Source organism: Saccoglossus kowalevskii, chromosome 20 (assembly GCF_978046115.1).
Source record: "Saccoglossus kowalevskii chromosome 20, keSacKowa6.1, whole genome shotgun sequence".
Lineage (NCBI taxonomy): Eukaryota > Metazoa > Hemichordata > Enteropneusta > Harrimaniidae > Saccoglossus > Saccoglossus kowalevskii.
The window spans coordinates 28764623-28836711 of record NC_140660.1 but is presented as its reverse complement, the minus strand read 5'-3'; the positions used below and the strand labels follow the sequence as shown (position 1 = coordinate 28836711).

General features: G+C 37.8%; 1 protein-coding gene, 1 long non-coding RNA gene and 2 pseudogenes across 3 annotated transcripts; 1 reads left to right on the top strand and 3 right to left on the bottom strand.

Annotated features, from left to right (window-relative positions):
• Positions 1 to 22575: 22575 nt before the first annotated feature.
• On the bottom strand, positions 22576 to 24581 carry LOC146730197 (uncharacterized). Its single transcript, XR_014927920.1, has 3 exons — positions 24427 to 24581; positions 23416 to 23519; positions 22576 to 22643 (listed from the first exon to the last, which is right to left on the bottom strand). It is a non-coding gene; the product is annotated as an uncharacterized LOC146730197 (long non-coding RNA).
• Positions 24582 to 44296: 19715 nt separating this feature from the next.
• On the top strand, positions 44297 to 46449 carry LOC144359653 (uncharacterized; annotated as a pseudogene).
• A 5-nt stretch (positions 46450 to 46454) lies between these two features.
• Positions 46455 to 48055, bottom strand: LOC144361535 (uncharacterized; the record flags this gene model as incomplete). The annotated part of the gene is made up of 3 exons (XM_085494479.1): positions 46455 to 47139; positions 47578 to 47710; positions 47954 to 48055. Coding segments are annotated over 3 exons (540 nt in total), but the record flags the coding sequence as incomplete, so codon positions are not given.
• Positions 48056 to 48065: 10 nt separating this feature from the next.
• LOC144362772 (uncharacterized) lies at positions 48066 to 50564 on the bottom strand (annotated as a pseudogene). The gene is made up of 3 exons (XR_014927884.1): positions 49061 to 50564; positions 48719 to 48877; positions 48066 to 48143 (listed from the first exon to the last, which is right to left on the bottom strand). The product of XR_014927884.1 is annotated as an uncharacterized LOC144362772 (transcript).
• Positions 50565 to 72089: the final 21525 nt, after the last annotated feature.

Below are 72089 nucleotides of genomic sequence, written 5' to 3'. Positions count from 1 at the left end.
GACCACAGAGTCAGCCGATGACATGTCACTCATAGCAAATAAAGCAGACAAGATTTGCAATGTGAGGAGGTGAATATCTCACTCAACTGGCTCCCCGGACCACAGAATCAGCCGCTGACATGTCACTCACAGTTTATAAAGCAGACAAAATTTGCAATGTGAGGAGGTGCATATCCCACTCAACTGGCTTCCTGGACCACATAATCAGCCGTTGACATGTCACTCATAGCAAATAAAGTAGACAAGATTTGGAATGTGAGGAGGTGAATATCTCACTCAACTGGCTCCCTGGACCACATAATCAGCCGATGACATGACACTCATAGCAAATAAAGCAGACAAGATTTGCAATGTGGGGAGGTGAATATCTCACTCAACTGGCTCCCTGGACCACATAATCAGCCGATGACATGACACTCATAGCAAATAAAGCAGACAAGATTTGCAATGTGAGGAGGTGAATATCTCACTCAACAGGCTCCCTGGACCACGGAATCAGCCGCTGACATGCCACTCATAGCAAATAAAGCAGACAAGATTTGCAATGTGAGGAGGTGAGTATCTCACTCAACTGGCTCACTGGACCACAGAATCAGCCACTGACATGCCACTCATAGCAGATAAAGCAGACAATATTTGCAATGTGAGGAGGTGAGTATCTCACTCAACTGGCTCCCTGGACCACAGAATCAGCCACTGACATGTCACTCATAGCAAATAAAGCAGACAAGATTTGCAATGTGAGGAGGTGAATATCCCACTCAACTGGCTTCCTGGACCACAGAATCAGCCACTGACATGCCACTCACAGCAAATAAAGCAGACAAGATTTGGAATGTGAGGAGGTGCATATCCCACTCAACTGGCTCCCTGGACCACAGAATCAGCCGATGACATACCACTCATAGAAAATAAAGCAGACAAGATTTGCAATGTGAGGAGGTGAGTATCTCACTCAACTGGCTCCCTGGACCACAGAATCAGCCACTGACATGCCACTCATAGCAAATAAAGCAGACAAGATTTGCAATGTGAAGAGGTGAGTATCTCACTCAACTGGCTCCCTGGACCACAGAATCAGCCACTGACATGCCACTCATAGCAAATAAAGTAGACAAGATTTGCAATGTGGGGAGGTGAATATCTCACTCAACTGGCTCCCTGGACCACATAATCAGCCGATGACATGCCACTCATAGCAAATAAAGCAGACAAGATTTGCAATGTGAGGAGGTGAGTATCTCACTCAACTGGCTCCCTGGACCACATAATCAGCCGATGACATGCCACTCATAGCAAATAAAGCAGACAAGATTTGCAATGTGAGGAGGTGAATATCTCACTCATCTGGCTCCCTGGACCACATAATCAGCCGATGACATGCCACTCACAGCAAATAAAGCAGACAAGATTTGCAATGTGAGGAGGTGAATATCCCACTCAACTGGCTCCCTGGACCACAGAATCAGCCACTGACATGCCACTCATAGCAAATAAAGCAGACAAGATTTGCAATGTGAGGAGGTGAGTATCTCACTCAACTGGCTCCCTGGACCACATAATCAGCCGATGACATGCCACTCATAGCAAATAAAGCAGACAAGATTTGCAATGTGAGGAGGTGAATATCTCACTCAACTGGCTCCCTGGACCACATAATCAGCCGATGACATGCCACTCACAGCAAATAAAGCAGACAAGATTTGCAATGTGAGGAGGTGAATATCCCACTCAACTGGCTCCCTGGACCACAGAATCAGCCACTGACATGTCACTCACAGCAAATAAAGCAGACAAGATTTGCAATGTGAGGAGGTGAGTATCTCACTCAACTGGATCCCTGGACCACATAATCAGCCGATGACATGCCACTCATAGCAAATAAAGCAGACAAGATTTGCAATGTGAGGAGGTGAATATCTCACTCAACTGGCTCCCTGGACCACATAATCAGCCGATGACATGCCACTCACAGCAAATAAAGCAGACAAGATTTGCAATGTGAGGAGGTGAATATCCCACTCAACTGGCTCCCTGGACCACAGAATCAGCCACTGACATGTCACTCACAGCAAATAAAGCAGACAAGATTTGCAATGTGAGGAGGTGCATATCTCACTCAACTGGCTCCCTGGACCACATAATCAGCCACTGACATGCCACTCATAGCAAATAAAGCAGACAAGATTTGCAATGTGGGGAGGTGAATATCTCACTCAACTGGCTCTCTGGACCACAGAATCAGCCACTGACATGTCACTCACAGCAAATAAAGTAGACAAGATTTGCAATGTGAGGAGGTGAATATCTCACTCAACTGGCTCCCTGGACCACATAATCAGCCGATGACATGACACTCATAGCAAATAAAGCAGACAAGATTTGCAATGTGGGGAGGTGAATATCTCACTCAACAGGCTCCCTGGACCACGGAATCAGCCGCTGACATGCCACTCATAGCAAATAAAGCAGACAAGATTTGCAATGTGAGGAGGTGAGTATCTCACTCAACTGGCTCACTGGACCACAGAATCAGCCACTGACATGCCACTCATAGCAGATAAAGCAGACAATATTTGCAATGTGAGGAGGTGAGTATCTCACTCAACTGGCTCCCTGGACCACAGAATCAGCCACTGACATGTCACTCATAGCAAATAAAGCAGACAAGATTTGCAATGTGAGGAGGTGAATATCCCACTCAACTGGCTTCCTGGACCACAGAATCAGCCACTGACATGCCACTCACAGCAAATAAAGCAGACAAGATTTGGAATGTGAGGAGGTGCATATCCCACTCAACTGGCTTCCTGGACCACATAATCAGCCGTTGACATGTCACTCATAGCAAATAAAGTAGACAAGATTTGGAATGTGAGGAGGTGAATATCTCACTCAACTGGCTCCCTGGACCACATAATCAGCCGATGACATGACACTCATAGCAAATAAAGCAGACAAGATTTGCAATGTGGGGAGGTGAATATCTCACTTAACTGGCTCCCTGGACCACATAATCAGCCGATGACATGACACTCATAGCAAATAAAGCAGACAAGATTTGCAATGTGAGGAGGTGAATATCTCACTCAACAGGCTCCCTGGACCACGGAATCAGCCGCTGACATGCCACTCATAGCAAATAAAGCAGACAAGATTTGCAATGTGAGGAGGTGAGTATCTCACTCAACTGGCTCACTGGACCACAGAATCAGCCACTGACATGCCACTCATAGCAGATAAAGCAGACAATATTTGCAATGTGAGGAGGTGAGTATCTCACTCAACTGGCTCCCTGGACCACAGAATCAGCCACTGACATGTCACTCATAGCAAATAAAGCAGACAAGATTTGCAATGTGAGGAGGTGAATATCCCACTCAACTGGCTTCCTGGACCACAGAATCAGCCACTGACATGCCACTCACAGCAAATAAAGCAGACAAGATTTGGAATGTGAGGAGGTGCATATCCCACTCAACTGGCTCCCTGGACCACAGAATCAGCCGATGACATACCACTCATAGAAAATAAAGCAGACAAGATTTGCAATGTGAGGAGGTGAGTATCTCACTCAACTGGCTCCCTGGACCACAGAATCAGCCACTGACATGCCACTCATAGCAAATAAAGCAGACAAGATTTGCAATGTGAAGAGGTGAGTATCTCACTCAACTGGCTCCCTGGACCACAGAATCAGCCACTGACATGCCACTCATAGCAAATAAAGTAGACAAGATTTGCAATGTGGGGAGGTGAATATCTCACTCAACTGGCTCCCTGGACCACATAATCAGCCGATGACATGCCACTCATAGCAAATAAAGCAGACAAGATTTGCAATGTGAGGAGGTGAGTATCTCACTCAACTGGCTCCCTGGACCACATAATCAGCCGATGACATGCCACTCATAGCAAATAAAGCAGACAAGATTTGCAATGTGAGGAGGTGAATATCTCACTCATCTGGCTCCCTGGACCACATAATCAGCCGATGACATGCCACTCACAGCAAATAAAGCAGACAAGATTTGCAATGTGAGGAGGTGAATATCCCACTCAACTGGCTCCCTGGACCACAGAATCAGCCACTGACATGCCACTCATAGCAAATAAAGCAGACAAGATTTGCAATGTGAGGAGGTGAGTATCTCACTCAACTGGCTCCCTGGACCACATAATCAGCCGATGACATGCCACTCATAGCAAATAAAGCAGACAAGATTTGCAATGTGAGGAGGTGAATATCTCACTCAACTGGCTCCCTGGACCACATAATCAGCCACTGACATGTCACTCACAGCAAATAAAGTAGACAAGATTTGCAATGTGAGGAGGTGAATATCTCACTCAACTGGCTCCCTGGACCACATAATCAGCCGATGACATGACACTCATAGCAAATAAAGCAGACAAGATTTGCAATGTGGGGAGGTGAGTATCTCACTCAACAGGCTCCCTGGACCACGGAATCAGCCGCTGACATGCCACTCATAGCAAATAAAGCAGACAAGATTTGCAATGTGAGGAGGTGAGTATCTCACTCAACTGGCTCACTGGACCACAGAATCAGCCACTGACATGCCACTCATAGCAGATAAAGCAGACAATATTTGCAATGTGAGGAGGTGAGTATCTCACTCAACTGGCTCCCTGGACCACAGAATCAGCCACTGACATGTCACTCATAGCAAATAAAGCAGACAAGATTTGCAATGTGAGGAGGTGAATATCCCACTCAACTGGCTTCCTGGACCACAGAATCAGCCACTGACATGCCACTCACAGCAAATAAAGCAGACAAGATTTGGAATGTGGGGAGGTGCATATCCCACTCAACTGGCTTCCTGGACCACATAATCAGCCGTTGACATGTCACTCATAGCAAATAAAGTAGACAAGATTTGGAATGTGAGGAGGTGAATATCTCACTCAACTGGCTCCCTGGACCACATAATCAGCCGATGACATGACACTCATAGCAAATAAAGCAGACAAGATTTGCAATGTGGGGAGGTGAATATCTCACTCAACAGGCTCCCTGGACCACGGAATCAGCCGCTGACATGCCACTCATAGCAAATAAAGCAGACAAGATTTGCAATGTGAGGAGGTGAGTATCTCACTCAACAGGCTCCCTGGACCACGGAATCAGCCGCTGACATGCCACTCATAGCAAATAAAGCAGACAAGATTTGCAATGTGAGGAGGTGAGTATCTCACTCAACTGGCTCACTGGACCACAGAATCAGCCACTGACATGCCACTCATAGCAGATAAAGCAGACAATATTTGCAATGTGAGGAGGTGAGTATCTCACTCAACTGGCTCCCTGGACCACAGAATCAGCCACTGACATGTCACTCATAGCAAATAAAGCAGACAAGATTTGCAATGTGAGGAGGTGAATATCCCACTCAACTGGCTTCCTGGACCACAGAATCAGCCACTGACATGCCACTCACAGCAAATAAAGCAGACAAGATTTGGAATGTGAGGAGGTGCATATCCCACTCAACTGGCTCCCTGGACCACAGAATCAGCCGATGACATACCACTCATAGAAAATAAAGCAGACAAGATTTGCAATGTGAGGAGGTGAGTATCTCACTCAACTGGCTCCCTGGACCACAGAATCAGCCACTGACATGCCACTCATAGCAAATAAAGCAGACAAGATTTGCAATGTGAAGAGGTGAGTATCTCACTCAACTGGCTCCCTGGACCACAGAATCAGCCACTGACATGCCACTCATAGCAAATAAAGTAGACAAGATTTGCAATGTGGGGAGGTGAATATCTCACTCAACTGGCTCCCTGGACCACATAATCAGCCGATGACATGCCACTCATAGCAAATAAAGCAGACAAGATTTGCAATGTGAGGAGGTGAGTATCTCACTCAACTGGCTCCCTGGACCACATAATCAGCCGATGACATGCCACTCATAGCAAATAAAGCAGACAAGATTTGCAATGTGAGGAGGTGAATATCTCACTCATCTGGCTCCCTGGACCACATAATCAGCCGATGACATGCCACTCACAGCAAATAAAGCAGACAAGATTTGCAATGTGAGGAGGTGAATATCCCACTCAACTGGCTCCCTGGACCACAGAATCAGCCACTGACATGCCACTCATAGCAAATAAAGCAGACAAGATTTGCAATGTGAGGAGGTGAGTATCTCACTCAACTGGCTCCCTGGACCACATAATCAGCCGATGACATGCCACTCATAGCAAATAAAGCAGACAAGATTTGCAATGTGAGGAGGTGAATATCTCACTCAACTGGCTCCCTGGACCACATAATCAGCCGATGACATGCCACTCACAGCAAATAAAGCAGACAAGATTTGCAATGTGAGGAGGTGAATATCCCACTCAACTGGCTCCCTGGACCACAGAATCAGCCACTGACATGTCACTCACAGCAAATAAAGCAGACAAGATTTGCAATGTGAGGAGGTGAGTATCTCACTCAACTGGATCCCTGGACCACATAATCAGCCGATGACATGCCACTCATAGCAAATAAAGCAGACAAGATTTGCAATGTGAGGAGGTGAATATCTCACTCAACTGGCTCCCTGGACCACATAATCAGCCGATGACATGCCACTCACAGCAAATAAAGCAGACAAGATTTGCAATGTGAGGAGGTGAATATCCCACTCAACTGGCTCCCTGGACCACAGAATCAGCCACTGACATGTCACTCACAGCAAATAAAGCAGACAAGATTTGCAATGTGAGGAGGTGCATATCTCACTCAACTGGCTCCCTGGACCACATAATCAGCCACTGACATGCCACTCATAGCAAATAAAGCAGACAAGATTTGCAATGTGGGGAGGTGAATATCTCACTCAACTGGCTCTCTGGACCACAGAATCAGCCACTGACATGTCACTCACAGCAAATAAAGTAGACAAGATTTGCAATGTGAGGAGGTGAATATCTCACTCAACTGGCTCCCTGGACCACATAATCAGCCGATGACATGACACTCATAGCAAATAAAGCAGACAAGATTTGCAATGTGGGGAGGTGAATATCTCACTCAACAGGCTCCCTGGACCACGGAATCAGCCGCTGACATGCCACTCATAGCAAATAAAGCAGACAAGATTTGCAATGTGAGGAGGTGAGTATCTCACTCAACTGGCTCACTGGACCACAGAATCAGCCACTGACATGCCACTCATAGCAGATAAAGCAGACAATATTTGCAATGTGAGGAGGTGAGTATCTCACTCAACTGGCTCCCTGGACCACAGAATCAGCCACTGACATGTCACTCATAGCAAATAAAGCAGACAAGATTTGCAATGTGAGGAGGTGAATATCCCACTCAACTGGCTTCCTGGACCACAGAATCAGCCACTGACATGCCACTCACAGCAAATAAAGCAGACAAGATTTGGAATGTGAGGAGGTGCATATCCCACTCAACTGGCTCCCTGGACCACAGAATCAGCCGATGACATACCACTCATAGAAAATAAAGCAGACAAGATTTGCAATGTGAGGAGGTGAGTATCTCACTCAACTGGCTCCCTGGACCACAGAATCAGCCACTGACATGCCACTCATAGCAAATAAAGCAGACAAGATTTGCAATGTGAGGAGGTGAGTATCTCACTCAACTGGCTCCCTGGACCACAGAATCAGCCACTGACATACCACTCATAGCAAATAAAGTAGACAAGATTTGCAATGTGGGGAGGTGAATATCTCACTCAACTGGCTCCCTGGACCACATAATCAGCCGATGACATGCCACTCATAGCAAATAAAGCAGACAAGATTTGCAATGTGAGGAGGTGAGTATCTCACTCAACTGGCTCCCTGGACCACATAATCAGCCGATGACATGCCACTCATAGCAAATAAAGCAGACAAGATTTGCAATGTGAGGAGGTGAATATCTCACTCATCTGGCTCCCTGGACCACATAATCAGCCGATGACATGCCACTCACAGCAAATAAAGCAGACAAGATTTGCAATGTGAGGAGGTGAATATCCCACTCAACTGGCTCCCTGGACCACAGAATCAGCCAGTGACATGCCACTCATAGCAAATAAAGCAGACAAGATTTGCAATGTGAGGAGGTGAGTATCTCACTCAACTGGCTCCCTGGACCACATAATCAGCCGATGACATGCCACTCATAGCAAATAAAGCAGACAAGATTTGCAATGTGAGGAGGTGAATATCTCACTCAACTGGCTCCCTGGACCACATAATCAGCCGATGACATGCCACTCACAGCAAATAAAGCAGACAAGATTTGCAATGTGAGGAGGTGAATATCCCACTCAACTGGCTCCCTGGACCACAGAATCAGCCACTGACATGTCACTCACAGCAAATAAAGCAGACAAGATTTGCAATGTGAGGAGGTGAGTATCTCACTCAACTGGATCCCTGGACCACATAATCAGCCGATGACATGCCACTCATAGCAAATAAAGCAGACAAGATTTGCAATGTGAGGAGGTGAATATCTCACTCAACTGGCTCCCTGGACCACATAATCAGCCGATGACATGCCACTCACAGCAAATAAAGCAGACAAGATTTGCAATGTGAGGAGGTGAATATCCCACTCAACTGGCTCCCTGGACCACAGAATCAGCCACTGACATGTCACTCACAGCAAATAAAGCAGACAAGATTTGCAATGTGAGGAGGTGCATATCTCACTCAACTGGCTCCCTGGACCACATAATCAGCCACTGACATGCCACTCATAGCAAATAAAGCAGACAAGATTTGCAATGTGGGGAGGTGAATATCTCACTCAACTGGCTCCCTGGACCACAGAATCAGCCACTGACATGTCACTCACAGCAAATAAAGTAGACAAGATTTGCAATGTGAGGAGGTGAATATCCCACCCAACTGGCTCCCTGGACCACAGAATCAGCAGCTGACATGCCACTCATAACAAATAAAGCAGACAAGATTTGCAATGTGGGGAGGTGAATATCTCACTCAACTGGCTCCCTGGACCACAGAATCAGCCACTGACATGTCACTCACAGCAAATAAAGTAGACAAGATTTGCAATGTGAGGAGGTGAATATCTCACTCAACTGGCTCCCTGGACCACAGAATCAGCCGATGACATGACACTCATAGCAAATAAAGCAGACAAGATTTGCAATGTGAGGAGGTGAGTATCTCACTCAACTGGCTCCCTGGACCACAGAATCAGCCGTTGACATGCCACTCATAGCAAATAAAGTAGACAAGATTTGGAATGTGAGGAGGTGAATATCCCACTCAACTGGCTCTCTGGACCACATAATCAGCCGATGACATGCCACTCATAGCAAATAAAGTAGACAAGATTTGGAATGTGAGGAGGTGAATATCCCACTCAACTGGCTCCCTGGACCACATAATCAGCCGATGACATGTCACTCACAGCAGATAAAGTAGACAAGATTTGCAATGTGAGGAGGTGCATATCCTACTCAACTGGCTCCCTGGACCACAGAATCAGCCACTGACATGTTACTCATAGCAAATAAAGCAGACAAGATTTGCAATGTGAGGAGGTGCATATCCCACCCAACTGGCTCCCTGGACCACATAATCAGCCACTGACATGTTACTCATAGCAAATAAAGCAGACAAGATTTGCAATGTGAGGAGGTGAGTATCTCACTCAACTGGCTCCTGGACCACATAATCAGCCACTGACATGTCACTCACAGCAGATAAAGTAGACAAGATTTGCAATGTGAGGAGGTGAATATCTCACTCAAGTGGCTCCCTGGACCACATAATCAGTCACTGACATGTCACTCACAGCAAATAAAGTAGACAAGATTTGCAATGTGAGGAGGTGAATATCTCACTCAACTGGCTCCCTGCACAACATAATCAGCCGATGACATGCCACTCATAGCAAATAAAGTAGACAAGATTTGGAATGTGAGGAGGTGAATATCTCACTCAACTGGCTCCCTGGACCACAGAATCAGCCGATGACATGCCACTCATAGCAAATAAAGCAGACAAGATTTGCAATGTGAGAGGTGAATATCCCACCCAACTGGCTCCCTGGACCACATAATCAGCCGCTGACATACCACTCACAGCAAATAAAGCAGACAAGATTTGGAATGTGAGGAGGTGAATATCCCACTCAACTGGCTCCCTGGACCACAGAATCAGCCGCTGACATACCACTCATAGCAAATAAAGCAGACAAGATTTGGAATGTGAGGAGGTGAATATCTCACTCAACTGGCTCCCTGGACCACAGAATCAGCCACTGACATGTCACTCATAGCAAATAAAGCAGACAAGATTTGGAATGTGAGGAGGTGAATATCCCACTCAACTGGCTCCCTGGACCACATAATCAGTCACTGACATGTCACTCACAGCAAATAAAGTAGACAAGATTTGCAATGTGAGGAGGTGAATATCTCACTCAACTGGCTCCCTGGACCACAGAATCAGCCGCTGACATACCACTCATAGCAAATAAAGTAGACAAGATTTGCAATGTGAGGAGGTGAATATCCCACTCAACTGGCTCCCTGGACCACATAATCAGCCACTGACATGTCACTCATAGCAAATAAAGCAGACAAGATTTGGAATGTGAGGAGGTGAATATCCCACTCAATTGGCTCCCTGGACCACAGAATCAGCCACTGACATGTCACTCATAGCAAATAAAGCAGACAAGATTTGGAATGTGAGGAGGTGAATATCCCACTCAACTGGCTCCCTGGACCACAGAATCAGCCACTGACATGTCACTCACAGCAGATAAAGTAGACAAGATTTGCAATGTGAGGAGGTGAATATCCCACTCAACTGGTTCCCTGGACCACATAATCAGCCGATGACATGTCACTCATAGCAAATAAAGTAGACAAGATTTGCAATGTGAGGAGGTGAATATCCCACTCAACTGGCTCCCTGGACCACATAATCAGCCACTGACATGCCACTCATAGCAAATAAAGCAGACAAGATTTGCAATGTGAGGAGGTGAATATCTCACTCAACTGGCTCCCTGGACCACATAATCAGCCGATGACATGTCACTCACAGCAGATAAAGTAGACAAGATTTGCAATGTGAGGAGGTGAATATCCCACCCAACTGGCTCCCTGGACCACATAATCAGCCGATGACATGCCACTCATAGCAAATAAAGCAGACAAGATTTGCAATGTGAGGAGGTGAATATCCCACCCAACTGGCTCCCTGGACCACATAATCAGCCGATGACATGTCACTCATAGCAAATAAAGCAGACAAGATTTGCAATGTGAGAGGTGAATATCCCACCCAACTGGCTCCCTGGACCACATAATCAGCCGCTGACATACCACTCACAGCAAATAAAGCAGACAAGATTTGGAATGTGAGGAGGTGAATATCCCACTCAACTGGCTCCCTGCACAACATAATCAGCCGATGACATGCCACTCATAGCAAATAAAGCAGACAAGATTTGCAATGTGAGGAGGTGAATATCCCACTCAACTGGCTCCCTGGACCACATAATCAGCCGCTGACATACCACTCACAGCAAATAAAGCAGACAAGATTTGGAATGTGAGGAGGTGAATATCCCACTCAACTGGCTCCCTGCACAACATAATCAGCCGATGACATGTCACTCACAGCAAATAAAGCAGACAAGATTTGCAATGTGAGGAAGTGAATATCCCACTCAACTGGCCCCCTGGACCACATAATCAGCCACTGACATGTCACTCATAGCAAATAAAGTAGACAAGATTTGCAATGTGAGGAGGTGAATATCCCACTCAACTGGCTCCCTGGACCACATAATCAGCCGCTGACATACCACTCACAGCAAATAAAGCAGACAAGATTTACAATGTGAGGAGGTGAATATCCCACTCAACTGGCCCCCTGGACCACATAATCAGCCGCTGACATACCACTCACAGCAAATAAAGCAGACAAGATTTGCAATGTGAGGAGGTGAATATCCCACTCAACTGGCCCCCTGGACCACATAATCAGCCACTGACATGCCACTCATAGCAAATAAAGTAGACAAGATTTGCAATGTGAGGAGGTGAATATCCCACTCAACTGGCTCCCTGGACCACATAATCAGCCACTGACATGTTACTCATAGCAAATAAAGCAGACAAGATTTGCAATGTGAGGAAGTGAATATCCCACTCAACTGGCTCCCTGGACCACAGAATCAGCCGCTGACATACCACTCATAGCAAATAAAGCAGACAAGATTTTCAATGTGAGGAGGTGAATATCCCACTCAACTGGCTCCCTGGACCACAGAATCAGCCGCTGACATACCACTCATAGCAAATAAAGCAGACAAGATTTGCAATGTGAGGAGGTGAATATCTCACTCAACTGGCTCCCTGGACCACAGAATCAGCCAGTGACATGCCACTCATAGCAAATAAAGCAGACAAGATTTGCAATGTGAGGAGGTGAGTATCTCACTCAACTGGCTCCCTGGACCACATAATCAGCCGATGACATGCCACTCATAGCAAATAAAGCAGACAAGATTTGCAATGTGAGGAGGTGAATATCTCACTCAACTGGCTCCCTGGACCACATAATCAGCCGATGACATGCCACTCACAGCAAATAAAGCAGACAAGATTTGCAATGTGAGGAGGTGAATATCCCACTCAACTGGCTCCCTGGACCACAGAATCAGCCACTGACATGTCACTCACAGCAAATAAAGCAGACAAGATTTGCAATGTGAGGAGGTGAGTATCTCACTCAACTGGATCCCTGGACCACATAATCAGCCGATGACATGCCACTCATAGCAAATAAAGCAGACAAGATTTGCAATGTGAGGAGGTGAATATCTCACTCAACTGGCTCCCTGGACCACATAATCAGCCGATGACATGCCACTCACAGCAAATAAAGCAGACAAGATTTGCAATGTGAGGAGGTGAATATCCCACTCAACTGGCTCCCTGGACCACAGAATCAGCCACTGACATGTCACTCACAGCAAATAAAGCAGACAAGATTTGCAATGTGAGGAGGTGCATATCTCACTCAACTGGCTCCCTGGACCACATAATCAGCCACTGACATGCCACTCATAGCAAATAAAGCAGACAAGATTTGCAATGTGGGGAGGTGAATATCTCACTCAACTGGCTCCCTGGACCACAGAATCAGCCACTGACATGTCACTCACAGCAAATAAAGTAGACAAGATTTGCAATGTGAGGAGGTGAATATCCCACCCAACTGGCTCCCTGGACCACAGAATCAGCAGCTGACATGCCACTCATAACAAATAAAGCAGACAAGATTTGCAATGTGGGGAGGTGAATATCTCACTCAACTGGCTCCCTGGACCACAGAATCAGCCACTGACATGTCACTCACAGCAAATAAAGTAGACAAGATTTGCAATGTGAGGAGGTGAATATCTCACTCAACTGGCTCCCTGGACCACAGAATCAGCCGATGACATGACACTCATAGCAAATAAAGCAGACAAGATTTGCAATGTGAGGAGGTGAGTATCTCACTCAACTGGCTCCCTGGACCACAGAATCAGCCGTTGACATGCCACTCATAGCAAATAAAGTAGACAAGATTTGGAATGTGAGGAGGTGAATATCCCACTCAACTGGCTCTCTGGACCACATAATCAGCCGATGACATGCCACTCATAGCAAATAAAGTAGACAAGATTTGGAATGTGAGGAGGTGAATATCCCACTCAACTGGCTCCCTGGACCACATAATCAGCCGATGACATGTCACTCACAGCAGATAAAGTAGACAAGATTTGCAATGTGAGGAGGTGCATATCCTACTCAACTGGCTCCCTGGACCACAGAATCAGCCACTGACATGTTACTCATAGCAAATAAAGCAGACAAGATTTGCAATGTGAGGAGGTGCATATCCCACCCAACTGGCTCCCTGGACCACATAATCAGCCACTGACATGTTACTCATAGCAAATAAAGCAGACAAGATTTGCAATGTGAGGAGGTGAGTATCTCACTCAACTGGCTCCTGGACCACATAATCAGCCACTGACATGTCACTCACAGCAGATAAAGTAGACAAGATTTGCAATGTGAGGAGGTGAATATCTCACTCAAGTGGCTCCCTGGACCACATAATCAGTCACTGACATGTCACTCACAGCAAATAAAGTAGACAAGATTTGCAATGTGAGGAGGTGAATATCTCACTCAACTGGCTCCCTGCACAACATAATCAGCCGATGACATGCCACTCATAGCAAATAAAGTAGACAAGATTTGGAATGTGAGGAGGTGAATATCTCACTCAACTGGCTCCCTGGACCACAGAATCAGCCGATGACATGCCACTCATAGCAAATAAAGCAGACAAGATTTGCAATGTGAGAGGTGAATATCCCACCCAACTGGCTCCCTGGACCACATAATCAGCCGCTGACATACCACTCACAGCAAATAAAGCAGACAAGATTTGGAATGTGAGGAGGTGAATATCCCACTCAACTGGCTCCCTGGACCACAGAATCAGCCGCTGACATACCACTCATAGCAAATAAAGCAGACAAGATTTGGAATGTGAGGAGGTGAATATCTCACTCAACTGGCTCCCTGGACCACAGAATCAGCCACTGACATGTCACTCATAGCAAATAAAGCAGACAAGATTTGGAATGTGAGGAGGTGAATATCCCACTCAACTGGCTCCCTGGACCACATAATCAGTCACTGACATGTCACTCACAGCAAATAAAGTAGACAAGATTTGCAATGTGAGGAGGTGAATATCTCACTCAACTGGCTCCCTGGACCACAGAATCAGCCGCTGACATACCACTCATAGCAAATAAAGTAGACAAGATTTGCAATGTGAGGAGGTGAATATCCCACTCAACTGGCTCCCTGGACCACATAATCAGCCACTGACATGTCACTCATAGCAAATAAAGCAGACAAGATTTGGAATGTGAGGAGGTGAATATCCCACTCAACTGGCTCCCTGGACCACAGAATCAGCCACTGACATGTCACTCATAGCAAATAAAGCAGACAAGATTTGGAATGTGAGGAGGTGAATATCCCACTCAACTGGCTCCCTGGACCACAGAATCAGCCACTGACATGTCACTCACAGCAGATAAAGTAGACAAGATTTGCAATGTGAGGAGGTGAATATCCCACTCAACTGGTTCCCTGGACCACATAATCAGCCGATGACATGTCACTCATAGCAAATAAAGTAGACAAGATTTGCAATGTGAGGAGGTGAATATCCCACTCAACTGGCTCCCTGGACCACATAATCAGCCACTGACATGCCACTCATAGCAAATAAAGCAGACAAGATTTGCAATGTGAGGAGGTGAATATCTCACTCAACTGGCTCCCTGGACCACATAATCAGCCGATGACATGTCACTCACAGCAGATAAAGTAGACAAGATTTGCAATGTGAGGAGGTGAATATCCCACCCAACTGGCTCCCTGGACCACATAATCAGCCGATGACATGCCACTCATAGCAAATAAAGCAGACAAGATTTGCAATGTGAGGAGGTGAATATCCCACCCAACTGGCTCCCTGGACCACATAATCAGCCGATGACATGTCACTCATAGCAAATAAAGCAGACAAGATTTGCAATGTGAGAGGTGAATATCCCACCCAACTGGCTCCCTGGACCACATAATCAGCCGCTGACATACCACTCACAGCAAATAAAGCAGACAAGATTTGGAATGTGAGGAGGTGAATATCCCACTCAACTGGCTCCCTGCACAACATAATCAGCCGATGACATGCCACTCATAGCAAATAAAGCAGACAAGATTTGCAATGTGAGGAGGTGAATATCCCACTCAACTGGCTCCCTGGACCACATAATCAGCCGCTGACATACCACTCACAGCAAATAAAGCAGACAAGATTTGGAATGTGAGGAGGTGAATATCCCACTCAACTGGCTCCCTGCACAACATAATCAGCCGATGACATGTCACTCACAGCAAATAAAGCAGACAAGATTTGCAATGTGAGGAAGTGAATATCCCACTCAACTGGCCCCCTGGACCACATAATCAGCCACTGACATGTCACTCATAGCAAATAAAGTAGACAAGATTTGCAATGTGAGGAGGTGAATATCCCACTCAACTGGCTCCCTGGACCACATAATCAGCCGCTGACATACCACTCACAGCAAATAAAGCAGACAAGATTTACAATGTGAGGAGGTGAATATCCCACTCAACTGGCCCCCTGGACCACATAATCAGCCGCTGACATACCACTCACAGCAAATAAAGCAGACAAGATTTGCAATGTGAGGAGGTGAATATCCCACTCAACTGGCCCCCTGGACCACATAATCAGCCACTGACATGCCACTCATAGCAAATAAAGTAGACAAGATTTGCAATGTGAGGAGGTGAATATCCCACTCAACTGGCTCCCTGGACCACATAATCAGCCACTGACATGTTACTCATAGCAAATAAAGCAGACAAGATTTGCAATGTGAGGAAGTGAATATCCCACTCAACTGGCTCCCTGGACCACAGAATCAGCCGCTGACATACCACTCATAGCAAATAAAGCAGACAAGATTTTCAATGTGAGGAGGTGAATATCCCACTCAACTGGCTCCCTGGACCACAGAATCAGCCGCTGACATACCACTCATAGCAAATAAAGCAGACAAGATTTGCAATGTGAGGAGGTGAATATCTCACTCAACTGGCTCCCTGGACCACATAATCAGCCGATGACATGCCACTCACAGCAAATAAAGCAGACAAGATTTGCAATGTGAGGAGGTGAATATCGCACTCAACTGGCTCACTGCACCACATAATCAGCCGATGACATGCCACTCATAGCAAATAAAGTAGACAAGATTTGTAATTTGAGGAGGTGAATATCCCACTCAACTGGCTCCCTGGACCACAGAATTAGCCGATGACATGCCACTCACAGCAGATAAAGTAGACAAGATTTGCAATGTGAGGAGGTAAATATCACACTCAACTGAATCCCTGGACCACAGAATCATGACTCGGTATCGTCATCATCAAGTCTTGCTGTCAAACTATGTGGGCTAGTGAGTCAATTGTGAATATGTTAAAGATACAAGGTGAGACATCTGACAAAACAATCTTACCATATGGGCTCCCTAGCACACACAGAATTTGAGAGTAAGACTTGATGTTGATAACACTTACACGTAGAGATACCAGATTCAACTCAAAGCAATACACATTAGTTCATTACAGATAGTCCAACTTTATTCTTTCAATCAGTCAGCTGAAGTAACCCCTCGCTGTAGAGTACTCTCACACTTCTCCTTCTCTTACAAAAAGTTACAAACTCTCTTAAAAGTCAAGTCTCTAAGGTGTGGCAGAGTAAACATGCGATCAGCCAATCACTGCAGATATTGGTACGATCACATGATTACCAGGGATGTGTCTCACGGTTATAGCCTTGCAAAGTTGCCACTACTAAATCCAATAAGTAAACAATCTATTTATCAAATTCCTGAAATATAAGTTTATAATAATCTCTACTTCTACCTTAAACATGCAAGTTATTGATTCTAAACAATAGTGCAATGGTGTGTGAACCAAATATGCGAATGTGAAAACACTATCATAAAAAGTCATCAAAAAGTTTCAAAATAACCATTTTTAAAAAGTTTCGAATATTATTGAAATAATAAAGACTGTGGTTTATGTTTTCTAATACTAGTAAGTTACACAAATTCAAAATAACAAGTTTTTCAATTTTCTGAATACGATTGAAATAATAAAGACTATGGTTTTCTTTCTAATTCTAGTAGATTGAAACATTTTAAAATAACCAGTATTTCAATTGCTGGGTATGAGTGGGCAATGTACCACAATTCTTAGACTTGCTTGTCAATCAAGTGACCTCCCAGTCTTGTTTTTTTATTTATTTATTGTTATTTCACAAAATAATAACATACAAGACACACACAAATAATGGAAAAAAAATACATATGTTCACAATAGCTGATCTAATAAACTCCAATATATCTGAAAAAGTTTGATTTTACATTGTATATCCTTATTTTGTACATATCTATTTTCTTTTGGTATGCTAAATAATTACATACATTTTTTCATCAGCAGTAAAAGGTAATTTAAACAAAGAATGTAGTCTGAATGTAAATTAGAATCATGTACATTAAATCCCAAGATGACATCTTTTGATGAAAAATTTACCGAAATATTACAATTATTGACAAGGCCAATTCAAGATCACGATGCACTGAGGAGACATGCATAAAATTATAAAACAAATGAAGCTGTGTTTCAAGAAAATTGTTACAAAAAGTACATTTATCAGTATCAACTATATTACATATTTTTAAAAACCTGTTTGTAGTGGTAATTCTATTAATCAGTCTGTATTGAAAATTTCTAAGTGACACATCATCAGTAATAATGAAAGGTAGTTTGAAATAATATTCAAAATTTAGATTTGTGCCAAATAATCTCTCCCACTTTTCAACACAGGTTTATGTTTTTAGGTTTTAGCTCCCAGTCTTGTTGCATAGCAACCAATATACACTATACAATTCATGCAGTGAGATGTAATATTTACAAACATCTTTTCCATATCGCATGATGTAGTTCTATAAATCTGAAATATAAATAAATAAATATGAATAAATATTAAATAAAGCTATTAGTTTAATCATATGAAAAATAAAAAGCTAAATCAAGACTTTTCATATTTTATAAAAATATCCTTTACATCCAAGTACACAAGTCTGACAAGTTTATGTATCGTAGATTTTCAGAGATGTTAATATTTAATATAATTATCAGCTAAAACAATTATAGACAATATTGTGTATGAATGTAAACTTTATAGTAACAAATACATAATCTCATGGTTATATCTTGTCATCTAAATCATTACAATTGCATGCATTTATGAAAAAAATTACTAAATATTAAACTTGAACTAAAATGACTGTTAATATTTAATATAATTATCAGCTTAAACAATTATAGACAATATTGTGTATGAATTTAAACTTTATAGTAACAATACATAATCCCATGGTTATATCTTGTAATCTAAATTATTACAGTTGCATGCATTTATGAAAAAAATTACTAAATATTAAACTTGAACTAAAATGACTGTTAATATTTAATATAATTATCAGCTAAAACAATTATAGACAATATGGTGCATGAATGTAAACTTTATAGTAACAATACATAATCCCATGGTTATATCTTGTAATCTAAATTATTACAGTTGCATGCATTTATGAAAAAAATTACTAAATATTAAACTTGAACTAAAATGACTGTTAATATTTAATATAATTATCAGCTAAAACAATTATAGACAATATTGTGTATGAATTTAAACTTTATAGTAACAATACATAATCCCATGGTTATATCTTGTAATCTAAATTATTACAGTTGCATGCATTTATGAAAAAAATTACTAAATATTAAACTTGAACTAAAATGACTGTTAATATTTAATATAATTATCAGCTAAAACAATTATAGACAATATGGTGCATGAATGTAAACTTTATAGTAACAATACATAATCCCATGGTTATATCTTGTAATCTAAATTATTACAGTCGCATGCATTTATGAAAAAAATTACTAAATATTAAACTTGAACTAAAATGACTTGTAATATATGCTTGTTATTTGCATAATGTTCAAGTATCAGAGACTATATTTACCTCCTAGCATCCTTGGTGATACTGCTCTACAATTGTCACCAGATCTGTTCTACCAATTTTCTTCAACAGTTCTTCCAACAATTTGGTGTCATCTATTCTGATTTTACCAAGCTCTTTCAAACTTACAAATATGTCATATGCATTTTCCTTTGTCTCTAATGTCCCTTTTGGTATATGAACATCATGACAATAATGCTTCAGTTTTATAAATTCCTCTGTAAAAAATCAAGACGAGGCTATTTTAATTCTTATAAATCAACTTTCAAACTTAGTCAAATCATAGTTTTTCTCTTATTACATCAGCGCGCACACTCCCGATGCAAATGTTTATAACAACAAATTTTACAAATTAATTCCCTTACAGTAACACCTATTCCCTCATAATTCTATATGAACCTGTATTGATCAATACCACCTTGTTGAAAATCACATCAAATAACAATGTAAGATTTATGTAAACATTTATTTAGTTATTTCACATTATTGTTATATTAACCTGCATTGAACAAACCCCACCATAAAATCAAAGTGTCTGACATACATGTTATTTGTTGAAAATCAAATAACCATGCGTGATTTATGTTTTACTTACAATAACAAAAAACAGACAAAAACAAAACAAGACAAATAATATGACAAGTTATTTATGTTTTCAAATAATTATGACTAGAGATCTTTAAATGCCGACCAGTTTAAATTGTGAATTTCAATTGTACCTTGTTCTATGGCAATATATTATTTAATTTGCTGCATTCTTGTAACAAGTGATTTAAAATGTGAAAACAGGCAAACATTTGTGCATCTTACACCGGTACAAGTACTGTTTTCCCCAAATCAATAAATGGTTTATAAGCTTTGAAAAATTGACATTACCTATAATAATATCTTGAAGAAATCCGAATTTTCTATTAAACGATTGCTACACTTACCATTTCCCATTTTCGAACGAAGAGTAATAAGCATTTCATTGAAACGCTGTTCCTTAGGAACTGTTGTATCCTTGGATGATGTGGTAGCTGTATAATATAAATGAAGTAGATGTTAGTTATAAATTAAGTGTTACAAGCATGTCATTGAACCTCTCTTTAGTAACTGTTGTATCATTGGAAGAAGTGCTAGCTGTATGATATAAATAAAGTAGATGTGAGTTATAAATTAAGTGTTACAAGCATGTCATTGAACCTCTCTTTAGTAACTGTTGTATCTTTGGATGAGGTGGTAGTTGTATAATATAAATGAAGTGGATGTTAGTTATAAATTAAGTGTAACAAGCATGTCAATGAACCTCTCATAAGTAACTGTTGCATCATTGTATGAGGTGGTAGCTGTATAATATAAATGAAGTAGATGTTAGTTATAAATTAAGTGTTACAAGCATGGCATTGAACCTCTCTTTAGTAACTGTTGCATCATTGTATGAGGTGGTAGCTGTATAATATAAATGAAGTAGATGTTAGTTATAAATTAAGTGTTACAAGCATGGCATTGAACCTCTCTTTAGTAACTGTTGTATCCTTGGATGAGGTGGTAGCTGTATAATATAAATGAAGTAGATGTTAGTTATAAATTAAGTGTAACAAGCATGTCAATGAACCTCTCTTTAGTAACTGTTGTATCTTTGGATGAGGTGGTAGCTGTATAATATAAATGAAGTAGATGTTAGTTATAAATTAAGTGTAACAAGCATGTCAATGAACCTCTCTTTAGTAACTGTTGTATCTTTGGATGAGGTGGTAGCTGTATAATATAAATGAAGTAGATGTTAGTTATAAATTAAGTGTTACAAGCATGTCAGTGAACCTCTCATAAGTAACTGTTGCATCATTGTATGAGGTGGTAGCTGTATAATATAAATGAAGTAGATGTTAGTTATAAATTAAGTGTTACAAGCATGTCATTGAACCTCTCTTTAGTAACTGTTGCATCCTTGGATGAGGTAGTAGCTGTATAATATAAATGAAGTAGATGTTAGTTATAAATTAAGTGTTACAAGCATGTCATTGAACATCTCATAAGTAACTGTTGCATCATTGTATGAGGTGGTAGCTGTATAATATAAATGAAGTAGATGTTAGTTATGAATTAAGTGTTACAAGCATGTCATTGAACCTTTCTTTAGTAACTGTTGTATCCTTGTATGAGGTGGTAGCTGTATAATATAAATGAAGTAGATGTTAGTTATAAATTAAGTGTTACAAGCATGTCATTGAACCTCTCTTTATAACTGTTGTATCATTGGAAGAAGTGCTAGCTGTATGATATAAATAAAGTAGATGTTAGTTATAAATTAAGTGTTACAAGCATGTCATTGAACCTCTCTTTAGTAACTGTTGTATCCTTGGATGAGGTGGTAGCTGTATAATATAAATGAAGTAGATGTTAGTTATAAATTAAATGTTACAAGCATGTCATTGAACCTCTCTTTAGTAACTGTTGTATCCTTGGATGAGGTGGTAGCTGTACAATATAAATGAAGTAGATGTTAGTTATGAATTAAGTGTTACAAGCATGTCATTGAACCTTTCTTTAGTAACTGTTGTATCCTTGTATGAGGTGGTAGCTGTATAATATAAATGAAGTAGATGTTAGTTATAAATTAAGTGTTACAAGCATGTCATTAAACCTCTCTTTAGTAACTGTTGTATCCTTGGATGAGGTGGTAGCTGTATAATATAAATGAAGTACATGTTAGTTATGAATTAAGTGTTACAAGCATGTCATTGAACCTTTCTTTAGTAACTGTTGTATCCTTGTATGAGGTGGTAGCTGTATAATATAAATGAAGTAGATGTTAGTTATAAATTAAGTGTTACAAGCATGTCATTGAACCTCTCTTTAGTAACTGTTGTATCCTTGGATGAGGTGGTAGCTGTATAATATAAATGAAGTAGATGTTAGTTATGAATTAAGTGTTACAAGCATGTCATTGAACCTTTCTTTAGTAACTGTTGTATCCTTGTATGAGGTGGTAGCTGTATAATATAAATGAAGTAGATGTTAGTTATGAATTAAGTGTTACAAGTCAGTGAACTGAGCTTTTTTCTGGAACTGTTGTATATTTGGATGAGTTGGGACTGCTAAGTCAACAGCGGAGCTAATAAAATTGGATAGTAATGACAAAGACAATAAAATAAATTCACTTGAAGTGCCCATGAACCTGCATTTATACATTAATGACAACCATGGTTATAGGTATCAATATTTCAGTCGTCCATATCAGACTGGTCTCTAATACCATCAATGTATTCAAAGCTACTGCCAGGCTGGATTCTTGAATAATGTGCAATGGAACAAACCTCTGTTTTTTTTTATCTATCTGTTAACTCTTCTGTATTTCAAACTGTATAGAAACAATATAATGTTGTCCCAGTTCTTAAAAACGCTGACCAAAGTCTTATTGGAAACTACAGGCCTATTTTTCAAGTTTGTCTGCCATAAGTTAGGCTTTGGAAAGGTATATTTATTAACATTTAACAGCATGTAAAACCTTTAATTGATTCTATGCAACACAACTTTTTCAATGAAGTGAATAGGAAAATGATTGCCAAACTGATATAAATTATTTTGTTTTAATTTTTTGACAGTGATCCAGTGTCTGTTAATTCACTAACTTCATATGTATGATTTTCAAGGTAACCTACCTGCCATGGTTTTCCAGTTTCCTAACTCACCAGACAACTGCTCAGAATGGCTTTCTGCAATTTCTGGATTTCATCAGGGTTCTATTTTAGGACCACTCCTATTTCTGGTGTACATTAATGATTTGCTGTTAGTTACACAAAATAAAACATGCAGATGATGCTAAAATATGTAAATCTATAAATTTCCATGAAGATTGCCCCTCTACACAGAATTACACTAAGACTTGAATTTCAAATGGGGAAAGTGGCTACTACACCTAATATCATGGTGTGTGTCGGAAATAGATATGGATAGGTTTAATATTATTACTGATATGGCATCAATTATTATACTGCTATATACATTGTGCATCATTTATACTGCCTAAGCTTAAATGTAACAAAAGGGAAAAGACTTTGAACACGTGCCACGCAACACCACAGCATTTGTATTAACTAAATACAAATTGTATATTTGTATAAAAGTTTCCCCGCTCAAATTCAGAATTCCCACGAGGGTATATAAGCATTCATTGTATTTGATTTGGGGCTCTTCTAAGTTATGTTCACGTACTAATAAACAACTCGTGTCGTGTCTGGCTACTGGACATCTGGTATTATAAAGAATATTACATCCAAATGTATGAAATACATATCATTAGTTTTGCATCGATGGGTTGTTAGATTGTGAAAAAATAAGTTTTTTTTTAAATCTTCTTTGCCATTCATGTGCACATTGGCTTGTAATAACAGCAAATGGATATAATTTCAATATAGCAATTATTATTACCATATCATTTTCCACGTTTTGGTCAAATAACAGAATAAAGACTGAGGGCATGATTTCGGCACAGACCGAGTGGGTCCCGACTAACATGAACACAACTTTCCTGCTCCAAACATGAAGGATTACAAATTTTAGCACGTGCCGAGATCCCATAACATGAACATAAGTAAACACTCGCACCACAGCTACAGTTAATTAACTCGTCTGATAATTTCAACTTATAGTCACAACTTTGTAGATATTACCTGAGATATGCATCTTCACTCTGGAGTAGGCAAGGTGTAACTTTACCCTGTCTGGATATATGATCCAGTACTGCTGGTATTGAAAACACCACTGAGCTGCTTAGGACTCAGTTTGTACTTCTTGTCTTTAGTTAATTTTAATTGAAAGCTGTAAACTAAATAATAAAAGCAGTGCATTTGTCAGTTTATTCCCCACATGTATTCAAAATCTGAAAGATTGGGTGACATTTAATATTTAATAAATATTCCAAAGGCATTTATCACTCAGTCAATATTTTGGGTAAATTCAAACTACATCAGAATATAATCTGCCTAGAAATGATTTGACATACAGGTACAGACAAAATTATAAGTTCCTGTTATTTAACTATATTCAATCTGAGACTAGCAATTAATTTGGTTGAGCTCACTAAATTTAAAAAATGGTAGCCACAGGATATGAGTTGGTAGTCTGTGTACACCTTAGATTTAATTTTGAGCATTGCCTCGCCATATGATAGGTCATAGGTCACACTGTAACTGGCATATGGAACAAATTCAATGCTTACTGGTCATTGTCAGGATAGTTTTATCATTTATATGATTAATGTCAACATACAATGTAGAATAATTACAGGGATTTTAGTTTTCCCAAAATTACTTAAGGACATTTTGTTCAAAATAGCAACTATATAGCATCATGGGACATCTCACTAATCATTTGCCATATTTTGTACCATAGTTTATTGGTCATAAGCCCCTCCCCTTTTTTCAAAAGTTAAAATTTTGCACAGGTTCATCGGGTACTACCTTCCATGACCAAGACGATCCTGCAGTGACGGACTTGGATAGATAATTTGTTCATATAATTTTAAAATGTGCATACTAAGGCTAATTAGAATTCTGGTAGATAACTCACACCACAGCTACGTTTAATTAACTCGTCTGATAATGACAACTTATAGTCACCACTTAGTAGATATTACCTGAGATATGTATCTTCACTCTGGAGCAGGCAAGATGTCACTCTTAGCCGTTGCAGTCTGGATATATGGCCGGGTACTGCTGGTATTGATCAAACACGACTGAGCTGTTTAGGACTCAGTTTGTACTTCTTGACTTTAGTTAATTATTAACTGAAAGCTGTAAACTAAACAATAAAAGCATTACATTTGTCAGTTTGACCACAGTCTGTCTATACACAGTCCCTCTATCCCCGGTCTAGAAACGGTCATTGTATTAGGTGTGAATTGGTCTCCTTCCCTGGCAAAGGCGCATTGCGGGTGAGGGCAAAGCATTGTCACGTGATCAGTACGTGATTTGAAATCGTCAGTATTATGTATTTTTTTTACAACTTAGTTGTTTATTCCAGAATTCGTACTTTTTCACATAATTTGTTAATCAGGATATCTGTATAAGGTCATATTTTAGCCGGCGAGTAGTTCTTTAATTCATCTATTTTACCAGCAGCAACACATTTTCGCAACAAATGTTCATACCTTTACCCAAATATTTGTCGTTTTTGATTTTGGGGTGATTGAAATTAACTCAATTTTATTTACCATACTTCTCGGCGCAAAACCAATATTTGTCTTCGATTTTGACATTTTATGATCAAAACATATCACTAAAAATTGGTGGGCTGATTTGTTATTTGTCACACCGCATTTTATTAATGTTAAATTGAGCGACTTTTATGGATGCTTTTTAGATCGTAAATGCAAATGGCGACGTTTTGAAATGACAATGTACTCAATTCTGTGCTAAAAAAATCATTTATATACAAACATTGAAGCATTGTTATATACTTTTGCATAGAATAAAGTCATTAGTTGTTGTATAGTTCACTTGAAATGTTATAACCCCCAATAATCAGAAATATCACAGGTTTTTCGATCGACTGCGTTAACATGAATGACGCCATTTTGACAAGATTTGTTTAGCGATGTCAGCATGTTGGCACGCGAAGTTTTTTCCCTATTAAAACGAGAAAATGAACATAATTCCCGATATTAATCTTTGAATTGCAGGAACTGGATGTTTATGAGTTGGTAGGCTGGTGGTGATGCGTATCAGGGTTCAAAAAACCCAAATTTCATAGTGATAATTTTGTTTACATGTTTGTTTTCGTTGTGGTTGCCCGAATTTGAAGTCAAAGTGAAGTCATACAATGAGGTATCGCTTTGCATGACGGTAACTTTTTAACTGTCTGACTTCCTGACTCCCTCCGCCCGCGTGTGAACGGTTTGTTTACCCCGCACTGCGGTTTGAGACAAAAGAACGCTAGTCGTTTCCAGACTGGGGATAGAGGGACTGTGGTCTATATCACCTGTCTGACAACAGCTGTTGTTTTAGGTATGCAACAGCTTATTCCCTGGGACCAATGACGAATGGTATGCTATATAATTAGTCTAGTGCCTGAGGTTGTGTGTTTCATCATCATGCCTGCCATTATTCACCTTGTCTTGTTTTCCCGATGCGTTTTTACCCAATCTCACCAGTTATAAACAATTCCCAAATATTTTTAACAATTATAAAGTGTAATTCTCATGTGAAGTATTATGGTACAATAAATGGTACAATGCAACAGAGGAGATGTGGCTTCTATTAGAGCATCTACACATATGAGAAATGATGAATTTTTGATTCTCAGATAGTCAAAAAGAATAGGTGCGACTTCTATTAGGGATGCGGCTTCTAATACAGATTTTACGGTACTCATTTTTTACAAACATAGAAAGCAACATGCATTGATACAATTAGCATTTTATCTACGTTTCATTTTCCTGACACAAGGGTTCACTTCATTTCCCTGATGTAATTAATTAAATTTTAATGCCTCACCAGATACAAATAACATCTTCATGAATAATTATTCACATAATGTAATCATTTAAAACAAACCCTATTGATGAAATCATGTAACTTTTAAAATTCATTTTTGTTTCAACATGTCATTGACTTGACACAATCTCTGTCATGTAATAAACAAAACAGAAAACAGTCAGCCACTTTAAATCATTACTATATATAGAGATACATGTGTGTAAAGTTTGATTAGATCGTGTTTCCGATTGGCAGAAATGCTAGAATAGAAATCATTTTCAGTTTTAAAATGCTAACTCGTATGTACATTAGAAACACATTCAGAACAAAAACATCTGTGTTTAAACAAAGTGATTTTAAAATATCAAAACAAGTTTTACATTGTACAGGAGAAGTTTATAATTGTACTACAAAAACAAGATGAATTAACTCACAGAATTGTGGTAACATGTTAAGATGGTAGATCAGCATAAGATGTGGACAACACGGTGCTGGCACATACACTGTTCAGATTGAGATATGTGGCTGCAAGTGTAGGCTGTATTTTGTAAAGTGATTGTAACTAATGTTAAACTGATAACGTTGCTACATACTCTAGTTAATGATTATATGTAATCAATAATAATCAATAAACATAGAGATATTCTTACAGTACAGGCTGGGCATAACTTAACTTTTAAACTGGCTAACTTTGTCTTTTTATAGAAACTTACAATTATCGGACAATTAGTTCACAAGATATTAAGGTAGCGGGACTATTATTTGCTTACTTGTTTTCATCTTCTAATTGTGACCAAATGACTACAAATTGACCCAGGAAAGTATATTTTTTTAAAATCGCCAGACTTCAAGCTTTGCAAAAGTGTGTTTGCCATGCTCGTATCTGCATTCTATGACCCGTTACTTAATCAAAGGTGAAAAATTACTTTTTCTGTAAAAAAAATAATTACGCATTTATGCTGGCGATAAGAAGTATTTTTTTCACTTTTCCTAGTTGTTCAATAGTCTGGTAAATTGAATGTGTCTGGTCAGTTTTATGCAAGCAACGCGTTTTAAAAAATAGTGTGCTGAATTTCAATTACTGTTTTAGTCGCATTGCCTCCAACTCAAACCACAACTCGTTGGTAAATAATCGATGAAATAGTTTGTCTGGACACATTCAAGTTCCTCTCACTGTCACCTCAAAGCCGTGAAAATTTTGTGTTAATCCGATGACAATAAGTATACATTATTTTTTGTTATTTTGTTATTTTGAAAAACATAAACTCCTAGAAAACGTCCATGAAGTAACAGCAAAGATTTTCAAGCTTGTTTATCGGCACAATCAATTTGTTTTCCCATCAAGGTCTGCTTTAACATGTGTAGGAACATCCAAATGTGTAAGGCTATTGGAAACCAAAAAAATAAAGGAATGGGATAGCAATAATTCGATAAATTCGGCATATGAAAACACCAAAATCAATGATTTTTTTTTCAGTGGCTGTGTGACCTTGTGTCTGACACATTCATATGCAAATGACTAATCTGTGAAACAAACAGGGGCAAAGACAAACCACTCAAATGTTTGGAAACACTCATTGTGTGTCAGATAGCTACTGATAACACATCCTAACATTGCTTTGTCTTGAGTTTATCTTTGAAACTTATAGGCACACAGATTAAACCTGTGTTATTGATTTTGGAAAACACTACTGAGGCTGCCTTGCTTCCCTTCAGAAAATCTACATTTTAACCAACTTACATGACATTCTATGTTATGTTGACTTTATCACATGAAAGTTTATAGTGCATTTCATCAATTAATAAAGAAATGTGAAAATCGTAATTTTCAACACAAATAATAGTCTCGCTACCTTAAGAAAAATTAATTAATTAAATATGCAAATGAGCTTGTTAATTAAGCTGAAATTCAATATTGCATAGCATATATCTCATATTGACAAATCAAGTTTATCTCATTTGGACTATTAGTTCACAAGATATTAACAAGGATTCAAATTAATAATTAAATATGCAAATGAGCTCATTAATTGATTCTTTGAAAAAATTAATCAATGTGCATTGGTCCAGGCATCTGCGTGAAATGATGATGGACACACCAAAAAATGGATCTTACAGGTGTTTGCCGCCAGGCAGCCATATTTGATCAAATCAGGAAATAAATCAATGTGAATATGTACAACTCCTCACTGTGTCTTTGTCCCTAGTATCATTGAAATCAGTCAAGGCATCTCTGAGAAATATCAATGGACAGACAAAAGCCATGATTAACAATCAAAATGGCTGCCAGAGAAATAACAATGGACACGAAAGGACCCAATTTGGCTGAATTTTGGCATTAAAAATGGACCGCCAGTCGGCCATATTTGTCAAAACCGGAAATAATTCACGCGTATGGGGCTGCGTGTTTGTCGACGGGGATATTCTAATTCTAATGAATCTTCACTGTAGATTTTTATTATTTCTGGTTTATTTGTCACATTCTAAGCAATACATTATTTCTTGTTACACTTCCAATGTTACATATTGTTTATTTATTTTTGTTGCATGTTTTTATTTGCCGTTTTTAATTTTCGCGATCTTTCATTTTTTTGCCGGGGATATCCGGACAAACGCCCACCCCTTCTTTTTGTCAATTTTCCATGTTCAGGACCCTGGGCTCTTACCCGGATAAATACTGTAGTACCATATTTACTCTATTAGTGGAGCAACTGTCAAAGAGACACATGTACTGTATTTGTACCATTAAGTGCATCCATTGTCTCAAGTTCTTGCATACCGGGTAACATACTTTATTTTAGCTGGAATAATTTTTCACTGGAAAGACTTTTTGAATATATTTTCTATGGAGTTTATTTTCATTGATTTTTGATGAGTTGAATGTAAAATATAGGAGAAAAAGGTATATTCGCTGAATTACATTTTCACTGATCATTCTTTCAGCAAAATTAAATGATTATACAATAAGTAAAACACTTTGGAACTTTTTACATTAATTATCTCAGTTATAATTTCTGAAAATTACAGTGTTTCTTATTGTGTGTAAAGTTCATTCATGTAATTGAGAAAGACAGAAATAAAGTTGTACGTAAAACTGTGCAATAAACAGATTTTACGGCATTATAAACATAGTTTGGTGCCAAACATTCTAAAGTTGTTAGGTGAGTTTGCAAAGTTTTTATTTATCTTTCTCAAGCTAAGCATAATTATTTTTTTTATTTGACAAGTCGATCTTTTTGAACTGAGAATATCATATATTACAGAAGATGTCACTGTGGAAATGTAACAGTCCAACAAAATGGCGTCTGAAATGAATAATTTAAAGATACAGTATACATGTACATTGTACATTTGAAATGCAATTCCTCACCCCCTTGGCTATTATCACCAATTTTTCATCACCTGAGTGATGTACATCCAAAATTTTGGTTTCCTGTGCATCTAAATAAATAACTTATTGGGAAGATTGGGCATATATCCATCAATTTTGGCCTCAAATTTTTCTCACTCAAAAATGCAATTGCAATACAACTAGATTTTCAAGGTCACTGGTTGTTTAGATCGAATGGTTTCTTTTATGTTTCAAATTTGTTTGTCTAGAAACATATCAATGTTGGATTTTGGTGAATACAGAACATGTTCATTCCCGATAAAGGATTTTGATATGCCAATATCAAAAATTCCTTTAACATCTTGTATATAAATAGTTCTTGACTCTCCAAATTTTTACAATGGTACTATAGCCCCGAATGGAATTTTTTTCTGATAACACACCATGTGTGTGTTTTATTGCATGTCACTCAGAAACCTATTTTTTTAGTCATCTGTTCAGAGTTGCCCTCAATAAATACATGTTTCAAGGACACCATGTATGTTTCTTAACACCAAATTCAGCAGCAGGCTATTTATTTGTTGCTTTTATAGTCCAGAGCAACTTAATAAGCACCTTGTTTTTCTGAAGTCATATTTTAGTGATTAATTCTATCGCATAAATCCAATAATTAAAGTGCCTGTCCAATGCCCACCCTCACGTTGCCCATTTTAGATCTGTGTCCCACTGAAATGGGCAGTTATTGATTTTTTTGCCGAAAATGATTACTCGTATCCAAGTAAATTTGGGATATTTCTTGTGTTGTAGCCACGCCCACCTATCCTGAAACGATCGACTGTTTCCGGATTTCCGGCTCTCGCCGAAAGTGCCCCACCAAATGCCAAAATGTGAGAGGAAGTCATACCCCTGAGCCGTAATAACACTGGTCATGCAGTATACTTTTAAACGATATACATTTTTCGGTCGGCATTTTTCTTTTCTTTTTTTGTCTATTTTATTTTTTGAGAGAAATAGATTCCGGACCATGATCACCGAGGCGGATTTCAGAAGAGAGAGAGAGAGACATCCGGCAAGTGTTTCAAATAAGTTGACTTTTTTTGCGATCCTGGTAATCGTTTTATAGAGACCATTTAGTCCCTGTTAAGTAAAAGGCAGCAATAATTTTGAATTTTGACAGTGACACGAAAACGAAGCGTCGGACAAACAGGAAATTACACAGCTCTTACAAACTGCTAATTGTTTTCATTTTCGAAGGCTAAAAGTTTCTGAATTGTTTGGTGATTGGTGTTGAATGTCGAATTCACACCTCTGTTCTTTTTTACCTCCATGCTTGCAGCTTGTTCTGCGTAATAATTTATGAAATAAGAATTCGGGCTTGGTCAATACGTTTCCACCAAATAAAGTTTTAATATATGATGTTTTAATTATGACAATCACGCCATGGATCACGCTAACTCGAATCCACTCTGAATTTATCTGTATGTGTGACGATCTCGATTATTTTTGTTATCCAATTAAACGCCACTTTTAACGCACTTGCCTTCGTCGTGACCCGACGCGTTCACCTATTTCAACAAAATTTCAATTTATTTCCACGCGGCTGTCATTTATTTAGTAACTGTGATTTGTCGTTTTTTTAATTATTTTATAGTGATCACTATAGTCTGATGTTTAGAATGTCAAAATATGTTCTCTTTTATTTTAATTTCGAAAGTTTTACTCAGATGATCGATGAAATACAACAGTGTAGTGACGTGCCTAGTAACCTGCTAAATAACGAGATAATTCCGACGTCAAATTCTATTTTGTCCAGCAACAGTTTACAAACGTGCGCCGGTGACGATCACGGTGACCAGCTACACCAGAACGGACATCTAACTCAACCCCATGCAACAAAAATTTATACTATGTGTTCATTATGGTCCATTTCTCCTCGACGAACGAGTACATAAGTGAAAATTTAGTCAAAGACGAGAAAACTGCACAAGAAATTTGCCTTAAGTTATTTACACGTATCGGCAATGCAAGGTGCCATGCGACTTCCCCTTCTAACGTCACAAGGGGAATTTCTGTATGCAAATAAGAAGCTAATGAGGAGCCTCGTTTTAAAATATACAAAAATAAAGTTGCCGTAGATTGAGTTTAAAACACATTTTTTCACTTAAAAAAATAATTCATGCTTAGAAACATAAAAAATAATAATATTTATGTATCAATGGATAATTTTAGGCGTGAAAATAGCAACCATTTCACAGGCACTTTAATGTCTCCTTCAAAAATCTCATAAAAAATGTAAAGTTAACCAGGCTACATAGAGTCTTGCTGGTTTGTCATGATAAAATTGAACAATTATGACCTACCAGTTGTTTTTTTCATATTCTAGATTGAGTCATACAAATACAAGTGTGAAAATAAAACTTGCCCAAACTATTATAATCAATATTACCATAGAGAAGACATGTGGTCTAAGCAAGAACATACTACTTTTTTAAAAACTGATATTGCTTGATTGGGTTTGAGTGTTTGGTTCAGTGCTGACATAAGACATGACAGTGCATATACACAGGCCTTGTTTTTCCAGTTATCAATCATTGTCTGGTCATACTGGGGACAAAACTGTTTGGTTCAGGGCCGACATAAGACATGGCAATGCATATACACAGGCCTTGTTTTTCCAGTTATCCAGCATTGTCTGATCATACTGGGGACCAGAGTGTTTGGTTCAGGGCCGACATAAGACATGGCAATGCATATACACAGGCCTTGTTTTTCCAGTTATCAATCATTGTCTGGTCATACTGGGGACAAAACTGTTTGGTTCAGGGCCGACATAAGACATGGCAATGCATATACACAGGCCTTGTTTTTCCAGTTATCCAGCATTGTCTGATCATACTGGGGACCAGAGTGTTTGGTTCAGGGCCGACATAAGACATGGCAATGCATATACACAGGCCTTGTTTTTCCAGTTATCCAGCATTGTCTGGTCATACTGGGGACCAGAGTGTTTGGTTCAGGGCCGGCATAAGACATGGCAATGCATATACACAGGCCTTGTTTTTCCAGTTATCCAGCATTGTCTGGTCATACTGGGGACCAGAGTGTTTGGTTCAGGGCCGGCATAAGACATGGCAATGCATATACACAGGCCTTGTTTTTCCAGTTATCCAGCATTGTCTGGTCATACTGGGGACCAGAGTGTTTGGTTCAGGGCCGGCATAAGACATGGCAATGCATATACACAGGCCTTGTTTTTCCAGTTATCCAGCATTGTCTGGTCATACTGGGGACCAGAGTGTTTGGTTCAGGGCCGACATAAGACATGGCAATGCATATACACAGGCCTTGTTTTTCCAGTTATCAATCATTGTCTGGTCACACTGGGGACCAGAGTGTTTGGTTCAGGGCCGGTATAAAACATGGCAATGCATATAATACACAGGCCTTCTTTTTCCAGTTATCCCTCATTGTCTGGTCTTGCTTGGGACCAAACTGTTTGGTTCAGGGCCGGCATAAGACATGGCAATGCATATACACAGGCCTTGTTTTTCCAGTTATACAGCATTGTTTGGTCATACTGGGGACCAGAGTGTTTGGTACAGAGCCGGCATAAGACATGGCAATGCATATACACAAGCCTTGTTTTTCCAGTTATCAATCATTGTCTTGTCATACTGGGGACCAAAGTGTTTGGTTCAGAGCCGACCTAAGACATGGCAATGCATATACACAGGCCTTGTTTTTCCAGTTATCCAGCATTGTCTGGTCATACTGGGGACCAGAGTGTTTGGTTCAGGGCTGGCATAAGACATGGCAATGCATATACACAGGCCTTGTTTTTCCAGTTATCCAGCATTGTCTGGTCATACTGGGGACCAGAGTGTTTGGTTCAGGGCCGGCATAAGACATGGCAATGCATATACACAGACCTTGTTTTTCCAGGTATCCAGCATTGTCTGGTCATACTGGAGACCAGAGTGTTTGGTTCAGGGCCGGCATAAAACATGGCAATGCATATACACAGACCTTGTTTTTCCAGTTATCAATCATTGTCTGGTCATACTGGGGACCAGAGTGTTTGGTTCAGGGCCGGCATAAAACATGGCAATGCATATACACAGGCCTTCTTTTTCCAGTTATCCCTCATTGTCTAGTCTTGCTTGGGACCAGACTGTTTGGTTCAGGGCCGGCATAAGACATGGCAATGCATATACACAGGCCTTGTTTTTCCAGTTATACAGCATTGTTTGGTCATACTGGGGACCAGAGTGTTTGGTTCAGAGCCGGCATAAGACATGGCAATGCATATACACAGGCCTTGTTTTTCCAGTTATCCAGCATTGTCTGGTCATACTGGAGACCAGAATGTTTGGTTCAGGGCCGGCATACGACATGGCAATGCATATACACAGGCCTTGTTTTTCCAGTTATCCAGCATTGTCTGGTCATACTGGGGACCAGAGTGTTTGGTTCCGGGCCGGCATAAGACATGGCAATGCATATACACAGACCTTGTTTTTCCAGTTATCCAGCATTGTCTGGTCATACTGGCGACCAGAGTGTTTGGTTCAGAGCCGACATAAGACATGGCAATGCATATACACAGGCCTTGTTTTTCCAGTTATCGATCATTGTCTGGTCATACTGGGGACCAGAGTGTTTGGTTCAGGGCCGACATACGACATGGCAATGCATATACACAGGCTTTGTTTTTCCAGTTATCCAGCATTGTCTGGTCATACTGGGGACCAGAGTGTTTGGTTCAGAGCCGACATAAGACATGGCAATGCATATACACAGGCCTTGTTTTTCCAGTTATCGATCATTGTCTGGTCATACTGGGGACCAGAGTGTTTGGTTCAGGGCCGGCATAAAACATGGCAATGCATATACACAGGCCTTGTTTTTCCAGTTATCCAGCATTGTCTGGTCATACTGGGGACCAGAGTGTTTGGTTCAGGGCCGGCATAAGACATGGCAATGCATATACACAGGCCTTGTTTTTCCAGTTATCGATCATTGTCTGGTCATACTGGGGACCAGAGTGTTTGGTTCAGAGCCGACATAAGACATGGCAATACATATACACACACCTTGTTTTTCCAGTTATCGATCATTGTCTGGTCATACTGGGAACCAGAGTGTTTGGTTCAGGGCCGACATAAGACATGGCAAAGCATATACACAGGCCTTGTTTTTCCAGTTATCGATCATTGTCTGGTCATACTGGGGACCAGAGTGTTTGGTTCAGGACCAGCATAAGACATGGCAATGCATATACACAGGCCTTGTTTTTCCAGTTATCAATCATTGTCTGGTCTTGCTGGAGACCATAGAATTTGGTTCAGGGTCGACGTGAAACATGGCAATCAGGCCTCAAAATTAACATCGTCCCGATGGCCCAGGCACTAACAATTTAGGCTGGAACCACTAGAAATTCACTTTCACACCTTTTTTGGGATGATAATCCACATCGTAATGTAAACCCATCATATGTTTGTCAGACGTGTGACCCAGCTGTCGTCTCCCAAAAAGCCCCCGAATTTGATCTCTTGTCATGCAGCGCACATGGAAGCTGCAGACACCCAGATTCGTGACTCCGCCCCCATCCCTTTGATCTGTATACAAGAGTATGTTTATTGTGACTAGCGTGAATGGGTAAGCTTCTTTCAACAATGAGCTGTTATCACTGTAAACAATGTTAAATAATTCTTCAAATGCTCAGTTTATCTTTTGAAAACAACTATTTTTTGATTTGAAAAAAACAAATCATGCCGTTTTCCCATCAAAATCCAAGCCAAAAGATTGGACTACAACATTGGCAAATTTCTTCCGCGTTGCGTTCAATAACATTAACATATTTAATGAGCTATGGTAATTTGAACACATTGGCATCATCCAGCATTTTTATTGGTTAATTAGCAATTTGACCTATTAGGTCAACTCAAGCAAAAGATAGAACATGGCGGATACCCCACAGCATCGAACGTTTATATGCGACCGTAATCATTTGCTTACGATAAAACTAAGTTTAAGAATTTTTGTTTTTCCAGTTATCCTCGTTGTCTGGTCTTGCTGAGAACCAGAGTGTTTGGTTCAGGGCCAGCATAAGACATGGCAATGCATATACACAGGCTTTGTTTTTCCAGTTATATATCATTGTCTGTTCTTGCTGGCGATCTGAGATACCCATAATTCATTGCAATGCATCTATTTACTGTAGTTCCCAGATATGACACATGGTGAGAAATGTCACTACCAATAATTCATTGCAATGCACCTATTTATTGTAGTTCCCAGATATGACACATGGTGAGAAATGTCACTACCCATAATTCATTGCAATGCACCAATTTATTGTAGTTCCCAGATATGACACATGGTGAGAAATGTCACTACCCATAATTCATTGCAATGCACCAATTTATTGTAGTTCCCAGATATGACACATGGTGAGAAATGTCACTACCCATAATTCATTGCAATGCACCAATTTATTGTAGTTCCCAGATATGACACATGGTGAGAAATGTCACTACCCATAATTCATTGCAATGCATCAATTTATTGTAGTTCCCAGATATGACACATGGTGAGAAATGTCACTACCCATAATTCATTGCAATGCACCAATTTATTGTAGTTCCCAGATATGACACATGGTGAGAAATGTCACTACCCATAATTCATTGCAATGCACCTATTTATTGTAGTTCCCAGATATGACACATGGTGAGAAATGTCACTACCCATAATTCATTGCAATGCACCAATTTATTGTAGTTCCCAGATATGACACATGGTGAGAAATGTCACTACCCATAATTCATTGCAATGCACCAATTTATTGTAGTTCCCAGATATGACACATGGTGAGAAATGTCACTACCCATAATTCATTGCAATGCATCAATTTATTGTAGTTCCCAGATATGACACATGGTGAGAAATGTCACTACCCATAATTCATTGCAATGCATCAATTTATTGTAGTTCCCAGATATGACACATGGTGAGAAATGTCACTACCCATAATTCATTGCAATGCACCAATTTATTGTAGTTCCCAGATATGACACATGGTGAGAAATGTCACTACCCATAATTCATTGCAATGCACCTATTTATTGTAGTTCCCAGATATGACACATGGTGAGAAATGTCACTACCCATAATTCATTGCAATGCACCAATTTATTGTAGTTCCCAGATATGACACATCGTGAGAAATGTCACTACCCATAATTCATTGCAATGCACCTATTTATTGTAGTTCCCAGATATGACACATGGTGAGAAATGTCACTACCCATAATTCATTGCAATGCACCAATTTATTGTAGTTCCCAGATATGACACATGGTGAGAAATGTCACTACCCATAATTCATTGCAATGCACCAATTTATTGTAGTTCCCAGATATGACACATGGTGAGAAATGTCACTACCCATAATTCATTGCAATGCATCAATTTATTGTAGTTCCCAGATATGACACATGGTGAGAAATGTCACTACCCATAATTCATTGCAATGCATCAATTTATTGTAGTTCCCAGATATGACACATGGTGAGAAATGTCACTACCCATAATTCATTGCAATGCACCAATTTATTGTAGTTCCCAGATATGACACATGGTGAGAAATGTCACTACCCATAATTCATTGCAATGCACCTATTTATTGTAGTTCCCAGATATGACACATGGTGAGAAATGTCACTACCCATAATTCATTGCAATGCACCAATTTATTGTAGTTCCCAGATATGACACATGGTGAGAAATGTCACTACCCATAATTCATTGCAATGCACCAATTTATTGTAGTTCCCAGATATGACACATGGTGAGAAATGTCACTACCCATAATTCATTGCAATGCACCAATTTATTGTAGTTCCCAGATATGACACATGGTGAGAAATGTCACTACCCATAATTCATTGCAATGCATCTATTTACTGTAGTTCCCAGATATGACACATGGTGAGAAATGTCACTACCCATAATTCATTGCAATGCACCAATTTATTGTAGTTCCCAGATATGACACATGGTGAGAAATGTCACTACCCATAATTCATTGCAATGCACCAATTTAATGTAGTTCCCAGATATGACACAAGGTGAGAAATGTCACTACCCATAATTCATTGCAATGCATCAATTTATTGTAGTTCCCAGATATGACACATGGTGAGAAATGTCACTACCCATAATTCATTGCAATGCACCAATTTATTGTAGTTCCCAGATATGACACATGGTGAGAAATGTCACTACCCATGATTCATTGCAATGCACCAATTTATTGTAGTTCCCAGATATGACACATGGTGAGAAATGTCACTACCCATAATTCATTGCAATGCACCAATTTAGTGTAGTTCCCAGATATGACACATGGTGAGAAATGTCACTACCCATAATTCATTGCAATGCACCAATTTACTGTAGTTCCCAGATATGACACATGGTGAGAAATGTCACTACCCATAATTCATTGCAATGCACCAATTTATTGTAGTTCCCAGATAAGACACATGGTGAGAAATGTCACTACCCATAATTCATTGCAATGCACCTATTTATTGTAGTTCCCAGATATGACACATGGTGAGAAATGTCACAACCCATAATTCATTGCAATGCACCAATTTATTGTAGTTCCCAGATATGACACATGGTGAGAAATGTCACTACCCATAATTCATTGCAATGCACCAATTTATTGTAATTCCCAGATATGACACATGGTGAGAAATGTCACTACCCATAATACATTGCAATGCACCAATTTATTGTAGTTCCCAGATATGACACATGGTGAGAAATGTCACTACCCATAATTCATTGCAATGCACCAATTTATTGTAATTCCCAGATATGACACATGGTGAGAAATGTCACTACCCATAATTCATTGCAATGCACCAATTTATTGTAGTTCCCAGATATGACACATGGTGAGAAATGTCACTACCCATAATTCATTGCAATGCACCTATTTATTGTAGTTCCCAGATATGACACATGGTGAGAAATGTCACTATCCATAATTCATTGCAATGCACCAATTTATTGTAGTTCCCAGATATGACACATGGTGAGAAATGTCACTACCCATAATTCATTGCAATGCACCAATTTATTGTAGTTCCCAGATATGACACATGGTGAGAAATGTCACTACCCATAATTCATTGCAATGCACCAATTTATTGTAGTTCCCAGATATGACACATGGTGAGAAATGTCACTACCCATAATTCATTGCAATGCACCTATTTATTGTAGTTCCCAGATATGACACATGGTGAGAAATGTCACTACCCATAATTCATTGCAATGCACCAATTTATTGTAGTTCCCAGATATGACACATGGTGAGAAATGTCACTACCCATAATTCATTGCAATGCACCAATTTATTGTAGTTCCCAGATATGACATATGGTGAGAAATGTCACTACCCATAATTCATTGCAATGCACCAATTTATTGTAGTTCCCAGATATGACACATGGTGAGAAATGTCACTACCCATAATTCATTCCAATGCACCTATTTATTGTAGTTCCCAGATATGACACATGGTGAGAAATGTCACTACCCATAATTCATTGCAATGCACCAATTTATTGTAGTTCCCAGATATGACACATGGTGAGAAATGTCACTACCCATAATTCATTGCAATGCACCAATTTATTGTAGTTCCCAGATATGACACATGGTGAAAAATGTCACTACCCATAATTCATTGCAATGCACCAATTTATTGTACTTCCCAGATATGACACATGGTGAGAAATGTCACAACCCATAATTCATTGCAATGCACCTATTCATTGTAGTTTCCAGATATGACACATCGTGAGAAATGCCACTACCCATAATTCATTGCAATGCACCTATTTACATGTATTGTAGTTTCCAGATATGACACATCGTGAGAAATGTCACTACCCATAATTCATTGCAATGCACCTATTTATTGTAGTTTCCAGATATGACACATGGTGAGAAATGTCACTACCAATAATTCATTTCAATGCACCAATTTATTGTAGTTCCCAGATATGACACATGGTGAGAAATGTCACTACCCATAATTCATTTCAATGCACCAATTTATTGTAGTTCCCAGATATGACACATGGTGAGAAATGTCACTACCCATAATTCATTGCAATGCATCTATTTACTGTAGTTCCCAGATATGACACATGGTGAGAAATGTCACTACCAATAATTCATTGCAATGCACCTATTTATTGTAGTTCCCAGATATGACACATGGTGAGAAATGTCACTACCCATAATTCATTGCAATGCACCAATTTATTGTAGTTCCCAGATATGACACATGGTGAGAAATGTCACTACCCATAATTCATTGCAATGCACCAATTTATTGTAGTTCCCAGATATGACACATGGTGAGAAATGTCACTACCCATAATTCATTGCAATGCACCTATTTATTATAGTTCCCAGATATGACACATGGTGAGAAATGTCACTACCCATAATTCAGTGCAATGCACCAATTTATTGTAGTTCCCAGATATGACACATGGTGAGAAATTTCACTACCCATAATTCATTGCAATGCACCAATTTATTGTAGTTCCCAGATATGACACATGGTGAGAAATGTCACTACCCATAATTCATTGCAATGCACCAATTTATTGTAGTTCCCAGATATGACACATGGTGAGAAATGTCACTACCCATAATTCATTGCAATGCACCTATTTATTGTAGTTCCCAGATATGACACATGGTGAGAAATGTCACTACCCATAATTCATTGCAATGCACCAATTTATTGTAGTTCCCAGATATGACACATGGTGAGAAATGTCACTACCCATAATTCATTGCAATGCACCAATTTATTGTAGTTCCCAGATATGACACATGGTGAGAAATGTCACTACCCATAATTCATTGCAATGCACCAATTTATTGTAGTTCCCAGATATGACACATGGTGAGAAATGTCACTACCCATAATTCATTGCAATGCACCAATTTATTGTAGTTCCCAGATATGACACATGGTGAGAAATTTCACTACCCATAATTCATTGCAATGCACCAATTTATTGTAGTTCCCAGATAAGACATATGGTGAGAAATGTCACTACCCATAATTCATTGCAATGCACCAATTTATTGTAGTTCCCAGATATGACACATTGTGAGAAATGTCACTACTAATAATTCATTGCAATGCACCAATTTATTGTAGTTCCCAGATATGACACATTGTGAGAAATGTCACTACCCATAATTCATTGCAATGCACCAATTTATTGTAGTTCCCAGATATGACACATCGTGAGAAATGTCACTACCCATAATTCATTGCAATGCATTACACTGTAGTCTCCAGAGATTTTCCAAGATACATGTACTCAATATCAAGTTTCATCACCCACAATGCATTGCATTGAGCCCAGCATCACTGTCGTATCCTGATATATCACAAGGTATATTGCTATTATCATTTCATTTTATGACGTTTTTTCAGACTCTCTTACATCACTTACGTCACTTTCATACCTAAACATACCTAAATTATCCCTATATTACTGTGTCAAACTCAAATACATTATATTTTATGTTGCCAATTTGCCCATCACAATGTGACCTATTTTATGCAGTCATCTGCACTCTACAAATCTGTTTCAAGGACACCATGTAGGTTTCTTTATACAAGAGTAGACCAAACAATACATTTACTTATTCCATAGTTCAGAGCAACACCAATTTTACAATCTTGTATTTCTGTAGTCGTATTGTGTTCTTATATATATATTCAGTAGTGCTGAATTCCATAACATAAATCTACCAATAAATGTCTCCTTCTCAAAGATAATAAATACCTGAGTGGAGGTTTACACAGAATTTGCAAATTAATTAAAGTTGACATTAAATGAATGAAAATAAAAAGTATTAAATGTGTGCATAAAGTGGTACACTAATAATACTTTAATATAGAATATGTTTACGATGAATAAAACACTGACTCTTTGTTATCAATAGTTCTGTATAAATTTAGTGCTACATTAAACAGACTGTTATAAAATAATAAGTTGATCATAAATTACCCACTATGAGTAGCATAGCACAGATAAACCGATGGGGGGGGGGGGGAGGTGAATTTGTATTCAAGCACAACTGAATGTTTGTCAGCTGCAATAAAAAAGATAAACACATGCACAGATTTCTGTGAGTATATTTCATAAATAGTACACAATCATGTATTTTATTCAGGGTAAAAATACAGAATCGAGTCTGTGTATATTACTAGTTTCTGATACATTTTTTGTATTAGCATACAGTCTTGGCAGGATAACACCATAGAGGGCGTACATCAACATGGTATGCTTATAACAGAAACATTGCTATAATTGAGGTAATCTGACCTTACATGTTACTATATACATACTGTCAATCATTCCCTGTACTGCCCTCTGTAGGTGACATACTGTCAAACATTACACAGTAATAAATACATTTGGCAATACTAACTTGTGTTGGTATCAGTGCGTTGATGTGTACTGCCCTCTGTAGGTGACATACTGTCAAACATTATACAGTAATAAATACACTAGGCAATACTAACTAGTGTTGGTATCAGTGATTTGATGTGTACTGCCCTCTGTAGGTGACATACTATCAATCATTACACAGTAATAAATACATTTGGCAATACTAACTTGTGTTGGTATCAGTGCGTTGATGTGTACTGCCCTCTGTAGGTGACATACTGTCAATCATTACACGGTAATAAATACACTTGGCAATATTAACTAGCGTTGGTACCAGTGAGTTGATGTGCACTGCCCTCTGTAGGTGACATACTGTCAAACATTATACAGTAATAAATACACTTGGCAATACTAACTAGAGTTGGTATCAGTGAGTTGATGTGTACTGCCCTCTGTAGGTGACATACTATCAATCATTACACAGTAATAAATACACTTGGCAATACTAACTAGAGTTGGTATCAGTGAGTTGATGTGTACTGCCCTCTGTAGGTGACATACTGTCAATCATTACACAGTAATAAATACACTAGGCAATACTAACTAGCGTTGGTATCAGTGAGTTGATGTGTACTGCCCTCTGTAGGTGACATACTGTCAATCATTACACAGTAATAAATACACTAGGCAATACTAACTAGCGTTGGTATCAGTGAGTTGATGTGTACTGCCCTCTGTAGGTTACATACTGTCAATCATTACACAGTAATAAGTACACTTGGCAATACTAACTAGAGTTGGTATCAGTGATTTGATGTGTACTGCCCTCTGTAGGTGACATATTGTCAATCATTACACAGTAATAAGTACACTTGGCAATACTAACTAGCGTTGGTATCAGTGAGTTGATGTGTACTGCCCTCTGTAGGTTACATACTGTCAATCATTACACAGTAATAAGTACACTTGGCAATACTAACTAGTGTTGGTATCAGTGATTTGATGTGTACTGCCCTCTGTAGGTGACATACTGTCAATCATTACACAGTAATAAATACACTTGGCAATACCATGGAGGTAAAAAAAGGAGCACTGACGCCTATTGTTTCCTTTGTGTACTATGATAGTTGGCGATTGTTTGCCAAGCAAACAATGCGCTGTCCGTTTTCCTGTTATCTGTTTAATCCCTTAATGCGGATTTCTGCGCATGTGCAGAACCAGAAAAAACAAACATGGCGTCGGGCGTAACAGGAGTTCCTGTCGAAATTTCCGATATAGATTTTTCTGCGGAAGAATGGGCAGACTTGGCCGTAGTTGAGGATGAACTGGCTTTTTTTCATCAGTCATTTTGTATATGTGGTGGCGAAGCGACAGAAAGCATGATTGCATGTGACAACAACTGCACAGTGATATGGTTTCATTGCGAGTGTGCAGGGTTGACAGCAAAAACTATCCCAAATAGCCCATGGACTTGTCCAATGTGTACTGGTAAGTGTATATTATATTTGTTGTACTTGTTTTTACCGCGATTGTACAGCTCCTAAATTAACTACATAAAATTCACAATGGCCATCATGACGTTCAGTTTCAGTAACAATTGAGCCATTTATTAAGCTTTCTTATTCTCATTTATATATTTATATTTGTTGTACTTGTTTTTACCGCGATTATACAGCTCCTAAATTAACTACATAAAATTCACAATGGCCATCATGACGTTCAGTTTCAGTAACAATTGAGCCATTTATTAAGCTTTCTTATTCTCATACTATCGTCATTACAGAAAAACAAATTAATAGCACAAACAAGCCTGGAAATGTTGTGAAAGAAATGGACATTGATGGAAAGACAGGACAAAGAAGACATGTGAACAAAATAAAAGGTAAAATTTACTTTGCTTTACCATTGAAAATTATCCACTTCACTTACGAAACAAGTTAATTTTCCTAGTGTTGTTTGACATACTATTAGTCTTCCAACCCATGCCAAACTGATTGTAAATGTATCCATTGAGATAATCTTTATTTATTCAGAGCTGATTTTATGCCCAGATGAAGAAATTTTCTCGTATTAAAATAATAACTAGCTTGCTTTTGTTGTCTGTATTTGGGCCTCACATATATTGTTAGTAATGTTACATTAAAAATTTATTTATTCTCAACATTTCAGTTATTGTGGGTTGAGTTGTCCACAGGCAGCAATTGTTTTCATTTGTAAAAATTTCACCTTGTTCTTGTTTAACATATTGTTATCAACTGTCTATTTTTTATTGCAGTGGCTTGTACATCGTCGTATACTGTGACAGATGCCCTCTGTAATTCTACCCAGCTTATGAAAACTGCATTGAAAAACATTCAAAGCAATCCAAAATTAAAGTTGAACAAAAAACTTGCAGAAGAGATGAGTCCTGTGTTCAGCGCACTACTATCTTCACCAACCACTGAAGAACTATCCTGTTTTATTATTAAAAAAATATGGCCAGGTCTTTGTCCAAAGGGGATAACTCCACAGTCTCTGGAGCTTGTGTGTCAGTCATTCCATGTGCTCAGATTAAGTAATGAAATTGATAGTGCTTTTCATAATTTCTTACTCAATAATGAAATCATTGTCTGCAATAAGGCTGAAACCTTACTTGTACAGTTTATAGCAGTTGAGTTTGTCAAGCTTTTATTGCATGCAAAATGTAATGGTGTAGAATGTACAAGTTTAGAGAATGGCAATACAGATAGTCTGTCTAAAGATGAGGAGCAAGTTTTAAGGTATATTGCTGGTTTCATTCCACACAAATTGATACGCTTTTATGGCAGGTTTCAAAAAAACAAGTCAGCTGAAGCATGTTTGGCCTTTCTGCAAACTTGGAAATTGAACGATCATTCAGCTGACAACAGCATGTCATTTTTGAATTACACAAAGAAATGGATTGAATTAGTCAACAGAGGAGGGTTATTTCTTGTGAATGAAAATGTATATTTATTTCTTAGGAGAGTAGAGCATGTGACTAAATCTTTCCTCTCTTTAGAAAAAGCCAAGAGACTATAGAGATGAAAGTCTCAAATCTGTAATTTTAACTGCCCTGCAGAAATCAGCATCTGTGATTAGTGGATGGCATATTATTTCTCAGGCATTTGACAGCACGTTGGCAGACTCTTTATTTCTCAGAATTTTAGAATGTTATGTAGATATCAGATGTAGGTCATATGCTACAATATACATGTTTTTACGAAAGAAACGTGACCACAAAGTTTCAAAAAAGGGAGAAAAGAGTATGAGAAAAAAACTGCAAAAATAAGTTCTGTTTCAACATAAAATCACAAACCTATTGTACATATTTGTTTTTTCCACTTTTTAACATAATAAAATATCAAGAGATCATGTGATTTGTCAGTAAATTTTGTTTAATCAACAGAAACTACCTGGAATTTATTTAGTGGCATTTGCCTCGAGTGAGCAAAAAACAATCAAGCTCTTTATTTTAACAGATGAAAGTATAGACAATTTAATAAAAAGAACAGTGAATGCGCCTCATGGTTGGATTATCCAGTCCGGACCACCAGCACAGTAAGAGATGGCTGATTTCACACACCCCCTCCCCATAGGACGCCTTTAGCAACGTCCCTCACGTTTGTAGGCAGCCATCCCTAGGGTCAGACGAAGCCACGGCGATGATACTGACAGGACAATCCCAACAATACCGCATTGTTAATAACATTTGCCAAATTGTAATCTGGTCTTGATGTAATAATGTCACTCATCTATTTTAAATTGTTGCCCTAGCTCTAGGACGACGTTTCAAAGTGATGTCAACTGGCTCATCACCATCATCTCTGTTGCGGTTATAGCAGTTGCCACAAGAACTGGTCTGAACTGTACTGGCACCAGCAACATGTAAAGACAGTACATTTCTAGAAAACTCCTCTAATGTGGGATTGTCGTTTCGACCGATGCAGCCTCTTTGTTTAGAGAAGTATTCTTCCAAGGGATCTTGACTCAGTTTCTCACTTAGAACGTAGTTAACATCGTCAAGGGTTAAAAGCTCTTTTCCCAGTGCCACAAACGATTTAACTATGAATAGAAACAGAAATAAAAATATATATTATATATTTAAATATATATATTATTGAATGTGTTACTGTGTCATTATACTAGTGCACTCCCCTGGCTAGCATCCCATGTCCTCAAAAAAGTATTTAGGAGAGACGTTAATATGTTGAAACTGTTGCCTGGTTGAAAACAAAAATATTTGAAAAAAACCTATTCGGTGCAAATCTTATCCAGGAAAATGTTTGTTTAATTAAGTATTCCCACTAAAGGTCTACAGTATACAGATTTAGTTCGGCAAAATTCTCAGAAAATATTTACCCTTTGTTCCAATGAATGTGTTTCATAAATGAGCAAAGATGTATGCAATAGTTTAGTTATTAGTTATAAAACATTACTGTACATCTTTTGGTTCTTTCTGAATGGCGTTCTCTGATAACAAACAAAAACGTTTCAACCTACCTGTGATTCTATAACCTTCTAATGTCTCCCTGCTAAGACACATTTTTCTTTTTTCAGTCAAAGTCATATTTGGGGTGGCCAGACACTCAGCTTCCCAACCATCAAGAAATCCAAGAAAATCTTTAGTAAGCCACTGAAAAATAATAAATGATATTTTGTAAAAATGAAAATGGAGGTACAGATTAAATAAAATTATACAATATTTATGGATATCAAAAAGTGAAATTTGTAAATGAAAAGTGGAGTGTTGCCCATAACACACAACACAGTTGCAGCATTGGTAGTCTGCATTACAAGTTGACACATGTGTAGCAAAAGCAAATGTACACTCTCCTTAACTTTATAAAATTTCAAATAGTAAAGTATAATGGAATACCTCAAATCTCCAGTCATCAGCATTTCTATACGGTTCAAGAGTAGGTTTTCGGGATTTCACACCTTGACCTAATCTGGACACATTAAGACAGTCAAAGAACTGAGAGATGAATTTAGATGAATTTTTCTATGGATTTAGTATCATGCCTTCCTTTAGATTCAAATGCTTTTGACACACTACTGCTTAGCACCTGTGCACAATGGAATAAATACAAAGAATGAATCAACAATAGTATAATGGTACCTATGCTCCAAAAAGACAATTCATGCAATGCTATTCAACCATGGGAATAACCATCTCTTAGGGATGGACCATTAGATTTTTGAAGGGGTGGTCACAATTCGAAAAAAAAAAATTGATAAATAATCTTTAAAAAAATAATCACAACAATATAATTTGAGAGAGGTGACTGGAAAAAAAAACAAAGTTTTAGTTTATATATGCACTTTTTTCAACAAAATCAATTGATGTTCCACTTCGGGGATTTTGTAAAGAAAAAATAATGTAAACATATTCTGCGTAAAAAATTAATTAAATTAGGAATTTGGATAGTAAGAAAAAAAATTCTCCTTGGTCTGACCCCCCTCCCAAGATCTAATGGTCCATCCCTTAGATAGCAGAGAATGACAAAAAAAAAGGAACAAACAAAATTTTATTGTTATCACTGGTTCCTATTATCCATTCTTCCAGTTCAACCCATCAAAATTAAGGCTTAACAAAATACTGCAATTTCTTCTGATTGTAATAATTCACATGGTACAATACCTGGGCTGCTGTTTTAACTCGTATTCTTGAAGATGGTGTCAAATATAGGTGCTCTGATGTTATTTTCGGTAGTTTTCGTAGAATTGCCATTCCGCCATTTCCAACATCTTCCTCAACAAGTTTGATGAGCTGTGCCCAAGTTATAGACTGATGTTGATACTGTAAATAAAATAAAAGAGAAACAGAGTTTTAGGTTACCTTTTAGTGTAATTATATCATAGTCATTTCTTTGACTTAAAAATATTTTAGCTATGAGTGAGTGTTGTTGCGTCTATACAAATAGTTACAACATATAACAATAATGTAGATATATGTACTGGTATTATAATTTGCTGTACTTACATGTAATTTCCTAGTTTTGTTATGCCATCCAGAGTTCTCCCAGTTATTGCGAGTTGTCTTTATCAGGTGAGGCACATCACAAATAAAATATATTACTCTGGATTTATCATATGGATTAACAGTGCAGTAGGAGACGTCACCATTGTCAGAGTTACCCAGAAATCTATACAATTTTCTGTTCGGACTAGCACCATCAGAAACGAGTGCCCTGACCATAAATCCAGACAGTTCTAATATCTCTATACCGTCCATTATTGTCCAATAGAGCTGCTGACTAGAGAAGCCAGAACACGGGAACCATGCAAAAACCTCCCGGAGAGGAGAGAGTATGCCCCTGACCATCAGTGCCAGCACATGTGTTGCTAAGGGAGCATCTAAGCCATCCTTCTGTGAATCACTACTGTCATCTTCCTTCAATTTATCCACATAGGTTTGAATTTCTTCGTTTATTTGCCCCAAATTGCAGAAACCTACCAGTTTACCAGTAGACTTTTTGTATACAAGCCCACTTTTTATTTTAATTTCATCAAAGACCAAGGACACGTTTCTCTTACTCTCTGGCTCAGTGTCAAACTTGACATCTTCTTTGATTCGTTGAAGCAGGTCAACATTAATACCATCAGTTGTTGTAGTGAAGTGTGTATAGTCTCTTAATGTGCTCTCGCATGGTAGAATTAGTGTGTAGGTACTTTTAATGAAGCGATATGCCGATGGAGATTTTGAATGAAGAGCAATGCACCATTTTATAACTAAAGGGTGCTATCTTCTTTGTGTGTTCTGTTTAGTGGCTGCCTCTCTTTGCTGTTGCCAGAATAACATTTGAGGACTGTCTGGTGGAAAACTTGACAATATCTCATCATTTTTTTCATCCATTACTGATGACAAAGATGTAGATAAACAGTCATCCAGTACCTCTCCATCTTCATCAATTACACTACGTAAACGGTCTTTCAAGGAGCTGAGTTTACGTTTTAACTGCGATTTCTCCCTCTGAATATTTTTTGTTTCATTTTCCAAGTCCTTTCTGCTTAATCTGTCATTTCTAGTCTTCTTTTGGTCTTTTTTATCACTTGATGTCTTGTCCTTCTTTTTAGATACCAAAGCAAACAAACAGTCTCGATAATTTGAACAAACCGCACATCTTGAAGCACAGTTTGGTGTAATAATTAGTTCACATTTTAGGTTTTGAATTGTTTTGAATGACAACAAATCCTGTTCATAGGCTTCAATTTCATCTTTTCTGTTAAAAAACAGAGCTAACTGGTGTTCTGACCTGGATCTACATAGCTGGTCAAATCCATTATTTCCAATGCACATAGTTGATACCTCTATTAATTTAAAAAGAGCACAGCATGAACTGACATCAAGACATTTTGGAACATTGGAGAACACTGGTGATGTCTTAGCTGGCTTTCCATACGCATCCACAGACCAGGAACCTGAGTCTTCTATTTCTATCCGCATGCACACAAGTTTGTTCTGAGAACACATCTTCCAACAGCAAATATTTTTATCATCATTTGTTGAGTGAAGATACCCATATTTCACTGCCTCAGTTTTGACACAGGAAAGTAGAGTAGTTGTTGCAACGATGGAAGTTTCTTCCCCAAGACTGTTGCAAAATGTGCAGTCTTCATTGTGTTCCATAAAAAAAGGAGGATGAATGTTTAAAGCTTTGCCAGTCTGGTTGCTTCGACATGTTTTTTCTTTCCATGTGTTTAATTTCATGACACCAGCTTTACAGATAAATGGTGGGAAGGTGTTGGTATCTTCACTGAGGACATCAATATTAAGTTACTCTTACAGAATGGCACTCTTTCTTTATTGCCAGTCAGTCTTTTGGAATAGCTTTCTCACTTTTGCACAATCTACAAAATGACATAAGTTATTGTCTGTGATAATCCATTTTCTGAAAATATAAAAAAATAAACTATTTTAATAATTAGTTTTTTGAATAAGGCCAGCTAACTTTTGAAATGACTATTTCTGTTTACTGAAATATACTAAGTATAATAATAATCTTCCTTCCCTTTATGGTCTATTTCCTGTCTATTGGTTAACATAAATTGATAACATTTAATACCACTATTGGAGGCGCAGTTCCAGGAAAACAAAAAGTCAACCAGGGATGTGATGGATGAATCATCATCAAAAAATGTACTGGACTAAATACGGACGAACAATTAAAGAAATCAAGGGACAAAGAAGAATGCAAAATTGTGCCAAAAATGACTGCATTAGTGTTGCCAATGGCCTAGAAGATTGATGGATTTATGATGAATATTAAAATTCAATATTTTGTACAAACATACAATATAAATAGTACCTTGAAAACTAGTATTTACAATCAAAATGACAACAATATGTAAAAAGTAGAAATTAATTGTTTTGCAACTAAAATGGACATGGGAGAACATTTATAAATATGGTGGTAAACATAGATGAAAGATCAATCATTTGTGTGGCAGTTCCTATTTTCAAATTCAGGCAACTTCTATGACCTCTTGTAAAAACTGTTTTTTTTGTGTATAATAACATTTATTGACACGACACTGACTTAAGAAATTACTGCAAGTCACTTAAAACTATAACTATAAAAGTTAAAGACAAATAAACTGCAGGAAAAACAATTGGTTACAACACCCCCCCCCCCCCCTAATTCTGAACTTGAAGTCGGGGCTTGAAGAGAGTGGTTTAAAACATGAACGTTGAATCAATGAATGTAAACAAAAATGTTCATGCGCAATTTTCTGAAAGACCACTGTTGGCAAATAAAAAAAAACGGACAAACCAAGAACATTAAAATTATAAATAGCATTGGGCCTAATCGTAAAACATGGCGACGCTATGAAGATCTGGGCGGAACACACAAACTCACGCACGACAATAAAAATATACGAATACTCAAGCCCGATAAAAGGGGACAGATACAATCAAGCTGGAAGAAATGTTTTGAAAACACAGGCACTGAATGAAATGTGAACCTAACAACGATAAATACACACAAAAAGTGAGAAATACATTAATATTAAAGGACTGTACTTACATTACTCTTCTATATTCAACAATAATGCACTGTTTAGCATCCTACTATCGCACCAATAGTCGTGATTTTTGAAAACCGCTCGCCGTCGCTCACCAGATTTGAGAGTGGTTTTCAAAAGCCGAGAATGCAAAGATTCTATAAAAAGTTAAATGTTTTTGCGGAATTCTGTGGATCATATAAAAAACGTGTTTCAAAGGCTGACTCGTCAGAGAGAATAAAATATAGTTGATCTTCAACTACAAGCGGGATTAAACGTCCAAGTGTCTAGTTTCCGGTTTGTAGTGTGAATGATGACCTCTTGTTTTCAACGAAGGTCACAGCACATGAGTAACAACCTCATTTATGGTCTGCGCAACTGATTTAATATTTCATCGAAAAATTGTTTCTGTGTAATCTGAATATTACCATCAGTACATTAGTTTAAACAATCACCAACTATCATTGAGTTCAATGACCAGGAGCACAAAGGGATAAGGAGCTTAACTTAGCAATAAACAATTGAATTTAATAGACTTATTTTGCGTCAGTGCTCCTTCTTTTTTTACATCCATGGCAATACTAACTAGCGTTGGTATCAGTGAGTTGATGTGTACTGCCCTCTGTAGGTGACATACTGTCAATCATTACACAGTAATAAATACACTTGGCAATACTAACTAGTGTTGGTATCAGTGAGTTGATGTGTACTGCCCTCTGTAGTGGGTGACATACTGTCAATCATTACACAGTAATAAATACACTTGGCAATACTAACTAGTGTTGGTATCAGTTAGTTGATGTGCACTGCCCTCTGTAGGTGACATACTGTCAATCATTACACGGTAATAAATACACTTGGCAATACTAACTAGCGTCGGTGTCAGTTAGTTGATGTGTACTGCCCTCTGTAGGTGACATACTGTCAATCATTACACAGTAATAAATACACTTGGCAATACTAACTAGTGTTGGTATCAGTGAGTTGATGTGTACTGCCCTCTGTAGGTGACATACTGTCAATCATTACACAGTAATAAATACACTTGGCAATACTAACTAGCGTCGGTGTCAGTTGATGTGTACTGCCCTCTGTAGGTGACATACTGTCAATCATTACACAGTAATAAATACACTTGGCAATACTAACTAGTGTTGGTATCAGTGAGTTGATGTGTACTGCCCTCTGTAGGTGACATACTGTCAATCATTACACAGTAATAAATACATTAGGCAATACTAACTAGTGTTGGTATCAGTGAGTTGATGTGTACTGCCCTCTATAGGTGATATACTGTCAATCATTACACAGTAATAAATACATTTGGCAATACTAACTAGTGTTGGTATCATTGAGTTGATGTGTACTGCTCTCTGTAGGTGACATACTGTCAATCATTACACAGTAATAAATACACTAGGCAATACTAACTAGCATCGGTGTCAGTTAGTTGATGTGTACTGCCCTCTGTAGGTGACATACTGTCAATCATTACACAGTAATAAATACACTTGGCAATACTAACTAGTGTTGGTACCAGTGAGTTGATGTGTACTGCCCTCTGTAGGTGACATACTGTCAATCATTACACAGTAATAAATACACTTGGCAATACTAACTAGTGTTGGTACCAGTGAGTTGATGTGTACTGCCCTCTGTAGGTGACATACTGTCAATCATTACACAGTAATAAATACACTTGGCAATACTAACTAGCGTCGGTACCAGTTAGTTGATGTGTACAACTAATGTATCACAAACATCATGGTGAGTCCGTGTTTTTTACCAAAGCAAAGTCAAATTTTACGTGTATTTCATACCAAAACAAAAATTAACATTTTTGCAAGGCATCATGACCGAGTAAGAAGCACTATTGGTATAACCAGTGTAATACATTGCAAAGTAAGTTATGTCACGTTGTATTTTTGATGATTATTTGCAAGTATTATCCAGTGTTCATTTATGTAAATTTTTTGAAGTTTCTTTTTGTAATAAAATAAAAAAAAAAATGATCAAAACTGTACTCACCTTTTTTTTGTGACAATCCATATAGCTTGCACCTTTCCACTTCACACTGAGACCATTGCTGTTTGAAGTCACTGTTGTGATGAATCACGTCTTTCACATCAGTTAAGTATATATCTGATTTCTAATAATTATAAAAAAATTATTTAAAATAGATTAAAATGAGAATGTAAAATAACTTGCCTTCTTTGTTCTCACGAATGCAACTTTTAAATTCACCATTATCTTGTAGATACTTCTAATTTATTATCAGTTGTGGTTTCATCGACTAGGACAAAGATAAAATTGGAGCCAATAATTCATTTCAGAGTGTCTTCACAAATAAATTCACTAATACTTAGGTCTATCTTTCTGAATAATTCCCAATAATTTCACAAAATCCAGTAAATGGGCCGTAATGGGTACAGTACTACCGCTGTTGACATTTTTTTAATGTAAACCGGTATTACCGACATTACCATGCAATGTGTTTTTGTTTTATTCATAAAAATTTGTACATTGTAAATACAACATCACTTACTGAAAAAATGCCTGAGTTTCTACAGATATGACATGTTTAAATGATGCAGAAATCCCTCTGTTCAATTTGCTGACAACTGGCCTGATTTTAAGTTGAATCGCCAAACTGTTTGTGCGCACGTGTTATTTTATCTTGTCCTAGCTTGCGTTTAAATTTCAAATGACAAAACATACCTGAAAAAAAATAAGTAGAGAATTTGATAAATAACAATAAACACATTATGTATTACAAGCTGTGCAAACCACATGTAATGCCTAAAAACATTCACAAAAGGTTTCAGAGTTTCTGTTTATAACTTATATCATGGAACTATAAACCCCAGGAAGAACAACCACTTCGTTTCCTTTGAACTATGATAGTTGCCGCGATGTCGAATGTTTATTTTGACTGTTTATTTTGTCGCATTAAAAAATAAGCCGATTTACGCAAATGAACGTTTATCTCCGACTATCGGTCATTTTCGGAGTCAATCGGACGACTCCGGGAGATCACGTGATCGAGTTGTTCCGGTTATAGCATAAAAAAACAATGGCGCCAAGACAAAAACACTGATAAATGATCGACATTCAACGGGAAAAAAAAACACATTGCCACTTCTGGCGATCGAAGGGAAACACGGAATTAGTCGGGATATCTCAACAACAAACAGCTCACCAAAGCCCATGTTTCGCAAACTTTCGCAACCTTATTTTTTCGAGGGTTGAAAAAAACAAGAAGTAATCTAAAAACGACATTAAAAATTATGAAAACTCGCTAAAACTCCGACCCGTTGCATGATTTCCAGTACACTGAAGGTCACCCTGCAGACCGACTTGTTTGCGCATGCGTAGTGAACGAAATATTTTACTGCGCAGATATGAAATTTTTTTTTCAAGTTTTCCGTTTCCAGCAAAGCGGTTGATACGGGCGTATCGGCGGCAACTAACATGGAGTATGACTAATGTCGTGGAAACAAAAGCGAAAGCACTGTAAGATAAACTAAGACAAAGGTTTTTTTAATCCTCTTAGTTTCGTTGTTCTTCCTGGGGTTTATAGTTCCATGCTTATATATATATATATAAGGGTCGAGAATAATAACAAATTTAACAATATTACTTACCAATTCTATTTTCGTACTCATGCTACTTCAATTTTTTAGTTCAGGATGTGTATGATTCATGGAAATGTCCAGTATGTTGTGTTGACTTGGCCTTCTTAGTGGTAACCTGTGTTGTACCGTTGAAGATGTGGCTTCTTCTGCAATTCTTCAGTGTGGTACTCATTTTGGAGATGTTCCAGGTACACATTGCCAGAAATGGACAATAGAATCTGGTCAAGTAGGGATTTCCTGTCTATCGCATTGCAGTGACTATAATTACATGCAAAATTATTCAAGACAGCAGATGATGTCATAGACTTTAAAGGTCTATTGTTTAGCCTAATTGAGAGTCTATTGTTATGTTAAGTAGTTCACAGCTTGGGGTTGGAAACAATAGTAAGTGAGCTAATCTTTTGTTTCTATTGTTCTGTGGCCACTTGTATTTTTTAGCTGATCATATGAAGCCATGTAATAAATGGTTGTGGTTACCAAAGAACGAGATACCCTTAGGTACACTCTTATGATGGCATTGAAGACAGTCACCTGCTATATTACTTAATACAAAAATATATGAACAGACTAATCTTGTAAATATCATTGTGGTCGTCAATGGCGATTGGTATGCAAATTACGTTTGTCTGACGCATTACAAAATAAAAGTCGAGACTGTCGTGGAACAATACACAACTCACGGACAGACAGTGTGCTGAAACCCCTCTTTTATAAAGAGGAAAAACAGCCCATACAATATATTGATCTTGCGGTCTGACCTTCAGCATCAAAAGCAGTATGGCGATAGTGGTTCGCGTTCGAAAAGTGGGGTGATTTAACATGGAATAACGGACATAAAATCAATCTTGATTCAGGTTACTTCCTGTTGTTAATTGGATTAAAACAGTTATATTTGCTAACAACTGGATCGTACATCTGTGTAAAAAAATGCATGAATTTCAACTCTAATTTGGGCAGCGAATACTGCGTCTACAACTGCGTCAGCTGCGTCGCCGTGTTCATTGAACCAGAGAGTATCCAGAACGAAGCAAACAAACTTGAACAGTCACCTGCGTTACTGCATTTTCTTATTTGTAGAAATAGAGTCTGGCACACAAATACACATCGTCCATTAGTAATACACTGGGCCAGTGTAGAATTTGTCATCATGTTTTACGGCAAGTTGGGCATTTAATGATGGAGTTTTAATGGAAACATCTATAACATATCGAAAGCTTAGAACGTCAACTGCCCAATACGAAGCACACAAAAGTGAAAAAATGAAAAATATAAACTCAAAATTAAATTTGGTTTTAATATATATTTATGCAATGCATTCTCTATGGCACATTCTGTGATGTTTATTTGACTGGGGAACACTGGCCAGGGCGGAAGTCGGCCATCTTGCTTGTCCACTCATTTCTGGTGATGGTAGTAGACTGTTGCCACTTCAGAGTTTGGTTGTGGTGGGGGGGGGGGGTTAAATCAGTTTTAAAATGTCGCTTCCTTTTTCATGTTAAAATATTAGTAAAGCTACACTGATTTTATCAATTTGATATTCACACCCATGATTGTCGGCAATATCTCAAAAACTTTTTAACAAAAACGTTGATAGCTATTATACAAAAATGAGGTATGAAGTGACAGGTTGACTATATGATTGCTCATAGCTGGTTGTTCACAGTCACACCCATGATTGTCGACAATATCTCAAAAACTTTTTAACAAAAACGTTGATAGCTATTATACAAAAATGAGGTATGAAGTGACAGGTTGACTATATGATTGCTCATAGCTGGTTGTTCACAGTCACACCCATGATTGTCGGCAATATCTCAAAAACTTTTTAACAAAAACGTTGATAGCTATTATACAAAAATGAGGTATGAAGTGACAGGTTGACTATATGATTGCTCATAGCTGGTTGTTCACAGTCACACCCATGATTGTCGGCAATATCTCAAAAACTTTTTAACAAAAACGTTGATAGCTATTATACAAAAATGAGGTATGAAGTGACAGGTTGACTATATGATTGCTCATAGCTGGTTGTTCACAGTCACACCCATGATTGTCGGCAATATCTCAAAAACTTTTTAACAAAAACGTTGATAGCTATTATACAAAAATGAGGTATGAAGTGACAGGTTGACTATATGATTGCTCATAGCTGGTTGTTCACAGTCACACCCATGATTGTCGGCAATATCTCAAAAACTTTTTAACAAAAACGTTGATAGCTATTATACAAAAATGAGGTATGAAGTGACAGGTTGACTATATGATTGCTCATAGCTGGTTGTTCACAGTCACACCCATGATTGTCGGCAATATCTCAAAAACTTTTTAACAAAAACGTTGATAGCTATTATACAAAAATGAGGTATGAAGTGACAGGTTGACTATATGATTGCTCATAGCTGGTTGTTCACAGTCACACCCATGATTGTCGGCAATATCTCAAAAACTTTTTAACAAAAACGTTGATAGCTATTATACAAAAATGAGGTATGAAGTGACAGGTTGACTATATGATTGCTCATAGCTGGTTGTTCACAGTCACACCCATGATTGTCGGCAATATCTCAAAAACTTTTTAACAAAAACGTTGATAGCTATTATACAAAAATGAGGTATGAAGTGACAGGTTGACTATATGATTGCTCATAGCTGGTTGTTCACAGTCACACCCATGATTGTCGGCAATATCTCAAAAACTTTTTAACAAAAACGTTGATAGCTATTATACAAAAATGAGGTATGAAGTGACAGGTTGACTATATGATTGCTCATAGCTGGTTGTTCACAGTCACACCCATGATTGTCGGCAATATCTCAAAAACTTTTTAACAAAAACGTTGATAGCTATTATACAAAAATGAGGTATGAAGTGACAGGTTGACTATATGATTGCTCATAGCTGGTTGTTCACAGTCACACCCATGATTGTCGGCAATATCTCAAAAACTTTTTAACAAAAACGTTGATAGCTATTATACAAAAATGAGGTATGAAGTGACAGGTTGACTATATGATTGCTCATAGCTGGTTGTTCACAGTCACACCCATGATTGTCGGCAATATCTCAAAAACTTTTTAACAAAAACGTTGATAGCTATTATACAAAAATGAGGTATGAAGTGACAGGTTGACTATATGATTGCTCATAGCTGGTTGTTCACAGTCACACCCATGATTGTCGGCAATATCTCAAAAACTTTTTAACAAAAACGTTGATAGCTATTATACAAAAATGAGGTATGAAGTGACAGGTTGACTATATGATTGCTCATAGCTGGTTGTTCACAGTCACACCCATGATTGTCGGCAATATCTCAAAAACTTTTTAACAAAAACGTTGATAGCTATTATACAAAAATGAGGTATGAAGTGACAGGTTGACTATATGATTGCTCATAGCTGGTTGTTCACAGTCACACCCATGATTGTCGGCAATATCTCAAAAACTTTTTAACAAAAACGTTGATAGCTATTATACAAAAATGAGGTATGAAGTGACAGGTTGACTATATGATTGCTCATAGCTGGTTGTTCACAGTCACACCCATGATTGTCGGCAATATCTCAAAAACTTTTTAACAAAAACGTTGATAGCTATTATACAAAAATGAGGTATGAAGTGACAGGTTGACTATATGATTGCTCATAGCTGGTTGTTCACAGTCACACCCATGATTGTCGGCAATATCTCAAAAACTTTTTAACAAAAACGTTGATAGCTATTATACAAAAATGAGGTATGAAGTGACAGGTTGACTATATGATTGCTCATAGCTGGTTGTTCACAGTCACACCCATGATTGTCGGCAATATCTCAAAAACTTTTTAACAAAAACGTTGATAGCTATTATACAAAAATGAGGTATGAAGTGACAGGTTGACTATATGATTGCTCATAGCTGGTTGTTCACAGTCACACCCATGATTGTCGGCAATATCTCAAAAACTTTTTAACAAAAACGTTGATAGCTATTATACAAAAATGAGGTATGAAGTGACAGGTTGACTAATGATTGCTCATAGCTGGTTGTTCACAGTCACACCCATGATTGTCGGCAATATCTCAAAAACTTTTTAACAAAAACGTTGATAGCTATTATACAAAAATGAGGTATGAAGTGACAGGTTGACTATATGATTGCTCATAGCTGGTTGTTCACAGTCACACCCATGATTGTCGGCAATATCTCAAAAACTTTTTAACAAAAACGTTGATAGCTATTATACAAAAATGAGGTATGAAGTGACAGGTTGACTATATGATTGCTCATAGCTGGTTGTTCACAGTCACACCCATGATTGTCGGCAATATCTCAAAAACTTTTTAACAAAAACGTTGATAGCTATTATACAAAAAATGAGGTATGAAGTGACAGGTTGACTATATGATTGCTCATAGCTGGTTGTTCACAGTCACACCCATGATTGTCGGCAATATCTCAAAAACTTTTTAACAAAAACGTTGATAGCTATTATACAAAAATGAGGTATGAAGTGACAGGTTGACTATATGATTGCTCATAGCTGGTTGTTCACAGTCACACCCATGATTGTCGGCAATATCTCAAAAACTTTTTAACAAAAACGTTGATAGCTATTATACAAAAATGAGGTATGAAGTGACAGGTTGACTATATGATTGCTCATAGCTGGTTGTTCACAGTCACACCCATGATTGTCGGCAATATCTCAAAAACTTTTTAACAAAAACGTTGATAGCTATTATACAAAAATGAGGTATGAAGTGACAGGTTGACTATATGATTGCTCATAGCTGGTTGTTCACAGTCACACCCATGATTGTCGGCAATATCTCAAAAACTTTTTAACAAAAACGTTGATAGCTATTATACAAAAATGAGGTATGAAGTGACAGGTTGACTATATGATTGCTCATAGCTGGTTGTTCACAGTCACACCCATGATTGTCGGCAATATCTCAAAAACTTTTTAACAAAAACGTTGATAGCTATTATACAAAAATGAGGTATGAAGTGACAGGTTGACTATATGATTGCTCATAGCTGGTTGTTCACAGTCACACCCATGATTGTCGGCAATATCTCAAAAACTTTTTAACAAAAACGTTGATAGCTATTATACAAAAATGAGGTATGAAGTGACAGGTTGACTATATGATTGCTCATAGCTGGTTGTTCACAGTCACACCCATGATTGTCGGCAATATCTCAAAAACTTTTTAACAAAAACGTTGATAGCTATTATACAAAAATGAGGTATGAAGTGACAGGTTGACTATATGATTGCTCATAGCTGGTTGTTCACAGTCACACCCATGATTGTCGGCAATATCTCAAAAACTTTTTAACAAAAACGTTGATAGCTATTATACAAAAATGAGGTATGAAGTGACAGGTTGACTATATGATTGCTCATAGCTGGTTGTTCACAGTCACACCCATGATTGTCGGCAATATCTCAAAAACTTTTTAACAAAAACGTTGATAGCTATTATACAAAAATGAGGTATGAAGTGACAGGTTGACTATATGATTGCTCATAGCTGGTTGTTCACAGTCACACCCATGATTGTCGGCAATATCTCAAAAACTTTTTAACAAAAACGTTGATAGCTATTATACAAAAATGAGGTATGAAGTGACAGGTTGACTATATGATTGCTCATAGCTGGTTGTTCACAGTCACACCCATGATTGTCGGCAATATCTCAAAAACTTTTTAACAAAAACGTTGATAGCTATTATACAAAAATGAGGTATGAAGTGACAGGTTGACTATATGATTGCTCATAGCTGGTTGTTCACAGTCACACCCATGATTGTCGGCAATATCTCAAAAACTTTTTAACAAAAACGTTGATAGCTATTATACAAAAATGAGGTATGAAGTGACAGGTTGACTATATGATTGCTCATAGCTGGTTGTTCACAGTCACACCCATGATTGTCGGCAATATCTCAAAAACTTTTTAACAAAAACGTTGATAGCTATTATACAAAAATGAGGTATGAAGTGACAGGTTGACTATATGATTGCTCATAGCTGGTTGTTCACAGTCACACCCATGATTGTCGGCAATATCTCAAAAACTTTTTAACAAAAACGTTGATAGCTATTATACAAAAATGAGGTATGAAGTGACAGGTTGACTATATGATTGCTCATAGCTGGTTGTTCACAGTCACACCCATGATTGTCGGCAATATCTCAAAAACTTTTTAACAAAAACGTTGATAGCTATTATACAAAAATGAGGTATGAAGTGACAGGTTGACTATATGATTGCTCATAGCTGGTTGTTCACAGTCACACCCATGATTGTCGGCAATATCTCAAAAACTTTTTAACAAAAACGTTGATAGCTATTATACAAAAATGAGGTATGAAGTGACAGGTTGACTATATGATTGCTCATAGCTGGTTGTTCACAGTCACACCCATGATTGTCGGCAATATCTCAAAAACTTTTTAACAAAAACGTTGATAGCTATTATACAAAAATGAGGTATGAAGTGACAGGTTGACTATATGATTGCTCATAGCTGGTTGTTCACAGTCACACCCATGATTGTCGGCAATATCTCAAAAACTTTTTAACAAAAACGTTGATAGCTATTATACAAAAATGAGGTATGAAGTGACAGGTTGACTATATGATTGCTCATAGCTGGTTGTTCACAGTCACACCCATGATTGTCGGCAATATCTCAAAAACTTTTTAACAAAAACGTTGATAGCTATTATACAAAAATGAGGTATGAAGTGACAGGTTGACTATATGATTGCTCATAGCTGGTTGTTCACAGTCACACCCATGATTGTCGGCAATATCTCAAAAACTTTTTAACAAAAACGTTGATAGCTATTATACAAAAATGAGGTATGAAGTGACAGGTTGACTATATGATTGCTCATAGCTGGTTGTTCACAGTCACACCCATGATTGTCGGCAATATCTCAAAAACTTTTTAACAAAAACGTTGATAGCTATTATACAAAAATGAGGTATGAAGTGACAGGTTGACTATATGATTGCTCATAGCTGGTTGTTCACAGTCACACCCATGATTGTCGGCAATATCTCAAAAACTTTTTAACAAAAACGTTGATAGCTATTATACAAAAATGAGGTATGAAGTGACAGGTTGACTATATGATTGCTCATAGCTGGTTGTTCACAGTCACACCCATGATTGTCGGCAATATCTCAAAAACTTTTTAACAAAAACGTTGATAGCTATTATACAAAAATGAGGTATGAAGTGACAGGTTGACTATATGATTGCTCATAGCTGGTTGTTCACAGTCACACCCATGATTGTCGGCAATATCTCAAAAACTTTTTAACAAAAACGTTGATAGCTATTATACAAAAATGAGGTATGAAGTGACAGGTTGACTATATGATTGCTCATAGCTGGTTGTTCACAGTCACACCCATGATTGTCGGCAATATCTCAAAAACTTTTTAACAAAAACGTTGATAGCTATTATACAAAAATGAGGTATGAAGTGACAGGTTGACTATATGATTGCTCATAGCTGGTTGTTCACAGTCACACCCATGATTGTCGGCAATATCTCAAAAACTTTTTAACAAAAACGTTGATAGCTATTATACAAAAATGAGGTATGAAGTGACAGGTTGACTATATGATTGCTCATAGCTGGTTGTTCACAGTCACACCCATGATTGTCGGCAATATCTCAAAAACTTTTTAACAAAAACGTTGATAGCTATTATACAAAAATGAGGTATGAAGTGACAGGTTGACTATATGATTGCTCATAGCTGGTTGTTCACAGTCACACCCATGATTGTCGGCAATATCTCAAAAACTTTTTAACAAAAACGTTGATAGCTATTATACAAAAATGAGGTATGAAGTGACAGGTTGACTATATGATTGCTCATAGCTGGTTGTTCACAGTCACACCCATGATTGTCGGCAATATCTCAAAAACTTTTTAACAAAAACGTTGATAGCTATTATACAAAAATGAGGTATGAAGTGACAGGTTGACTATATGATTGCTCATAGCTGGTTGTTCACAGTCACACCCATGATTGTCGGCAATATCTCAAAAACTTTTTAACAAAAACGTTGATAGCTATTATACAAAAATGAGGTATGAAGTGACAGGTTGACTATATGATTGCTCATAGCTGGTTGTTCACAGTCACACCCATGATTGTCGGCAATATCTCAAAAACTTTTTAACAAAAACGTTGATAGCTATTATACAAAAATGAGGTATGAAGTGACAGGTTGACTATATGATTGCTCATAGCTGGTTGTTCACAGTCACACCCATGATTGTCGGCAATATCTCAAAAACTTTTTAACAAAAACGTTGATAGCTATTATACAAAAATGAGGTATGAAGTGACAGGTTGACTATATGATTGCTCATAGCTGGTTGTTCACAGTCACACCCATGATTGTCGGCAATATCTCAAAAACTTTTTAACAAAAACGTTGATAGCTATTATACAAAAATGAGGTATGAAGTGACAGGTTGACTATATGATTGCTCATAGCTGGTTGTTCACAGTCACACCCATGATTGTCGGCAATATCTCAAAAACTTTTTAACAAAAACGTTGATAGCTATTATACAAAAATGAGGTATGAAGTGACAGGTTGACTATATGATTGCTCATAGCTGGTTGTTCACAGTCACACCCATGATTGTCGGCAATATCTCAAAAACTTTTTAACAAAAACGTTGATAGCTATTATACAAAAATGAGGTATGAAGTGACAGGTTGACTATATGATTGCTCATAGCTGGTTGTTCACAGTCACACCCATGATTGTCGGCAATATCTCAAAAACTTTTTAACAAAAACGTTGATAGCTATTATACAAAAATGAGGTATGAAGTGACAGGTTGACTATATGATTGCTCATAGCTGGTTGTTCACAGTCACACCCATGATTGTCGGCAATATCTCAAAAACTTTTTAACAAAAACGTTGATAGCTATTATACAAAAATGAGGTATGAAGTGACAGGTTGACTATATGATTGCTCATAGCTGGTTGTTCACAGTCACACCCATGATTGTCGGCAATATCTCAAAAACTTTTTAACAAAAACGTTGATAGCTATTATACAAAAATGAGGTATGAAGTGACAGGTTGACTATATGATTGCTCATAGCTGGTTGTTCACAGTCACACCCATGATTGTCGGCAATATCTCAAAAACTTTTTAACAAAAACGTTGATAGCTATTATACAAAAATGAGGTATGAAGTGACAGGTTGACTATATGATTGCTCATAGCTGGTTGTTCACAGTCACACCCATGATTGTCGGCAATATCTCAAAAACTTTTTAACAAAAACGTTGATAGCTATTATACAAAAATGAGGTATGAAGTGACAGGTTGACTATATGATTGCTCATAGCTGGTTGTTCACAGTCACACCCATGATTGTCGGCAATATCTCAAAAACTTTTTAACAAAAACGTTGATAGCTATTATACAAAAATGAGGTATGAAGTGACAGGTTGACTATATGATTGCTCATAGCTGGTTGTTCACAGTCACACCCATGATTGTCGGCAATATCTCAAAAACTTTTTAACAAAAACGTTGATAGCTATTATACAAAAATGAGGTATGAAGTGACAGGTTGACTATATGATTGCTCATAGCTGGTTGTTCACAGTCACACCCATGATTGTCGGCAATATCTCAAAAACTTTTTAACAAAAACGTTGATAGCTATTATACAAAAATGAGGTATGAAGTGACAGGTTGACTATATGATTGCTCATAGCTGGTTGTTCACAGTCACACCCATGATTGTCGGCAATATCTCAAAAACTTTTTAACAAAAACGTTGATAGCTATTATACAAAAATGAGGTATGAAGTGACAGGTTGACTATATGATTGCTCATAGCTGGTTGTTCACAGTCACACCCATGATTGTCGGCAATATCTCAAAAACTTTTTAACAAAAACGTTGATAGCTATTATACAAAAATGAGGTATGAAGTGACAGGTTGACTATATGATTGCTCATAGCTGGTTGTTCACAGTCACACCCATGATTGTCGGCAATATCTCAAAAACTTTTTAACAAAAACGTTGATAGCTATTATACAAAAATGAGGTATGAAGTGACAGGTTGACTATATGATTGCTCATAGCTGGTTGTTCACAGTCACACCCATGATTGTCGGCAATATCTCAAAAACTTTTTAACAAAAACGTTGATAGCTATTATACAAAAATGAGGTATGAAGTGACAGGTTGACTATATGATTGCTCATAGCTGGTTGTTCACAGTCACACCCATGATTGTCGGCAATATCTCAAAAACTTTTTAACAAAAACGTTGATAGCTATTATACAAAAATGAGGTATGAAGTGACAGGTTGACTATATGATTGCTCATAGCTGGTTGTTCACAGTCACACCCATGATTGTCGGCAATATCTCAAAAACTTTTTAACAAAAACGTTGATAGCTATTATACAAAAATGAGGTATGAAGTGACAGGTTGACTATATGATTGCTCATAGCTGGTTGTTCACAGTCACACCCATGATTGTCGGCAATATCTCAAAAACTTTTTAACAAAAACGTTGATAGCTATTATACAAAAATGAGGTATGAAGTGACAGGTTGACTATATGATTGCTCATAGCTGGTTGTTCACAGTCACACCCATGATTGTCGGCAATATCTCAAAAACTTTTTAACAAAAACGTTGATAGCTATTATACAAAAATGAGGTATGAAGTGACAGGTTGACTATATGATTGCTCATAGCTGGTTGTTCACAGTCACACCCATGATTGTCGGCAATATCTCAAAAACTTTTTAACAAAAACGTTGATAGCTATTATACAAAAATGAGGTATGAAGTGACAGGTTGACTATATGATTGCTCATAGCTGGTTGTTCACAGTCACACCCATGATTGTCGGCAATATCTCAAAAACTTTTTAACAAAAACGTTGATAGCTATTATACAAAAATGAGGTATGAAGTGACAGGTTGACTATATGATTGCTCATAGCTGGTTGTTCACAGTCACACCCATGATTGTCGGCAATATCTCAAAAACTTTTTAACAAAAACGTTGATAGCTATTATACAAAAATGAGGTATGAAGTGACAGGTTGACTATATGATTGCTCATAGCTGGTTGTTCACAGTCACACCCATGATTGTCGGCAATATCTCAAAAACTTTTTAACAAAAACGTTGATAGCTATTATACAAAAATGAGGTATGAAGTGACAGGTTGACTATATGATTGCTCATAGCTGGTTGTTCACAGTCACACCCATGATTGTCGGCAATATCTCAAAAACTTTTTAACAAAAACGTTGATAGCTATTATACAAAAATGAGGTATGAAGTGACAGGTTGACTATATGATTGCTCATAGCTGGTTGTTCACAGTCACACCCATGATTGTCGGCAATATCTCAAAAACTTTTTAACAAAAACGTTGATAGCTATTATACAAAAATGAGGTATGAAGTGACAGGTTGACTATATGATTGCTCATAGCTGGTTGTTCACAGTCACACCCATGATTGTCGGCAATATCTCAAAAACTTTTTAACAAAAACGTTGATAGCTATTATACAAAAATGAGGTATGAAGTGACAGGTTGACTATATGATTGCTCATAGCTGGTTGTTCACAGTCACACCCATGATTGTCGGCAATATCTCAAAAACTTTTTAACAAAAACGTTGATAGCTATTATACAAAAATGAGGTATGAAGTGACAGGTTGACTATATGATTGCTCATAGCTGGTTGTTCACAGTCACACCCATGATTGTCGGCAATATCTCAAAAACTTTTTAACAAAAACGTTGATAGCTATTATACAAAAATGAGGTATGAAGTGACAGGTTGACTATATGATTGCTCATAGCTGGTTGTTCACAGTCACACCCATGATTGTCGGCAATATCTCAAAAACTTTTTAACAAAAACGTTGATAGCTATTATACAAAAATGAGGTATGAAGTGACAGGTTGACTATATGATTGCTCATAGCTGGTTGTTCACAGTCACACCCATGATTGTCGGCAATATCTCAAAAACTTTTTAACAAAAACGTTGATAGCTATTATACAAAAATGAGGTATGAAGTGACAGGTTGACTATATGATTGCTCATAGCTGGTTGTTCACAGTCACACCCATGATTGTCGGCAATATCTCAAAAACTTTTTAACAAAAACGTTGATAGCTATTATACAAAAATGAGGTATGAAGTGACAGGTTGACTATATGATTGCTCATAGCTGGTTGTTCACAGTCACACCCATGATTGTCGGCAATATCTCAAAAACTTTTTAACAAAAACGTTGATAGCTATTATACAAAAATGAGGTATGAAGTGACAGGTTGACTATATGATTGCTCATAGCTGGTTGTTCACAGTCACACCCATGATTGTCGGCAATATCTCAAAAACTTTTTAACAAAAACGTTGATAGCTATTATACAAAAATGAGGTATGAAGTGACAGGTTGACTATATGATTGCTCATAGCTGGTTGTTCACAGTCACACCCATGATTGTCGGCAATATCTCAAAAACTTTTTAACAAAAACGTTGATAGCTATTATACAAAAATGAGGTATGAAGTGACAGGTTGACTATATGATTGCTCATAGCTGGTTGTTCACAGTCACACCCATGATTGTCGGCAATATCTCAAAAACTTTTTAACAAAAACGTTGATAGCTATTATACAAAAATGAGGTATGAAGTGACAGGTTGACTATATGATTGCTCATAGCTGGTTGTTCACAGTCACACCCATGATTGTCGGCAATATCTCAAAAACTTTTTAACAAAAACGTTGATAGCTATTATACAAAAATGAGGTATGAAGTGACAGGTTGACTATATGATTGCTCATAGCTGGTTGTTCACAGTCACACCCATGATTGTCGGCAATATCTCAAAAACTTTTTAACAAAAACGTTGATAGCTATTATACAAAAATGAGGTATGAAGTGACAGGTTGACTATATGATTGCTCATAGCTGGTTGTTCACAGCAGGGTTGTAGCCAGAAAATATATCAAAGAAAGCTTACAAAGAACTTCCATGTGCAGAGAGTATTGGAGACGAGACACATTAAAAATTAATTCAAAATTACTTGTACTTGAGATATTGATGGAAAAGCTGAAAACTAATTATGCAAATCAGGAAATTAATATGAACAGATTTGAATGTAAAACTGCGCAGTGTAACAGACAATCTATGTGTCACACCTTGTTTTCACGCCCAATTTAATTAGCTAATATTTTACAGATTAGGAGATTTGTTCCTTTTGTTTTATCCTGGAACATTGTATTTTGTCCCATGTTTACAGGGTTTTAGTACAGAGTTTACTAGGTCACTCGATATGTATGCGAGGTTTGGATGATTGCGTATTTTATTTCATATTTTATAATCACATAGTTGTACCCAACGCGTCATCACGATAAACCGCGGGAATTCAAATTGTTGAGACTTTGTACTGCGCGCACACACGAGATGAATGCCACGAGACCACCATTGGTAGAAACTTTCTTACCCGGGCGTCCAAGAAACATCTCAATTTCTGCCTGAATTAACTATCAAATCAGTGCCAGACCGTATTGCAGGAACCGCCGAACACCAGAGCGACTGCAAGAAACCTGATTGAACAGCTGAAGCACACCCTGAGGTGAGAGTCGCCGATGAACTTTCTATCGCCTTCGATGGAAATCGTCGCCCAGCTTCAAGTTTCACCGACATTTGCCGAGACGAACTGCTAACCATCGTGTTGCCGCAACAACAGCACCGACCAGCGTTTCGGAGAAATTGTGGCGAGTGTATTCCTGGAACTGTGGCTCATTACTGACCAACGTAGAAGATTCGCTGGAGATTTGTACAAACTAACTGTAACTACGATCGTGTAATCCCGCTACATGTAGTTTGAATTCAACGATGACTGTAAACAATCGCGACCGACGAGAGTGGGTTATTTAGTATATTACAAATGTATACATGTGTATCATATGATTTTCCCCCTGTGTTACACTATCACATTGGATGAGTTTAGCATGAGTGTGGATTTATAACGTTGCATCAGGAATTGTATTGCAATTTAGTTGTTTGGCTATTTTTGAATTCCACAAAACGGACAATTCCCCGCGCCGTTATAATTGGAGTGTTTGCGTTCGATTGACCTAGTATACCGATATATAGTCATCCTTTCAGTGATATATTTTACTCAGATTTATTCAGTATTTTGCTTTTATACGATTTACATGAATACTGTTGAACTGTGTTGTATTTTTATGCAGTAGATCATTTAGTCCTGTAGAGGTCAGTGACACTGAGTGACCTTGGATACGGTAACTAAGCAAACTGGGTGAAGTCAGTTTTACCGTGTGTCCACGTTATTACGAGTTGTTAGTGACGGAACTAGTCCTGAACTATTTTATTTCATGTTCTCCATTGTTCCTATATTATTCAGTGGATACATACTCCATTTGACTGTTGCTATAGAGACGAATATCATTGAATATCTGAGACGTATCAGCTGCTAAAGGAATTATTATTTCATTGTGTGATTTGCTGTGTGCTCATTGATGACAGTATCAAATAACGAATAAACGACACGTCCTGACTTCTCGGGGCTTTTGGTCAGTGTATTTGATGTGTCTTTGCATACTATATTTTTATAATTATTATCATTAGGATTACAGCGCCCTTTATGGTCGCAACTGTTCTCAAGTCCAGACAACAGAATTATACCGAATCAAGGAAGTACGACGATAAAGCTTATTGTTTATTTACATCTTTTTTGTGTGCACAGTCTGGAGTGTAACATATGTACCAAGTTTCATTGGAAATTATGAATTATTATGCTAATTAGGGAATTAATATTAACAGATTTTAACCCAAAACTAATCAGGTTTGTACATTGTCCTAGAGCATACATTTTTTTGTACATGTACCAAGTTTCATTGAAATGGAATAAATAGTAGTTTAAATATCTGAGTGAAAGGGTGAAATTAGTTAATTATGCAAATTAGGTAATTAATATATACATATTTTAACCCAAAACTAATCAGGCCTGTCTATTGTCCTAGAGCATCTATGTACCAAGTTTCATTGACATGTAATAAATAGTAGTTTAAATATCTGAGTGAAAGGGTGAAATTAGTTAATTATGCAAATTAGGTAATTAATATATACAGATTTTAACCCAAAACTAATCAGGCCTGTCTATTGTCCTAGAGCATACATGTACCAAGTTTCATTGAAATGGAATAAATAGTAGTTTAAATATCTGAGTGAAAGGATGAAATTAGTTAATTATGCAAATTAGGTAATTAATATGAACAGATTTTAACCCAAAACTAATCAGGTTTGTCTATTGTCCTAGAGCATCTATGTACCAAGTTTCATTGACATGTGATGAGTATTACTTGAGATATGTGAATATTGAAAATTGGGTAATTATGCAAATTAGGTTATTGATATGCACAGTGTTCCCTCTAAGCCTTATTTTTGCTCAAGTTTCTCAGATTCAATTGTAGTTTCTCAGTGAAATTTTGTCTTTTGAGAAACTTTCCATGCATTTTGTATGCAGAAAAAACATTTCAAGGAGAAAATAGGCAAATTTTCACAGTATTTTCAAGATTCAAAAAAATTAAAGGGAACAGTGCTAATCATGTCTTTGCATAGACCTAGAGAATCTATGTACCAAGTTTTCATTGAAATGTGATGATTAGTACTGAAAATTGATTAATTATGCAAATTAGGGAATTAATATGGACTGATATTACCCCTAAAAACTATCAGGTCTGTGCAGTGTCCTATAACATCTATGTATCAAGTTTCATTGAAATATGAATTTTAGTATATGAGATATCAGTGGAAAAGTCGACAATTGACTAATCAGTATGCAAATTAAGTAATTAATATGCACAGATTTTTCCCCAAAACTAATCAAATCTGCGCATTAGTTCAGAGCATATATGTACCAAGTTTAATCAAAATCCAATTAATGGTTTGTTAGATATCAGTGGAACTGTCATTGAGCAGCTAAAAATTAGCTAATTATTATGCAAATTAGGTAATTAATATGCATGGATTTTTACAAAAACCTAATCAAATCTGCGCATTGGCCCAGAGCTTCTATGCACCAAGTTTCATCAAAAACCTGATGCAGGGTTCTTGAGATATCAGTGAAACCGATGGTCACACATACAAACACACACATACACATACAGTTCTCATTTCGCCAAACCTTCCGCTTCAACCAATTTTTAATCAACCGCTTATCACTTAATTTCCGACCAGACGGTCTTATCCGTCCGGAAACCAACCACATTTTAATTGCCTTTTTCCAC